The sequence below is a fragment of the Schistocerca americana genome, chromosome X (assembly GCF_021461395.2).
Source record: "Schistocerca americana isolate TAMUIC-IGC-003095 chromosome X, iqSchAmer2.1, whole genome shotgun sequence".
Classification (NCBI taxonomy): Eukaryota; Metazoa; Arthropoda; class Insecta; order Orthoptera; family Acrididae; genus Schistocerca; species Schistocerca americana.
Window position 1 is genome coordinate 317,733,349 of NC_060130.1, and position 72,089 is coordinate 317,805,437.

A 72,089-nucleotide genomic window follows, 5' to 3' on the forward strand; every position below is an offset into this window, starting at 1 on the left:
GCGGTCGCAGGTTCGAATCCTGCCTCGGGCATGGATGTGTGTGATGTCATTAGGTTAGTTAGGTTTAAGTAGTTCTGAGTTTTAGGGGACTTATGACCTCAGATGTTGAGTCCCATAGTGCTCAGAACCATTTGAACCATTTTGAACCTAATTCGAAAGTCAGCCATGCACAATCAAATGTAAGAAATGGTAATTTTTCACGAACAGGAAGATGACTGAAAGTGAAATTACGAGACGAAAAAGTTCTGTCTTGTCGGGATTCGAACCCAGCTCCTATTGTCGTTGACTTCTGGCCGCGAATAGACGTTAAAAATAGGTTTATTTCACCAACAGCGATATGAGCACATACCTGAACTGGAAATAACATGACAAAAATTTCTGTGCTGACAGGGAGACGAGCCCTGCACATATCATCGTTGTTGGCTGCACGTGAAGATGCGTTGAAAGTCGAAATTTTTTCACGGGTAACTACAAGTGGCACGTTTGAACCTGGAATAATGTACCGAAATGGTCTGTGTCTGACTGGGAATCGAAACCGGTACCCATCGCAATTGTTGAGAAAGCATGGAGAGACGATAAGAATCACAATATTTTGTCACTTGTAGTTTGGTGTGCTCGTGCTGCACCTTCAAATGGTAGGATAGAGTCTTTTGTACCAGACCAGAATTTGAACCCAGACACGTAATTATCGTGGAGACTTCGAGTACTTTGGTTTCATGAGGAAAGAATCAAACGACGGAAGTGAATCAACTCAAAGGGGACAGTCGTGGGGAAATGGGAGATCTGAGTTTGAATCCCAGTTCAGGACCAATATTTTCAACATCTCAAGCTAAAATACAATAAGAAATAAGTGCCCTGTGACCTCACGTGACGATTGGCTGACTAATAAAAAAAAAAACCTCATGTAAAAGGCGTACTAGTTACAGAGTTTCAACATGGCGTGACTTCCGCCTCTGTCCTGGCCCAACCTAAACCGACTCTTCTCGAGGAAGTAGCAGCACTGTAACCACGGGGCAATCCTACCTATTTTTCGACTTCTTCGTTGCCGGGCTTTACCGCTTTTTTAACTTTATAACTTGCTGTACAAAAAAGCATAAAACAAAATCAGACTTAGTCCTATATGGCACCTCCACTTTTACACTAAAACAAAAAAATAAAAGAACACCCTCCCAGTCGTCACCTGCAACAAATTTTTGATTTTTTTATTAATTAAAAAAATCAAGATCAAGAGGACCACGACAATGAAACGAACTGTATAACAATGCGCCTGACAAGGATCATGTCAAGAATGCCACAAGACCGGTTAGCTCAAACTTGATGAAATACATGGTTCAAATGGCTCTGAGCACTATGGGACTCAACTGCTGAGGTCATTAGTCCCCTAGAACTTAGAACTAGTTAAACCTAACTAACCTAAGGACATCACAAACAGCCATGCCCGAGGCAGGATTCGAACCTGCGACCGTAGCGGTCTTGCGGTTCCAGACTGCAGCACCTTTAACCGCACGGCCACTTCGGTCGGCAAATACATGGTTCAATATATTGGCAAATAAGTAGCGATACAATGGTAGGCGCAATAGACTTCCGATATTCGATGGGCATACATTGGCGGAAGGTGAGTAGGTTCCTATCGCCTCCTCCATCTGCGATGTAATGAACATAGTGTTTTAACAACCATGGAACGATATCTGACTTTCCCCTCCTCCGAAAGTAGGAGTAATCTGGACGCAATAGGGTATCAGCCCAAACGAAAGTCTCAACGGATCGAGTTAGAAACGCTAATTGCTTTTTAAGCCAGGGCCAGTTCGCTTCTTGACCATGGCATAAATCTATGTTGTAACGTGTATATGGCGGGACCGCGACCTCACTGATTCGTGACAAGTACGAAATAGGCACTCATTGGTGGATAAAATATACCGCTTTGTACCACTAGGACGCCACCGCTATTAGTTGAACAGGAGGACTAAGATGAAACTGCAACTTCTTCGAAGAAGTTTGCGGCGATGCCCGTTCAACGGGCGCAGTACAGTAAATCCCTCTCGCTCAATTGAAAAAAAAAAAAAAAAGATATTGGTGTGAGATATTGCCTCTGTAGGTTATCATCACCCAAATAATTGACAGAAATATGAAACACACGGAAATTTTTTCGCCGTAAATTCGCTTGACCAACATCGACAGATCGATCAAGACTGCCGGCCCGCAGACAGAGAAATAACCGAGACGTGAATGTCTGGTTTGCGTGAGAGATACCCATTGCGGTGTGCCGAACACATAAAACATACCCTTTTCTTTCGATATTTGAAAGTCCTAAACTCCCGATAGAATTCGCACCCGCAACCACCTCGTATCGTAATCGGAAAAAGTGATACTTCCATAGGAAACGACTCGTTTTAGTTTCTTAGCCATTATCGCGGGAAGCGGAAAGGTATGAGCCATGTAACATCCTTTGCACAAGACATACGTATCCAGTATACGAAACTGTTCCGGGACTACTCCTTGTGTCTTCCCAGTAATAGACTTCCAATTAAGCGTAGCCGTTTGGAGTGGAAAACGATCAATTATGACCCCCAGACAGATATGTCAATCGATCACCTTCCATCACGAAATGACAGCGTTATGAAAATCCCCCAGTTTCATCAATCATCTGCCTTCATTGAAACGGGAACCATTTACAAGGCAAAATGAATGCAACGCAGCCTTAAGCAATGGAACCTCAGCGGGAGAACGGAAACGCAATCACATACTCTGTGTATGCGCGCACCGAGATCGTCTCGCCGAAGAGCGTTCATTTTTGTAACTGAGCGATGGTTTTCGACGAAGGGGCTCAAATGATAGAACAAACAACGAAACTGAAAGCGGACCTCCCCGAGAAGAGCCTCTGCAAATGGTAATCGTGTGTGTCAGATGGCCACTGACAGAAATCGAAGCATAGATACCCGTGAACGAATTAGACGGTACTCTGTACGCGGCTTCTTTTATACGCAACAGGAAGCCATGGCTGACACGGTCGAACACCTTGTCAAAATCCTAAAGTGCCAGAGCATCAGGAACAGAAATAACAGCGGCGACCGGTTCGACATCATGACACGCAACTACGGGGTTCAGAATAGTATGACCTGGAATACAACTTTGATGGTCAGCTTCAACTTGCCCCAGCAACGTTGACAGCGAGCTGTTCACCGCTCTCACCACAGTCTTCGAATAAAAAATAAATAAGGTAATAGAGCTAAATTTATCATTGCTGCCTAAAAATGGTTCAAATGGCTCTGAGCACTATGGGACTTAACTTCTGAGGTCATCAGTCCCCTAGAACTTAGAAATACTTAAACCTAACTAACCTAAGGACATCACACACATCCATGCCCGAGGCAGGATTCGAACCTGCGACCGTAGCGGACACGCGGTTCCAAACTGAAGCGCTGAGAACCGCACGGCCACACCGGCCGGCCATTGCTGCCTACCTAGAACTCTTAAGAATTAACACAATTTTGACAATCTTAAACGAGTCAGGCACAAACCGCTCTCTCAACACTGCGTTCAAAAGTAATGTAAAAGCAGTACCAATCAAATGTGACAGTAAGGCCATAGACATCATCTCATTGAAAACCAACTAAAAATGGAACATTATGAGCAGGCATAAGTCTACGATCCAGAGCCCGAACAAAGAAATCGGTGACATATCGACAGGAATGGGTACCTCATACAGGCCAACAGAGAATTGATGTAGAGCATGTAGTGTGTCGTTCTGCCCATCACAACAATGCCGTCCTCTGTCTTGGGAGACGTGATACACACACGACGATACGCACATCGACGACGCGTCTGATGTCGAATCAGACGATACAGAGAAGTCAATACATCCACTACCATGGAACGTGGTTTGCTTCATCCTTAAGAATTCCGCCTTTACACACCAGACGTATGCAATCCTTAGCCGAACCTGGTGAGCACTTTCATAAGGATCAGATAAGAGAGAGTAGTAAAATTCTAGCGTCCCCCGAAATTCCTACGTTCTATCAGCACAGAATCGTATCAACCTTTATCGGAACGCCAGCTTTGCCAGTTGAACCCACCATTCCAAAACGGAGGCGGATCGCGCAGTTGAACGGAGATTACGGCCCCACACTCCCGAGATCACCTCACCAAGAGAGGTATCCTCCAAGTGCGCCACATTCAGCATCACTGCAATCGAAACAGTTTCACCGACTGTTACGTGCGATTTAAAGTAACAGTCAATGCACAATGGTCCGTGAGGCTGGCAGGGATGACATCGACAGCCAAAATCGTATCACGCACCCAGTATAATTAATAAAATATGTCAACCGTGTTGCTAGAAGTAACAGTAAATTAGGTAAATTTGACCACAGTCGGATATTTACAAACAGAAACATCTTGCAGTTTCAAGGAACGAACTAAACATTGCAATTCCGGACAGAAATTAAAATTGACCTACAGCCCTCAACACACAGTTAAAATCACCTCCTATCACGAAAGCCTGCGGACTCTTCCTTAACAAATAAACCACCTTTTCTTTATAAAATCGGAAAATGTCCAAAAAGTGTCCGCTATCGGATGACACATAAAGGAGAACCAAGTTCAGGCGAAGAACGGTACATCCCATACTTCCATTATCACCAAGTACTTCAGTCCCTTCAATGGGAAATACCTCACAACACAGTCCCCGTGGAATATTCGGGAGCCACATTTAACGCAGTGCAAAAACCAGGAAGAGAAAAGGGTGCAAATTGTACTTCCTATAGGAATACGACGTCAGCATAGCTATGACAGATAAACTGTCACAACGAAGCGAGTCTCATGTCCGATTCCACCCTATTAACATTCACTGAACGGATTCCACTTTAACACTGCAACCGGTGTTGAGTGGTCCGGCATTCGCTTCGTTTACCATTCACATAACCGTCAAAGAGCAACACCCCCCCCCCCCCCCCCCCTAAGTAAACCGTTGTCAATCTCCGGTGGAAGATTAAACAACCATCAAGAACATTTCCTTGTGGAACAAAACACCCTTTTAACTCTGACTATCGACATCTTTATCTACAAACCAGTAACAGCATGAGCATCGTCAGAGTATTTTAGTTAAGGAGGGGAGGGGGGAGGAATATACTGTTGGTCATTAATTTCCTTCTTATATTTTTCAAAAATGGCTCTGAGCACTATGGGACTTAACATCTGTGGTCATCAGTCCCCTAGAACTTAGAACTACTTAAACCTAACTAACCTAAGGACATCACACACATCCATGCCCGAGGCGGGATTCGAACCTGCGACCGTAGCAGTCGCGCGGTTCCGGACCGCGCGCCTAGAACCGCTAGACCACCGCGGCCGGCCTCTTATATTTTTGAGATATATTCAGGACACAACAAGAAACTCTATAAAAACACGCTCTTTTCAAATTCAAATGAAGGAGAAGTTATCAGGATACCCTAACAACTGCAGTCTAATTTAATGAAACGGATAGTACCCGTAACACGAGCCTGCTCGAAACATTACGCATTAGCAACATATTATGCACTTTCGACCCCAATGTGTACTGTGTATACCTGGAGTCATGTGCCCTACCTAAGAGGCATTCGGGATTAGCACAAAAATGCATAAACCTTGCAGGGAGAATAAACTCAAAAAGGAACCCAGTTAACAATATTCAAAGCAACGCATAATCAACTGAATTGTGCTAAATAATGTGTTGGTAGAAGCAGGAAAATAAAAGATTTAATATGGGTGCCAGGTCACAATTTCTTAAGTTTTTTGCCTTTAGATCTACGTGATACTAACCCGAAATTACTAAGAGACTTATGATGATGAAGTCAAGCTTAGAGCTTGATAAGACAAGAAGTAAAAAGCCGGCAAAATGTTTAGGCCGCTAGTTATATCTCGCAGCAATGGTAGCCTTTTCTACACAAAACGTCGGCGTTACTACTTAGGTAGTTTTTTTAAATTTTTCTTCTATAAATTTAACTGAAAACTTCAGTTTCCTCTCGAAACTAAAACCTTTTTCTTCATCTTAAGGGTATATTATTATTTATTTCTTGGATTTTAGAAGAATTAAAATTGTGTTCTGACTCTATTTAAAATAAGAGACGTAAGCTATACTTCAACAAAAATTAGAGACTTCCTCTAGAGAATAATTATTTCGGTGTTTCTTTTTTAATCATCCTCATCTGTAAAAAGTGTATGAATGAGACAAATTTTTACTTTTTTTCTGGAATTTTTTTCACTTTCTTGGCTCAAGTGTAGTTTTAATTCAGTTAGATTCATTTCCATCGTTGATAACGTAATTTATATACGAATCTACACTGAAGAGCCAAAGAAACTGGTACACCTGGGTAATATCGTGTAGGGCACCCTCGAGCACGCAGAAGTGGCGCAACACAACGTGGCGTGGAGTCGACTAACGTCTGAAGTAGCGCTAGAGGGAACTGATACCATGAGTCCTGCAGGGCTGCCCATAGATATGTAACCGTACGAGGGGGTGGATATCTCTTCTGAACAGCACGTTGCAAGACATCCCAGATCTCCTAAATAATGTTCATGTCTGGGAAGTTTGGTGTCCAGCGGAACTGTTTAAACTCAGAAGAGTGTTCCTGGAGCTACCCTGTAACAAATATAGACGTGTGGAGTGTCGCTCTCTCCTGCTGGAATCGCCGAAGTCGGTCGGAATGCACAATGGACATGAATGGATGAAAGTGATCCGACAGGATACTTATGTACAAGTCACCTGTCAGAGTCGTATCTGGCCGTATCAGGGGTCTCATATCATTTCAACTGCACACGTCCCACACAATTACGGAGACTCCACCAGCACGAATACTCCCCTGCTGACATGCAGGGTTCATGGATTCATGAGGTTGTCTCCATACCCGTACAACCCCATTCGCTCCATACAATTTGAAAAGAGACTCATTTGACCAGGCAAAATGTTTCCAGTCATAAACTGTTCAATGTCGTTGTTTACGGAGCCAGGCGAGGCGTAAGGTTTTGTGAGGTGCAGTCATCAAGGGTAAATGAGTGGGCCTTCGGCTTCGAAAAGAGCTAATCTGTAACAATTATAGACGTGTGGGGTGTCGCTCTCTCCTGCTGAAATCGCCGAAGTCGGTCTGAATGCACAATGGACATGAATGGATGCAGGTGATCAGACAGGATACTTATGTACAAGTCACCTGTCAGAGTCGTATCTAGCCGTAACAGGGGTCTCATATCATTTCAACTGCACACGTCCCACACCATTACGGAGACTCCACCAGCACGAATACTCCCCTGCTGACATGCAGGGTTCATGGATTCATGAGGTTGTCTCCATACCCGTACAACCCCATTCGCTCCATACAATTTGAGAAGAGACTCATTTGACCAGGCAAAATGTTTCCAGTCATAAACTGTTCAATGTCGTTGTTTACGGAGCCACGCGAGGCGTAAGGTTTTGTGAGGTGCAGTCATCAAGGGTAAATGAGTGGGCCTTCGGCTTCGAAAGCCGATATCGACGGTGTTTCGTTGAATGGTTCGCACGCTGACACATGTTGACGGCCCAGCATTGAAATCTGCAGCAATTCGCGGAAAGGTTACACTTCTGTCAAGTTGAACGATACTCTTGAGTCGTCGATCTTTTTCCGGCGGCACCGATGTCGGAGATTTGATGTTTACTGGATTCCTGATATTCATGGAACACTCGTGAAAAGGTGGCACGGGAAATTTCCCATTTTATCGCTTCATCGGATATGCTGCGTCCCATCGCTCGTGCGGCGACTATAACACCACGTTCAAACTCACTTTAATCTTGTGAACCTGCCATTTTAGCAGCTGTAAGAGCGCCAGATACTTGTTTTCTTATATAGGCGTTGCCGACCGAAGCGCCGTATTCTTCCTGTTTACATATCTGTGTATTTGAATATTCACGCCTATACCGGTTTCAGTGGCGCCTCAGTGTATAAGCCACGTGATTGTTCTCGTTTTTGATGCTGGGAGTGTTTTGAAATCCAGTTACATTATCTTCTTGGCGTTAATTTAAAATGCTTTTGTTGTTAGTACCACTGCACATTTAAATTTAATTCGCTTTCATAAGTCTAGGACTCGTCAGTAGTCTACTGTTCGGTGCAGTGCTGTGTCAGTCGAGCCACAATGTTCACGGAAAGGGTTTCCCGAGTCTTAGTTTGTGTCACGATGACGCTATCGGAAACAGATCACTTAAGAACATAAAAGCGTCCGAGAGCAGCGTTGAACTTACAGTCACGGTTAGGCAAGACTACATTCTAGTTATGATCTTTGTGTTTTATTTGCCTGCCTGGCGTGTGGAGAGTTTTTTGCTGTAGTTCTCCGATAACCTTTTTCGTGGTGAAGTTCATTTGAGAATTTTTTTCCAATTCCTCTTGTGCTTTTAGGAGTGCGAGCAATAAAAAAATTGTTCAAATGGCTCTGAGCACTATGGGACTTAACATCTATGGTCATCAGTCCCCTAGAACTTAGAACTACTTAAACCTAACTAACCTAAGGACATCACACAACACCCAGTCATCACGTGGCAGAGAAAATCCCTGTCCCGCCGGGAATCGAACCCGGGAACCCGGGCGTGGGAAGCGAGAACGCTACCGCACGACCACGAGCTGCGGACGTGCGAGTAAGATACAGGGTGTTCCCACAAGAGGGTGCGAAAGTGTAACAGGACGTAGAGAATGCTCCACTGAACTATTTGAGGTAGGGAATCTTGGGTCGGAGAAGCCAGCATAAGGAGACATGGACGTAAACTTGTGTACGGTTTTGTCTAGCATTACTGTTTTCCAGTTTATTTACAACTAACAAATCGTTCAAATGGCTCTAAGCATCTGAGGTCATCAGTCCCCTAGACTTAGAACTACGTTAACCTAACTAACGTAAGGACTTCACACACATCCATGCCCGAGGCAGGATTCGAACCTGCGACCGTAGCAGCCTCGTGGTTCCGGACTGGAGTGCCTAGAACCGCTCGACCACATCGGCCGGAAACAACTAACATGCGTATAAGTTTACACGTACTGTGCTGTTTATTTACATGTACATTCTTTGTTTCCTGCAAGGAAACAAGGAGGATGAGCCTGATTACCAAGAAGTCATGATGCAGGTTTTGTTTATTTTACTTGTTCATAAGGTGGCCCACAGATGTGGGATTTCCGTAGGCTGGGCAGACTGGTGAAAAAGGACAGGCGGCGAACTGTGGCGGACCTAACGTCAAACTTTAATGCTGTGCAGAGCACAAGTGTGTATGAACACACAGTACGACGAACAATCCTGCCGGTGGATCTCCGTAGCCAACGACCCATGCAGGCGTCTATATTAACACCACCACGTCGGCAACTACGAGTGAAACGTGCACGTGGCCATCGACACTGGACGTTGGTGCAGTGGCAGAGCGTTGCATGGTCTGATGAATCCCGATACCTTATTCATGTCGATGGGAGAGCGAGGATCCGTCGTACTCCAGGGGAGCAGCTCCTTGACACCTCTGTTGCGGGACGGAAACAAGCTGGCGGCGGCTCCATTATGCTCTGGGCAACACTCACGTGGGCATCCATGGGTCCAGTGGATTTCGTGCGAGGCCCCATGAAGGCCAAGGAGTGTAGTAAACTGGTTCCAGACCACTCACACACATTCATGACGGTCGTGTTTCCTGATGGCAGTGGCATTTTTCATCAAGATAATGCGCCGTGTCACAAGGTCAGGAGTGCGATGGAGTGGTACGAGGAAGACAGTGGCGAGTTTCAATATTTACATTGTCACATGACAGAACATTGTATGAATCAACGACAGACCCATTCATTACTCAGTACTATTTAGAAACCTACAGTACAATACGATGGAGCAGTACCGGTACAGTATTTCCTGGTCACTGCATTGTAAGGGGAGGTCCTACTCCATAGCCTGCGAGGTCACCTGACGTGAATCCCCTTGATCATTTCCTATGGGGATGCGTAAAGCCACTTGTGTATGAGACTTCAGTCGATACGGCGATGGAATTAGTTACCAGAATATTGTAGCTGCCTGTGATGTGATTCGAAACACACCAGGGATATTTATCATGGTGCTTCAGGATCTTGTTCGCCAATGTCACGCTTACATTGAGGTTGATGGCCGACAGTTTCAGCACACTTTGTAAAATACAGTAAAAATGGTACGTTCATTGGGTCAATGGTGGTATTTGCAGTTAACTAACGTAAATAAAAAGTACACGGTAATGTGAGTTTATTCCTATTATCTTTTCAAGCTGGCTTCTCTGACCCTTGGTTCCCAACTTCAAATTGTTTAGTGCAGCATCCTCCATGTTCTGTTAAGTTTTTGCACGCTCTTACGCAAACACCTTGTACATAGGTATCCGTCGTTGAGATCCACTTCTTGTGGTGATACCCCACGCAGCCTTCAATAATCCCGACTGACTTGCTGGTTGTTTAAAGTATTTTGTAAGATTACTAACTGTGAGTCGTGTGTATTTTTTCCCCAATCTATTGCGCCTAATCCACATTCGTTTTAGTTTTATTAACTGGTTTTTGGCTGCACGGAGTAGTATAACCTTCCAGATGAATCATGCTGTATACATCATTATTTGAGAAACATTTTGCGGCTCTATGGGTATTATTTTAGCTGTACACCGCATTTATTAAACAGCGAGCATGTTGACATATTGTATGCTTTGAATAAGATTTATGTTGCTAGTGCTTTTCGCTGATAAGGTGCCCCTTACTTTCTCCTCCATTGATTTGGAATTATCCTCAACTAGTTTGTTCATGTTCTCCTTCAGTTGAACGCCGAGAATTTCCAGGGATGTGGCATGGCTTTTGAAGTTTCGTTCAACCATAAGAGCAGGGTTTTGTTGTTGTTTATTGCTACTCCTGCTGCTTCGTTATGAGTCCGTTATTTAGCCGGTCGGAGTGGCTATGCGGTTCTAGGCGCTGCAGTCTGGAGCCGAGCGACCGCTACGGTCGCAGGTTCGAATCCTGCCTCCGGCATGGATATGTGTGATGTCCTTAGGTTGTTAGGTTTAATTAAATTAAGCCTGCCGGGGTGACCAAGCGGTTCTAGATGCTGCAGTCTGGAACCGCGTGACCGTTACGGTCGCAGGTTTTAATCCTGCCTCGGGCATGGGTGTGTGTGATGTCCTTAGGTTAGTTAGGTTCAGGTAGTTCTACGTTCTAGGCGACTGATGACCTCAGAAGTTAAGTCGCATAGTGCTCAGAGCTATTTGCACCAGTCCGTTATTTATATACTTCCCAGTGTTTTGATGCTGCCTGAGTACAGTTGTTATATCGTCGGAATAAGCTTCAACGGCGAGCCTTTGTGCACCAACATTGATTGCAGAGATTTGGTTGGTGACCTAGAGGATCACTAGTTACAAGGAAATTATAAGTAATATCATAGATGACGGGCATTCCTGCCGCACTGAGAGCTGAATTAAGAATCCTCTCGTGTAGTTGCCATTTATTTGTGTTTTGGAGAACACAGGATTCCGGTCTGATAGTGGAGGATCTATTGGCACGTGTGGGGAGTTGTGCTGCAACACATTTCTTATATATTGATGACTGATTTTATCAAAGGCATTTAATAGGCTGCTGTTCAACAATTCAATTGTTCCGATTTTGTACATCCATGATATGAAGGTCAAGTCTCTCATAGAGAACACCGCACGTTTGGCTAGGCCCGATTATCTCTGGAAGAGTCTCTTTAAGTCTTGCGGCTGTTAGCACGCCACTATATCTGAGTCAGCATATATATTTGCCTGTAATCAGTTATTCTTCTTGGTTTCGAATTGTTAGGTACAAGGTCTATAATTCCTGGTTCATTTTCTTGATATATTTGACCCACTCTTTGTTTCTCTTTCATGTGCTCCGTGAATTCCGTCTTGATAACTGATCAGAAGACTTTTTACGATCAATACGTTATTCTGTCAATGCACAGACTGCTATTTCGTGGTAAGTGCCTTATGAAGTCTTCAAATTCTCCTTCGGATATGAGCTCTATTAACAACGTGACACTTTCGTTGGTGAGGGAAGTCGTGCAAACTTGCTGTCTTGGTAGGATCTGTGGTTGTTCTCCGAACAGGTTAAGGAAATTGTCCTTAATATCTTCCATATTAGCTGTATCGTTCCCGCCGGAAGATGTTAGATTTCCGATAAATCTCTGTCTGCACCGTTTCCGTTGTATGCTTTAGTGGTAAATGCTGCATTTATCGTCTGGAATGCATCCCGTATCTTTGCAAATTATTATTTTGCCTTCGTGTTCTTTTTCCTGTAGTTCTGGGATCTTGTTTTTCAATGGAGTTTCCAACAACCGAAATCGATCTTTTTCCCTCTAGTGTCACTACTTCTATACGTTACGTTTCTGAACAGTTTGAATATTCCAGGCTTCACCAGTTTATCCCACTATTTAAGAACGCTATTAAAGAACCACTCCCGATGAGCCCATGTCCAATACCATTCGCAGAATTCTGTTTTTGTAGAAGCAAGTTGCACTTTAGCTTCCAGTATTTCTTCTCATTACGTTGGACCGGGGTAAATCTTTTACTTTAACGACAACCGCATGGTGGTCCGAGAAGATGGAAGGGATTACTCCATAGACCTGCAGATCTACTCATGTTGTAGTATAAGGTCTGTTGAGTCTCAAGGCCGACAATGGAGATACGTATGCCTAGTGGGATTGCTTGATGGCTTGTAGATTTATGACGTCTATCTGTTTCAGTCCTCACATCATGTTATGCAAGAAGCCGCAATTAGAGGTTAATCTCGTTGTGTTTACCGGTCTTATAATACAATAAAAATCTCCCTGCCCCCTCCACCGCTACGTCATCCTTTGCGTGTGTCACAAAGTACAGGATAGTTCCACTAAAAAACTTTTTTCTACTAGTACTGTTATTTGCTCCTGACGGGACACAACGGTTAATACTTTTATTTCGTTTAGTCTGGCTTTAATAACGCGTTCATCCGGTTGCTGTTTAAAGTTCTGAAATTCCGTTGCAATTTCATCTCTCACAAGCTACTTCCTGACGTAGGGCAATGTCCACCTCATCAGTTTTCAAGACGTTTCCCAGAATTCTCATGCGTTTTCACACGTTATTCCGCAGCATCGTGCATGACTAGATTAAGCACCTTCCTATTGTTCTGCTTACCTGTCATGTCCAGATTCGTTTTCAGGGGACTACTTCCCATTTCTCATATCTCGTTGTTTTAGTATTCTCTTTCGGCATCTTTATTATTTTCCAACATGCAGCATTTAGATTCGGTTTGGTTTTCAGTCTCGGTGTCTTCTGAAAACCTTGAGATTTTATAACCTTCTAGTTGCTGACACTTCCCTCTGCTGACTTAATTGGGTGCTTTACAGATCGTGTGGTAGTAACGAAAGCTGTTTCCGCACGATCTTCTACTTCGCCGTTTGCATGCTCCAGTCACAGCTGCTGTGGTTTCACTCAGCTTTTCCGATGTTGTTGCCTGTCGTGTTGTTTTCTGCGGTAGTTGGTGTTTAGTTTCCTGTTGTCGACGGCTCAAGGTACTCGCCACTTATGGTTGTCGGGATTGAAGAACATTTGTGTCCGCGTGTGTTTCTATCCCCATCTCGGGTCCACCCTGTATTAGTGGAACGTCATTGAATTTCCGTTTTCTAAGTATCTGTGCTGATTCTTCTTCAGAGTCTTCTTCACAGTTCGCACTGTCCTTTTACAATGGCCGTATCTTCTTGTTCTGTTTCTGATGAGAAGTAGAAGGACTTACATTTTCCTCGCTTGTTTCGTTTTTTGCTCTTCAATTGAAAACTCACGGACTCTGTTGCTGTTTTCCTAAACAATATTTGCAGAATGGTCTTTATCGGTTTCATCTTTTGATCGTTGACTACTTTCATTTGTACTTCGTTTGTTGCTGGCCTCGTGCTCAAGGGTGTAAATTCCTCTTCAACTAAACTAGGCGACTGGTCAGTGGATTTCGTGTGAGTGTTCTCGGTGTTACTCTTTGCAGTATTTAATAAAATCAGCTGTTGTGCCTCCAATCATGTCCGCTGTTGCAGATTATTTCGTAGAAATGACAGTATCCACTCTCGCAGGCATACGTTCAATCAGGGGCTACAAGGTTTCTTTGGGAGTGGCAACGCATTCTTCACGGTGTGCCGTACTAGGGGGGGTACCGATGTCGGTCAGTCAGACCTGGCACGAAGTCGGCGTTCTAAAACATCAGAAAGGTGTTCTATAGAATTCAGGTGAGGGATCTGTGCAGGCCAGTTCATTACAGGGATGTTATTGTCGTGTAACCACTCCGCAACAGGCCGTGCATTATGAACAGATGGTCGATCGTGTTGAAAGATGCAATCGCCATCACCGAATTGCTCTTCAACACTGGGAAGCAAGAAGGTGCTTAAAACATCAATGTAAGCCTGTGCTGTGATAGTGCCACGCAAAACAACGAGGGGTGCAAAGCCCCCTACGGGAAAAACACGACCACACCATAACACCACGCGCTTCCGAATTTTACTATTGGCACTACACACGCTGGCAGATGACGTACACCGGGCATGCGCCATACCCACACCCTGCCATGGGATTTCCACATTGTGTACCATGATTTGTCACTCCACACAACGTTTTTCTGCTGTTCAATCGTCCAATGTTTACGCTCCTTACACCATGTGAGGCTTCGTTTGGCATTTACTGGCGTGATGTGTGCCTTATGAGCAGCCGCTCGACCTTTGAAGTTCAAGTTTTCGCACCTCCCGCCTAACTGTTAAAGTACTTTCAGTGAATCCTGATGCAGTTTGGAATTTCTGTGTGATGGTCTGGATAGATGTCTGCCTATTGCACATTACGACCCTCTTCAACTGCCGGCGGTCTCTGTCAGTCAATAGACGAGGTCGGCCTGAACGCTTTTCTGCTGTACGTGTTCCTTCACGTTTCCACTTCACTATCACATCGTAAACAGTGGATCTAGGGATGTTTAGGAGTTTGGAAATCTCGCCTACAGGCGTATGACACAAGTGACACCCAGTCACCTGACCACGTTCGAAGTCCGTGAGTTCCGTAGAGCGCCCCATCCTGCTCTCTGACGACGTCTAATGACTACTGATATGGAGTACCTGGCAGTAGGTGGCAGCAAAATGCACCTAATATGAAAACGTGTGTTTTCATTGGTGTCCGGATAGTTTTGATCACATAGTGTATTGTGTGTGCCTTGCAATCGACTACAAGAATCTGGGACCGGATATCGGACGTAACAAGCATTCGTACAGTTCTAATCCCGATGTAGCACTGAATCTTGTACGTATATAGTAAAACACTTTCAGAATTAGATGCTTTTTACCCACCCGTAATTAGAAAGTACCTGCTCTTGTTGTCTAGATCTCGGGGAAAATTTAGCACCCTGACAGTTTTCAGACGATGAACAAGAAGTATTACTACTTACACAAGTTTGGCTGCTGCACAAGGAACGCAGTCTATACGCACCGTAATACATGGACCCTAACTGAAATTTCGTTTTCCTTCTGTCTGAAGTGTACCGCACGTTGACACGTCTATTCATCAAACGCATATCGCTTTTACTAACAAAGCAATATCAGCGATTGTATTGTAATTGTTATGAGTAGATGATACTATTCGTTATGATTATTGCAAACTGAATTGCAGTTTCGCTTAATGAAGACATACTTCAGATAATACGGACAATACTACCAGCGTTTCATGTTCTCCCTTCGTGTGAGAAGAGGCACAAATCGAATTTGCTACGCACCCACTCGCCGGGTCAATTTGCTTGCGAGTTTCTGAGCCCACTTGGCATCCTTGATTTGAAACTTTATGTTACTCATGGCATTTCATATATTCCAATGAAATACTCTTAAGAGAAATTGTTTTTAAGTTCATAATGATCAAAAGAATAAATAGTGTTGTCTCCTCATAATTTTTACAGAATAACCACGGGTGAGCCATAAAATAAAAATAAATGAATCACCTCTGGTGAATGAGTTTTTCAGTTTGACGGAAAAAAAATTACGACAGCTCCTGAAGAGTAGGGCCATTATTTATGATCTTCATGATCTTCAATTTAGGATCGGTGAATCTAGGAATTATTCTTAAATACGCTTGAGACTAAAATCGCAGTTACAGAAATGTGAACAAAACTGATTGGGCTATGTTTCAGATATTTTGGCTGCCAGTAAAACGGCAGCAGACAGGTTCGCCACATATTTGAAATTCGAGATTACTAAGTGCTAGCCTGCTCAGAACATCTCGTGGGAAAACGTATTCCCCCTCTTCCTGGTGAAGTTCAGAATTGTTCTGTTAAGTTCAAGTGATACTTTATTGTAGTTTCCAATAAATAATTTGATTGATTTTCACTCAGGATTGACATTGGGATCTCAGATTTATTACTTGATTCCAGAAGGGTCTTTACACACAGAATCTATAAACAGTCTCACATTTAACACTACTAATTCTCTCTGTTAACTAAGGATACCGCAGAGGGAGCACATTTATAGCTGTACCGACACTCTACCTAAGTGGAGTGAGTCTGCCTTCGGGGGCTGTTGTGTGCGGACCCCCACTGTGAGCTGCGAGCTGCAGCAGTCTGGCTTGCTCGCTGTAAGTCTAAGTAAGAGCTTATTGCACCTTTCCACTGTGGTGTTTGTGTTTATGTGAAAATTACCCTATACCAGTATGAGTGAACCAAACAGAACAGATATCTCAAAGTTCACCTTTGACCGGAACTTTGTTAAACTGAACCCTTATTAATTTATACATAACTGACTGACAATTCATACAATACAACAGATGTTTGAGTACCCGTCTCAGTACCCGGACGGCAGCCTCCGCAGACGCTCTGACACCACACAGAACGCCTCATACTTAGTGTTGTCAGCTGCTATGATTATTGTTATGTTGGTGACAAACACGCATAAGTGTGTCGGCTTTCGGGCTCAGTTCTTCCCTGGATAAAATCTACAAGGAGCATTGTGTGTTGCTTGACATAGGCCGACAGTAACATATTATAATAGGTAAAGTGATGAAAGTTCGTGACTTGACACAGACTCGACGTTCACCTTCAATGATAGATTTTATCAATTGAGTAGGGCTGAGAACTTTTCCTAGCTACGCCAGCTGTTACTTTGCAGAATTTTGTAACTCCCTACACCATATGACATAGCATTTATATACACCAGAAGATGCAACTTAAAAGTTGCGAGACCGCTTGTACAGGTCTTTAACCACCTTAAATAAATGCAGCTACAGCAAACTATCGAACTTTTCATTTATTTTCATATTGTGATAGTTTTAACACATGTATTTAAACACGTGTTGTGCTGTATGAATCGTCAATCAATTATATATAGTTGTTATAGCTATGGCCTTCCCAGTTTTAAAACTATCTTATGAATTTGAATCATTTGATGATGATTTTTGGTTTGTGGCGCGCTCAAATGCCCAGTTATCAGCGTCCGTACAAATTCCCAACCTTTGCTCAGCTCAATCTCGCCACTTTCATGAATGATGATGAAATGATGAGGACAACACAAACACCCAGTCATCTCAAGGCAGGTGAAAATCCCTGATCTCGCTGGGAATCGAACCCGGGACCCCGTGCTCGGGAAGGGAGAACGCGACCGCGAGACCACGAGCTGCGGACTTCAATTACTTCTTGAAGAAGTTGGGAAGGCAGGTTTTGACGATTGATTTGGTATATATTTCTCGATCGTATATAATGCTGTGAATTTCTAACTGATAAAAGTCGATCTTTATGATCAAATTGCCGAATCGAATGGTGGAATCCTTCAGTTCAAGAACTCTGACGGAAAAATTGGTTATGTTAATGATACCCATGTCGGTTACGGTATGAGAACGGTAAAAATTTTCGAATTACCATTTGAAGTCCCAAGCGAAGAAATAAATGCAGTAGTATCATCTTATGGGAAAGTGGTCGAACCGAAATAAGTTGCGGTGCTGAATGGTATCAGACAACTTAAAGCAGAACTGCAGGAACGTATCCAATTCTATGTTAACGTTCGTGGTTACTGACCTATAGTCGTATATGACGAACAGCCGAGAACGCGCGGAAACTGTGGTTCAATGGATTATGTGGGTGGCCAATGTATACAACAGCCTGTGGACCACCTACCGACCGGCGAAGATGTTAGACCTGCAACTATGCCCTGTATTCCGATGACGTACACGGCGGCTGTCAATAGACTCCCACCCCCTCACCCCCTCAAACAGATAATGCTAATGATAACGGTATTCCAATGGATTTCGTTGAAGGGGCGGAGGTAATTCGGGCCGAACGGCAACCGACCAGACAGATCAAGGACCTCCTAAACGAGACTGTTCCGGGAAGTATTCTGAAATCGCGTGCACCGTTTGATGATGGAAACATCACTGAACATGAACAGCATATTGCAGCACAAGAATTAGCATCCTCGCTGAAAAGACGCTCCCTCAGAAAAAAAAGAGGCAAAGGATCGCACATCAAGCTTCTGAGCAAATTGTTCCACTGATACGTGAAAAAATCAAAAAAGTAGCCTAAAAATGAAATAAAAGTTCAGAGGAATTTTGCTATCGCACTCAATTCGCACCACTTCATACACCAGCCGGCAATAGTGCAACCTCACCCGCGAAAGCAAAACAAGACACAAGTGAAGCTCCTAGCAAAGGTGACGCAGAAATCCTCCGTACAAACGCGAAAGAAATGTTCAGGTCTTCGTTTGAAAAGAACTGGGCAGGCGAGACAGCGGAAGATGAGGAAACTCCTTAAACTTTCAGAGACGTTCTGCCACTCTCCGCTAATGAACAGTTACCTCTTCCAGGCCAAATAACAGGAGGCGGATGAGTATGTGATATTTATCGACAGATGTCATACTGAATGCTTGTGCTAAAAGAGATGAGCTTCCAAAGCATTTTACATTACGATCGCGTCTCAAGCCAAGAGAATTGCTACTCTGAACATAACCTGCATATGCAGATCACCGAAATTAAATAGCCTGAAGGAATTTCTGCGTGGCGCAGAAACTGATATCATATTGCTTCAAGAAGTTGTAAAGGCACATTTGCATGCCGTGCGTGAGTTTCCTCGGAAACGCGAAATCTTAATAAAATAATTAATCTGTGACAAATAAATAAAGCCTATGGCACAGAACTGCAGCGCTGTGTCGCTGATAAAACAAAAACACAATTACGATACTTTTATGTTTCTTTAAGAGGAGAGGTCTTGGACAAGTGGTGCGGGAAGCACGTATATTTCATTGACTGACACACCGCCATATTTGATGTTATATAAGAACACTGCGAGTTGCAATCTTACTAGGCATTCGATTCTGTAAAGAATTTATATTTATGAAAGTAAGTAGAATTATTTAACTGTAGGCTTATTCGTTGAATATATCTGATTTAACTAAATGTGTAAACTTTCTATGTTTAGTAGACAGTCACCTCTGTACAACGTATTGACATGGCTGGCAAATTATTCTAATATTGAGATTTAGATTTGAGTCCGCACCTACCGCAGCAGTCTTTGGAAACGATTTAAATACGAAGTCCGATTATTTGAGTCTTATTTCACGGTCAACTACGAATAACATTACATTTACGAAAACGCCATTGTCAAGCGTCTGATACCGAATAATTAAACATCCACGTTCCAGATAAACAAATATTAATTACATCCAATCACTATCATACATAATTAATAATTAATATTTTATTTTATTTTATTTATTTTATATTGGCGACTGCGTGTCGGACTTGTTATTTTGTCATTTGTTACACTGTTCTCTTTGTTTCATGTGAAAAATCAACTTGCTGGACCTGGACTTGAATATATGAGAAATAACAAAAATCTGAAGATATTTTCCAATTCTAAAATTTTGCGGGAAGACGCAACGAAGCTTCCAGCAAAATATGGTAAGACGCAGCATCTTTGCATTGGCAGGCGCATAATTCAGTGTATTAGCTCTTCAGTAGATTCTGTAGTATTTCTTTCGCGTGTAGCAGTTTTCAGTGATAAATTTCATTCTCAGTACTTTTACTTAAACAATAACTTCTGCAACAATACCAATACACGAGTGTACAATATGGCCGACTTCTGTACGATACGTTGTAACATGAACAGCAGCCATTAACAATAATCCCATATTCAGTTTACATTTTTAAATTAACAAACAGCCATTGTTGCTACGAGCGATTCATGCTCAACTGCATTTTATTTTAAAACCAGTGTCAAACATTATTTTCTTGAAACATATATCACGTGTGGCATGGTCATAACTAGAAAACAATACGCAAAGATGGAACAGCAAAGACATACTAGTCAGACGCAATCCGACTCGGACGAGAGACAAATGTTAGAAAATGACTTTACGACAGCAACCGGTAGTGACGATTCATCACATATTGACGCAAGTGTTAACGGAAATTTTGACAATAGGCCGTCCACCACAAAAATTTCAAAGTCTCACTCAGAGCCCATGTTAATACATGACGTCATGTCTAATGACGCGGCGGGGGCAGAGACCTTGCAAACAGCAAACATTGCCAACATGTTACAAATGCTAATGAAACAAAACGCAGAAAATATGGCAACCTTAAGGATGCAGAACGCGGAAAACATGGCAACCTTAAGGATGCAGAACGCGGAAAACATGGCAACCTTAAAGACACAAAATGAACAGTTAAAGACACAAAATGACGAAATTAAATCTGATCCTCACTGGTATAAGATAATAACATTACTGGTAGAAAAACACAATCATCCCTTGACTAGGTATTACAAGTTACACAATGATGTGTTATTTTATCGCCGACATCCAAATGCTACTAACTGGTGTGTATGCATTCCCAAAGAGTCTGAACGTAATTTGATTTGGCACACACACTTAGTTTGGGGTCATTATGGGACGAAAAAGTGTTTGGCAAAGCTCAGCACATACTGTTATTTTAGCAATATGAGAAGAAAAATTTACAGGGAACTGAAAACAGGTGTTATATGTCAAAAATCAAAACCTCAGCATTTATCCACAAAAACAGATTTACATTCTACTTTACTGAGTAAACCCCTGGAAATTCTGTGTACTGACATCAGTGGACCGCATCCAGCAAGCTCTGGAGGCGTCAAATATATCTTAGCTTTTTACGATATATTTTCGAAACATGTAAAACCTTATGCTTTAAAATCCGCCACTGCGAATGCTATAACACGAAGATTCTCAAGTGATTACCTGACGCACGTGGGAAAACCTACAGCAATTCTGTCAGATAATGCAGCATACTACTCTGGGTACAAATGGAGAAATTTCCTGAAGGACCTTATATAATTGTTAACATACCGCATCCTGGTGCGTATCTGTTACAACATCCTAGAACCAACAAAATTATTGGGCTATACGCACACCGAGATCTTAGAGCATTTCATGCTAAATAATGTCAAAGTCATACCCATGAAAACATTGCTAAGCAACTCGCAAAACTCTGTTTGCTGCTACACAGATAATAAGTAGTATAGAAATTTTCATTTCAGCGGTTCCAGTGACGCAGTTGAAGACAGAAGAACTTTTCTTCCAACGCCGCAGCACCACCGAGAAGACTGAATATTAAAGTAGAATTTATGATTACGTAACAGTGAATGATATATTAATTTTTCACGGAACATTTGTGACTGTAGGTACCACTGACTTGGTATGACACCTGACGAACCGACAGACGTCATCTGCGAAGCGATCTTTTACTTCGAGAAATAGATTAGACGCACATCTCTCAGCAAGAAAAGCATCTACCAGTAGCCAAGGCCACACAGACACTATACACACACGCACAAAACGCGAGGAATCGAACAGTTTTCCGTCTCTTATTATTTTGAATATTTATTGAGTAGTGAAAACGCCTGGTCTTGCCTACTGATGTAATGAATGTTGTGTCTAACCTATCTTAATTTCAATTGGCTCAATTGGCTCTGAGCACTACGGGACTCAACTGCTGAGGTCATTAGTCCCCTAGAACTTAGAACTAGTTAAACCTAACTAACCTAAGGACATCACAAACATCCATGCCCGAGGCAGGATTCGAACCTGCGACCGTAGCGGTCTTGCGGTTCCAGACTGCAGCGCCTTTAACCGCACGGCCACTTCGGCCGGCTATCTTAATTTCAGATGACATCACAAAAAACATCGATAAAATCCCAGCAAAACCGTTAAAGAGAACGTAAATATCTGCAATTCATGTAATCAAATGTGACATAATGTAATAATTTATAGCTATGTAATGATGATGTAAACATGTTTATGTGTAACTGTATTATGTTTGTGCTAAGAAAATATGTGACGTGTATATGTATGATTACTTATGTTTTTTTTAAAAAGATGATGTATAATGTAACTGTTACTGTGTGAAAATTTGAACCATAACGAGTGCCAAAACGTGAAAACTTTAAAAAAAAATTCCATAGTGAACGACTGTTCACGGACATTAGCGTACATTACTAAGTCTGCAACTACACAGAAACCTATGTGAAAGAAACTGTTAATGACATTCATCATGCATCGTACCTTTGTAAACGCGATGAACGATTTCTTTGATAAGTAACTACGAACATTTAGGTGAGCTATATTTAGCAAAAAAAAAAAAAAAAAAAAAAACTGAAAATGTGAAGTGCGTAATTTGTGCATCGTCTAGTGACATTACTACAGTATCTAACTTCAAGATGTTAACTGGATTAAATGGTCACAACGTGCCTGTCCAGAAAACAACACGACGAGGGGAAGAATTTTGGTTGGAGCTTCAGGGAATGGAATGTTCTCGAAATGTGACGGACACACTTACCTGGACTGTCCAAGGATCGACGCCAGCTATGTGCCGTCCGAGGTTCTGCAACCAAGCTTCCACGGAATATCGAAAACGAACTGCATATGGACCAATTACTCGACGGGTCACGTCTGATCTGTAATAAACAATGCTTTTTGTCACAACGAACTGCATCACAACGACTATAATGGAAATAGGAAATGGACATGCTTATGTATCAATCACGTTGTTACACAGCGATGTTACTGTGATCAAAAAAACTTTACCACGACGACACTAACCTGTGAAAAATTATTGTGCAGCAGATGAATATAATCTGTAATAACGACACGATGTGTATAGGTCAACGCACCTGAAACAAAAAGACATTTTTCTTTGAAGCATTTCATTGCAATACTATGTAACTAAGAACATTCAACAATCTAAAGTTGTATTGTATTATAACAAAGATTGTAATTTTAAAACTAAGTTACCTGTCATAGAATGTAGTCTTCATATGTAATCTTGGTGGAATATTTTCTTTGTGCAACGACTAAGAAATGCGCGCGCACACGAACAATATGAACTGCAACACTGTGCCGCGTGATCTAAATTTACGATATAACGGCAGTGCCGGAGTCACACAGACGCTTCTGCGCATGCGCGCACTCTATTTTGCCAACATAAGAACTTTTACGGCACACGCGCGTCATTCAAATTTTGTATATAATATACAGTATAATGTAAGTCATGTAAATAGTTGTAGATAACTTAGATTTTCTTGTGCCTTTAGGTGAATTGCTCGCCTGCAGGTGTGTCCTTTCGCCTCGCAATTCAGGGGGCAATGTAAAGGCACATTTGCATGCCGTGCGTGAGTATCCTCGGAAACGCGAAATCTTAATTAAATAATTAATCTGTGACAAATAAATAAAGCCTATGGCACAGAACTGCAGCGCTGTGTCGCTGATAAAACAAAAACACAATTACGATACTTTTATGTTTCTTTAAGAGGAGAGGTCTTGGACAAGTGGTGCGGGAAGCACGTATATTTCATTGACTGGCACACCGCCATATTTGATGTTATATAAGAACACTGCGAGTTGCAATCTTACTAGGCACTCGATTCTGTAAAGAATTTATATTTATGAAAGTAAGTAGAATTATTTAGCTGTAGGCTTATTCGTTGGATATATCTGATTTAACTAACTGTGTAAACTTTCTATGTTTAGTAGACAGTCACCTCTGTACGACGTATTGGCATGGCTGGCAAATTATTCTAATATTGAGATTTAGATTTGAGTCCGCACCTACCGCAGCAGTCTTTGGAAACGATTTAAATACGAAGTCCGATTATTTGAGTCTTATTTCACGGTCAACTACGAATAACATTACATTTACGAAAACGCCATTGTCAAGCGTCTGATACCGAATAATTAAACATCCACGTTCCAGATAAACAAATATTAATTACATCCAATCACTATCATACATAATTAATAATTAATATTTTATTTTATTTTATTTATTTTATAAAGTGATGGACAGTTCATTACACGACATATGTAGATATAACGCTCTAATTAAGGAACCGGAAGTGAACTGGGAAGGAGAGTATTCTCAATGGAAGACATAATAGTCCAGCATGTTGACAAACTCAGAAATAATAGAGGGATCGCCTTCATCGTACACCACACCCGGACGCAGGAGTATGTGCCCCATCTGGCTGCAGCATACACCGCAATAGAGCAGAGTTTTTTTTTTTTTTAAATATGATGTTGTTCTTCTCTTCGGAGTGTACCACGATGATATTATTTTAATCGGCGATTTTAATTGTGTCTTGAGTCGCAAAGATCGAGTTCAAGTTTTAACTCGTCTGCTGAATTAGAATACATTATTGAGCAGTTAATTTTAATTGACACGTGGGAGCCCAAAAACGGCAATGCATCTGGTTTTAGGTTTATCTTAAATTTCTTGGTAAGTCACTAAGTCGCTTAGACCTCAAATACATATCTAACAACTTAAAAGACCAACATCTTTCAAATGCAAGTATGGCCCACTAGCTTTACCGACCACGCTGCATTTATATGCACAGTTAACATCGAGAAACAGAGCACATACCGAGCTGGAGATTACTGGAAACTACACGTCTCACACTTACAAGAAGCCGAATGCCGCAAGTATTTCAGAAAAACTTAGAGGGGATCTAAAAGCACGAGTTCACTCGTAAGTTCACTTCCTATGACTCTGCTCATACTTCGTGGCTTAAATATGCTAAACCGAAATTACGGAAAATGTTAACTGACTATTCGCCGAAAAAATGGTTGTGGTACAAAAAAAAGCCGAATTTTATTTCGAGTGCTTGAGCAACCTCTAGAAACTGGATGCATCAGTCATTGCCAATTATGTCACAATTAAGAAAATCAAATGCAAAATTTTGGCCTTTAAGCAGAAACAGAATGCAGAATGCAGGATGTTGCCCGTGAATTAAGTTCGGTATTTCATGTTATATGCGAAAAGAAGAGAGGATACATAAAAATAATCATGGAAATCAAACGACCTGACAGAACTGCTCTTGCAAAACAGAATGAAATTAAAAAGAAAATTAATCACCACTTTGCAGCCCTTATGTCCGGCGGTGCTGCTGATAACGAAGACAAAGATGAGAGATTGACAATGACGTTCTGGCGAGTGCCATCACGCAAAATCCCAAAGAAAAGTCACCAGGTCCAATGGCGTTCCTGCAACGTTTCACTTGACTTTCCAGGCGCAAATGAAGTCTGAATGGCTCCCCATATATAACGGACTCATGAACCCTGGCACCGAAATTCCGAAACAACTCCTAGAAGACGTTGCCGTGATAATCCAGAAACATCCACGCAGTGTGCCAGTAAGAAAACTGCGATTTATTATTATGTTGAACAGTGACTATCAAATTATGGCCCGCATATTTGTTCGAAGACTAAAAATGATTACACATGAAGCAAAGGGCCCATATTGGACTAGTGTGGGTAAGAACAAGTATTCAAACTATGCGTGATTATAGGGACATCATAACGATAGCATATGTTCTCGCACTTTAGTGTGCCTACAAATGGTTCAAATGGCCCTGAGCACTATGGGACTCAACTGCTGAGGTCATTAGTCCCCTAGAACTTAGAACTAGTTAAGCCTAACTAACCTAAGGACATCACAAACAGCCATGCCCGAGGCAGGATTCGAACCTGCGACCGTAGCGGTCTTGCGGTTCTAGACTGCAGCGCCTTTAACCGCACGGCCACTTCGGCCGGCAGTGAGCCTACAGTCTGGAACCGCGCGGCCGCTACGGTCGCAGGTTCGAATCCTGCCTCGGGCATGTATATGTGTGATGTCCTTAGGTTAGTTAGGTTTAAGTAGTTCTAAGTTCTAGGAGGCTGATGACCTTAGAAGTTAAGTCCCATAGTGCTCAGAGCCATTTGAACTTCAGTGTGCTATAATGACGCTTGATTTCGGAAAGGCCTTCAGTAGGGTGGGCCACCAGTACATTCTCAAAACAATGACAGCACTGGGTTTTCCCCAATCATTTGTCAACATCATGGGTCTGATTCGATAGAAGAGCTCATCCAAAATCATGATGAATGGTCAGTGAACCAGGACACTCGTTTTCACGACCTCTGTGCGACAAGGTTGTCCAATGTCAATGGCTTTATTCACCATCGCCTTGAACCCCAGCTTCCCAATCTGGAGAAAAAACTGCGAGGGAAGTACATACATGGCCAGAATATCACTTGTGTAGGCGCCCCAGTGGTCCCGGTCGCCTACGGTGGACTGGATGGCCGAGCGGTGACCTCTCCAATTGTCAGGATGCTAGGAAATGGCTGTAGAAGCGTCAGAAACGCCAAAGAAACATTATTCGCTTGTAACAACTTTATTCTTGCCGAGTAAAATGTGGCTTGGCGATACCAACGACCTTCCCCGAGTCCACGCTGACTCGTAGCGATAACACCAGATTCGGGCCGCGCAGTCTTGCTAGCGCAGCGCCGCGTGCTGTGACGTAGCGGCGGAATGTCCTTACTTCGGCCGCGCGTGGCTGGCGGCGCCCCGCTGGGCGGCGGCTCGACGGCGGACAGCAGGTGGCTCCGGGTTGGAGTCCCGGTGCTGTCGGCACGAGAAGCGTTCTCGTAGTGCGGAGTGTACTCTATCCCACCCCGTCTTCTTCCCTGCTCCTCCTGGTGGCTCTTCCGCGGTGGACGGGAGGAACGGACTGCAGTCCCTCAGCGTCGTCGGCTCACCCGGTTGTGACGGCGGATGCACAGGGCCTAGGCCCCGCACGATCTCGACGACGGCTCACTGATGTGGTCAGCATTGGCGGCGGGCGAGTCTGCCGTGATGTCTGCTAATGCAGGATGGATGATTGACAGCGGCAGCAGAGAGGACCAGAGCTGGTACTGTCCCCGCACGTCTGCTGCTGGATGGGCCGCCCTTACTGCAACATCTCCTTAATAAAGATTAACATGTCGATCACCGAGCTGAGCGCTACGCAGCGACCCAGTACACATCTAACTGCAAGTCTAACTGCGAGTGCGAGTGCGAGTGCCTTGCTGCTATCAAAGCTGGCGTATTTAAAGGAAGCACGAGCGACGTCCTGACGTCATGCTCGTTTGTAATGACCGCATTCGTTCCACTTATACTGCTGATTCATCTGTCGTACTCGCCCCTTAGGTGTTCTTGCGACAGAGTTACGTGTTGTTGCGACAGACATACGCGAAGTTGTGAAATGCCGTACAGCTGACGCTATACCTCTGTCTTGCACTCTACGAAAGTCTCCGTCTAACACAAACCCGCGTGCTAAGCAAATCTCTCTCACCTGCTGTGTGTAACCAGGCCATTGCCCTTGCGTGACGACACATTCCGATATATTAGCAATCCTCTTACCTCTTGGCTAACTTACTGCCTGTGGCTCTCGGCATAGGCAACGAAACCTTAACAATATTCCACGTTTGCAACTCATTAGTATTCCACGCCACTACACTTGTAAAGCATAGACGGATGATGTAGGTCTCGTGATTACAAGCCAAAGTGACGTTGAGAAGGCATTGCAGGTCATCAGCAAATACGATTTCGCATCTGGGGCGAAGGTAAACATAATTAAATCAAGCATCATGAATATAGAGAGTGGACTATCTTTTTCCTGACGTGGAACAATTAAATGTGATCACCCATGTGCAAGTTCTAGATATCGATTTAAGTTCCAATATAAAGCACACTTTGGCTGTATACAGGGGAAATCCTCACAAGCGTGCGAATTTCTGTCAAACAACATAGCGCGAGGAAACTTGATGAAATCTAAAATGTAGCCTCAACAAATATGTACACGATATCTAAAATCAGCTATATGGCAACATTTTCAAAGCCATGTTTGGCTCGTTGATCCTCTCCACTGAAGACGGGGGGCTACAACACACTGACGTTGATGTGAAGTCACGAGCTTTATTCGTGTGCACAACACATAAACTGTGGAAGAAGACGAAATGCAGTTTATCGTCACACTTAATAGAAGAAATTATCCTGGCTGCTTTGCACCCACCTATAGATGTGCGGCAAGTTCCTAATGGCTTTTATCATTTTAAACAGTTTTTAAAAGACCTTAGGTTTATTCAAACTAGAGTTCATGCACTGACTGTGACAAAAGTTAGACATATACAAGGAACTACTGGAAACTAAAATAAGGAATCTGATTGAAGGAAAGTTACCTCATTATGATTGTAAAGTAATTTGGCAAAACATTAGTGCCCATAAGTTAACAACAAGAGCGAAAGCTTCGTGGAAGAAGGCAGTAAACAGGGAAGTCTCAACTAAATGGAAACTTCACGCCTTCCATCTGGCGGATTCGCCAACGTGTGAATACTTCGGCTTAATAGATACCGAATAAGATAGATTTATCTGCACTACCATGAAGGAAATCTAGAAACTCATTAGGCAAATGTTAGCCAGGAAAACCCCAACTGTATCCAACAATGTCACGACTGCAGATGTTTTTAAACCCAGTAATGTTCCCTCTCATATAGAAAAAGGAATACTGTAAACTGGCTAATAGACCAAACAGTACATTACCTAGTGACCAAAGAAAACAAAAGCAACGAAGACCGACTATATCTTATTCTTCAGCACAACAATCTAACGAAGGAAAAGTATAATCAGAAACACTTCGATATCTTTTTAAAACTACTTTTACGTGAAACTTTATACCCATTTTGAAACGAAACAGAGCGAAACACAAGATGTAAATAGGAACTCTATGTTGATTTATCGCTTATTATAAGCCTTTTTTTGTAGTGTATGGGAATGGAACAGACATTACCTATGAAATACTCAGATCAAAAGCTCTTTTATTTCGTTTTGAAACTTTCTGAGAGGGAAACTTCATCCTCGTGACAGAAGAAGTCGCCTATATTTTCCTGTTCTCATTTTTAATTTTTCAAACTTTTCTATTAACCACAGGTTGCTATTAACTTAATTTCTACGTTATACGATACAGTCATCGTCATCTGGAGCAGCCCAGATGGTGATATGGAACTTTTGGCGAGTAGCGCGCTCATAGCTACGAGAAGCTAGTTTCAGCAGTGAAACCTCGGGAAACCTATGCACCGGATGAATCATAAACAGATTGCGGAATATACTGGTAAACAAATCTCCACGAAGACAAACTTTGAGGCACTGACTGAGTTGTTCCCTTTCAGTAATAGCCATGTAGACAAGGTCGGAAAATGATAAAAAAATGTGGTAATGTGACTGCTTTGTGTAGGGAGCCTGCATGAGCTGTAAGTTCTGACCTGGCTGAGGACCAAAACATTTGGTCTGCATTTTACTTCTTTTCTTAACGAGCTCTAAGCCTGCACGTCGAAAACCATTAAGGAAATTTTAACTTCACCATATTAAGTCTTATCGCAATTTCGATTTAATATCCCTTTATCAAAAGATGAAAGATTTAAGAAACTATAATCTTACACCCTTGCTAAAACTTACATTTTCCTGTTTATATTGGCACACATTTTAATTTTTTTGAGTAAAAAATTCAATTTATTACCTAAGGTATCGAAAATTTGCTAACTTGGTTCCTGTTTGGCCTACTCTCACTACAAGTTTCATGTATTTTTGTGATAATCCCGAAATGCTTCTTGGGTAGTACACATGGCTTCACGTAGACACAGACCGTATGGAGGGAAAAAATGCATAATATATTGCTAATGCGTGATGTTTTGGGTAGTCTCGTGCTGTAGATGCTATTCGTTTTATTCAATTAGATATGAGTCCTTAGGGAATCATTGAAAGCTGTAATCCATGTGTATCAGAACACAGTATATTTTTATAGCTTTTCTCGTTGGTCTATGGAATATAAAAGAGAAAATTAAGAGAGAAATTAATCATCAACAGCATATTCCTCATACCGGTAACTAAAATAACCTGACAATGGTCAACGTTTTTTTCTACGCCTGTAGAGGTATACTGGTTAGGAGTTAGAGATGTCTATATCTAAGTTTGAAGTGCATTTTCGTCTACAAAGAAATGTTCTTGATGGCTATATGATAAGTAGAGAGAAAGATAACTTGAGGGCACTAAATTGGAAGACGAAGTGTGGTAGGAACTGCTTTCGAGACAATCTCCTTGACCGTTTCTTTTGTGAAAATGGCAGAGTGTACACGGGCTTTCTTGTACAACAGTAACAGTAGATGCAATTTCCACGGTCTCTTTCCGTAGGTTGCGACCACAGGTCACCTTAATTGTTGAAAACAGATCACAAATGCTATGGACACATCTGAGGAAAGCAGTTTTTAACATCATACCCAGAACGTAACATTTTGAGGACTCGGACTGGCCTTTATTACAGATAACTTTCTGTTAGGGCCAAACACGATTTTCTGTTTATGAAGTTAGCGTACAATGGTTCAGATCCCCGTTTGACCAACCTGATTCAGGTTTTCATTTAGAGAAAATGCCACTACCCCTTTGTCAATGCAATTATATGAGAAGAAATACGGTTTAAAAACTTGAAGATTAAAGCGTGCTCGGAATCTGGGCTTTGCATTTACACTGCACCATTTTTATGAGCCGACCACAAATACATACATCAGAAAGGAGCCACAAATGGAAGACAACACTTCCATCAGAGATTTCCTACCGTGTAACATGTTGTCTGTTCGTGCGGCATTTTTTAAGTGCTTACAAAACTAAGTCAAGAGCAGACAATGGGTAACCAAGGAAGATAGTGAATGTCGGTGTAAACGAACAAGCTAGTGAATATTTCGAACAATTTTTACTCAACCTCCTGGGAATCAGAATCCTACTTCAGTGTGGGTTATCCTTCTCTACAACTAAATCATGAACCAATGATCTGTGTAGGTTAGAGGTCTGATGGGATGATTTCAGGTATGTACGCTTAAGGTCTGGGTTCGATTCACACATCAGGCAACAATTTGAAACAAGCACAAACAGACTCTCTTCATCTTTTGTAACGCCAGTTGAACAACGTAGGGTTGCACCGTGGTTCCATCTCCACATCAAACACGATGTATCGCCGCTAACTGTTGGAGGACAGTCGGTGTAGGTTGTGCAATGACAGAGATGAAAGTCACGCCAAGATGAAACTCTGTCACCAGTAGGCTTTCTTACACTAGAGCTTTTTATTAAAGAACCAATCATCACGTAAGCTAACAGGGCATTTATTTCTTACTGTATTTGCGTTTCAGAAGTTGAAAATATTGGTGCTGCACTAGGATTCATGCTCAGATTTCCCCTTTCGCTGGGTTTGACCGTTTTGGAACGATACATTTCCATCGTTTCATTGTTTCCCCAAGACTCCGAAATACCCAGGATCTCCACGAAAGGTGTGTGTCTGACTTCAAATCCTGGTATGGATAAAAGATTCCATCCTATCATTTTAAGTTGCACCATGAGCGCACCAAACTACAAGTGACAAATTATTATAATTTTTAACGCCTCTCTTATCTTTCTCGACAATAACGACTGGTAATGGTTTCGACACCAGGTAAGACACAGAACTTATCGTTATATCATTTCAAGTTGAAACATTCCACTCGTAGTTACTGGTGAAAAAGAATTCGATAGTAAACTTCTATTCATGTGTAGTCAACAACTGTTATATGTGTAGCGTTCGACTTGCAGTCAGTACATAATTTTTTTTCTTTTTTGCCAGTCTAGACATATGTGCATCTCACTACTGGTAAAATAAACCATTTTTAACGTATATTCGTGACCAGAAGTCAACGACAACAAGTGCTGGGTTCCAATCACGGTAGGGAAAGATATTTTCGTCTCATCATTTCAGTTTCAATCATCTCCCTACTTGTGAAAAATTACGCTTTCTTACATTTAAGCTTGATTTGTTAACAATCCGATTAGGTGCTGTATTCAACTCTCCGTCCTGTAGAAGACTTTATTCCATGTCATTTCATGGTTAAACGTGCGCACACTTTCTTACATGTGATTGTAACCATATTTAAATCCTTTCCTGATTAATTAACAGGGACAATAGCTTCTCGATTGGAGTCCCGCATCCCAGTGCAGTACAAATATTTTCGTCATTTAATTTCAAGGAGAAATGAGCTTTTTGAAATGTCATTTATTATAATAAATTTGAGTTTACAATAGTAATGACTGTGTCATTCCTAATAATGTGTTTTCGGACATTTACATTATCGTGGTATTAATTTACATATGGATTAGTACCCATGTAGAGAAGTTATCTCTTGTGGCCTTTCGTAGTAACCATTCTGTACAGTCAAACGACTGTACCGAAAAAAGGGAAGAGGACCTACAAGACAAATGGTTCAAATGGTACTGAGCACTGTGGGACTTAACTTCTGAGGTCAGATTGATTCAGATGGGTCTGGGCACTACAGGACTTAACATCTGAGGTCATCAGTCCCCTAGAACTTAGAGCTACTTAAACCTATCTAACCTAAGGACATCACACACATCCATGCTCGAAGCAGGATTCGAAACTGCGACCGGAGCAGTCGCGCGGTTTCGGACTGAAGCGCCTAGAACCGCTTGGCCACAACAGCCGGCCTTCTGAAGTCATCAGTCCCCTAGAACTTAGAACTACTTAAACCTAACTAACCTAAGGACATCACATACATCCATGCCCGAAGCGGGATTAGAACCTGCGACCGTAGCGGTCGTGCGGATCCAGACTGTAGCGCCCTTGAACTGCTCGGCCGCTCTGGCCAGCACCTACAAAACAGATGAGTTATATGTGTTGCATAAAAATTAGGTGAAACGCAACTCAGGTCGTTGGGATACGTTTGAGCACGATAGTACATTGAACATGTCCAGAATGTAGTTTGCTCGTGATCTGCCGTAACTTAGGTGGTTAAGAAAGACGGACATCTGCGAGAAGGTAACACATCAATAAAGTATTTATAGTATGTACAGATAATCATTGAAATATACATAACTTGAATTGCTATGGACTCTTGTGTGGAGCTTAGTTATACACAATGATAGTAATGTTTTTAACAGTAAAAAATTGCCTTGAGTGGTGATACAATCAGATTAATCACTGAGAAGTAGTTATACTTATTAGCGTCGTGCTACATCAACATATTTTCTTAATGCTGTGTTCTACACTACGGCTGGTAGAAGTCTGAAGATCCACTGAGTATGGGATGAAACTCAAGAGTACGACTGGTTAAAAAACCACGCCTGCCAATCAGAGTTGAAGACAGTGAGAATGTGACAAACTTCTTACTTTACCTCACTGCGTGTTCAAACCGCAGTGATCTAACATGAAAACTTCCTGTCGTACTGTGAAATGCTGAAACAGCGTGCCCAGTTGCGTGACTTGGACATGAGTACCCAAGATCCGATTTCCTGCCCTGCTTCGAGTTACGAAGATGACGGCGGGTTACACAGAGGACATAACTTATCACAGCCAACCAATGTGTCCTCATTCACACAGTCTTGTTCAGGCTGTTTACTTGCGTTACGTTGCCATATACTGACATCTTCTAACGGACAGAACCGCTTCTGTGGCGCTACTCTGGTTTGTTCAGGCGGTAAGTACCATTCAAAATCAGCATTTAGGGCTGTCTTACAACGAAGTACGCCGTCTTGGTGAAAGTAACTAACTTTTTAGTTCATTGTAATTACGACGAAGGAAAAAGAAAACTGGACAATACCTCTAAACCGGAGCGTCAGTACTCCCTGTTTGCTATCTCTATTACGCCCTCGTAACACACACGAAATAACAAATCGAATTATACCCAAAAGTAACATCGTTGCGTCTCAAGAGCTTGTTAATCTCCAGTTAACCCTATTGTAATGTATCGAGAATAGTTTGCAACACTGGAGAGTGTGACAGCACATTACTACCCCAAATTATTGTAAAATTTCTCATCCCTCATCTTTTCGCTATACGAGTACTCCTGATTACAATTTTTGAGAACATTTCTCGTGGAGAATAGCGATTTTTCTTAGCACTTTAAAATGAACATAAACAGCCTTGACCGCAAGAAATCTTTATTTTAATTTTGTGGTTACCGGGTTCGGTCGGTTCCTGACGATCTTCAAACATCCTACCATGATCGTAGGCGGTGGCGGAAAATGGAGCAGGCGTTACGAATTCCACGAACGTCAACTATTCGGTACGTTCTTGGAGTGCTATAAGATTGACCTCTACACAAGGTAGTGCGAAACTGGGAGTGCCTTAGGGAGCACAGGCTGATAACGGGTACTCAAGCCACTCTTTCGGGGCGCTGATGACCACGCAGTTGAGCGCCCCCCAAACCAAACATCATCATCATCACTCCTTCAGGTGGAACCAAAAGCGACCCAAACATTTTGGTTGTGTTTAAGGATGATATTAACAGCTAAGTGACAGAACACGCTGAACTATTTAATTTATTTATTGATTTTGTAAGGCTGTGAGGAGCTACAGGGAGTAGTTTACAATATGACGAATTTCGTTACTACAGCTGGCTTTCGATATAGACAGGCCAGCTTCAAGTTCTTTTTTTCATGTAGCGGGTATAATGTTGCACGTTTGTAGAGAGCATCAGACACGTTATTTGTTTCGTGTCAGTTGGCGGGAGCTTCTTCCCTCGGCGCCGCCTGGGAAGTGCCTCAGTGATGTACCTGCCTCCGTGACAGTTTTGTCACACAGCTTCTCGCACCTATACCTGCAGCCTATAACGATAACTTAAACTTCACAGTATTTTGTAAGGTTTATCTTGCCCAGCTTACGCACACTGTGAAATTCCGTACGATCTCCCTTCGACCAAGTATGGGGCGATACTAATAGGAGGCTTCTGTACAACCTGGCGTATCGGATTTTTTCTCTGATGTATCTCTTTTCTCCTGTGGCACATTCTGCTAAAAACCAGTCAGTACGCTACAGAAGTTGCATTTCAAGGTACGCAGCAAATGATACATATACACACATTGTGTATTCTTATTACCCACCTCACAGTCCTTGAGTCCTCGGACTGGCTTTTAACCACTTGTGCCCAGCAGAATTATTTAAGGTTGGGACGAGCATTAAACCAAACACAAGAACACATTTATCAGAACGCAATTTGAAAATAAGTTACCAGTCAGGTAACTGCTTTATTCACAATCAACGAAACTTCAGCTACTGACTATATCTGACAAACTGAACTTACTTGATACAATTAAAATTTCACTTAACATTGGAAGAATAATATCGAAATCACTTTAGCACATGATTGATGGGTCAAACACTTGCTGAACAGCAAAATTTTGTACATGGCTGCACGTTCAGAGACCGTGAATAGTTATAATTGAAAGAAAACAGCCCTCGGTCACTATTTTTAACGAATTAACCACGTTTCGAAATTGCTAGGAGTATCTTCCTCAGAATTTAAATCAATTAATGGTCTATAACATGGTCACAGAATTATGACTAAAAACGTATGATACAGAGTATAAGTACAGAATCATCGTGGAAGATTGACAGTACTTATATGTCATTTATAAAATAATAAACATGCCAAAAGGGCATTAGTCAAAGGAAATTTAAGATAAAAAATTTGTGATGGCGAGCCACTAAGGGCTGCTCGTTACCTGCGTGGTTACAGGTTGCAAGCATTATTAATTGCAAATATTCTAACACTTGTTGCAAGTACAGTTTTTTACAGTTTACTTTGCATAATATCAGCTGACGATGTGTGTAGGTGACGAAATGCTTCTGAATTTTATTACCTATAGGACTTGTACAATTACAATCAAGTCCTAGTTCGATGAGACTTTGAGGTGGGTAACAAGAATACCCACTTTTGTGTCTTCCCTAGGATGTGACTGAGTTATTTCAATAGAGAAAGTCTTTCACCGAAATAGGGTCGATGTATCATACAAACCACGCGTGCAATAGATGATCCATGGTGGAATATTTCTATCCTCAAAGTCTATTACAGCGGCATACCTGACTGAAATCTTCTCGGTTTTCAAGCCGCATCATTTTAATAAAACACTCGAGCCTTCTTTGGCTATCCCCACCACCGTCGTCAGGAGTAAAACCCACTGACTGCGAGGCCTGGCATTGCAATTAAATAGGAACGATTACCACATCTGGCACCAGTAAGAGAAGGCCGAAGTGAGGCATGGGGGGAAGGCGAGTTGAGTAGCTGATAGCGGCCCTGATCCGCCACGGGATTGAGTGGCGTCAGGTAGAGTGATGTGGGGCCCACTAGAAATACGGGCCCTGCAATGAACTTCTGATGTAACACTAGTCGTTTTGTCCTCCATACTTTGCGAACGCTTAGCGCCGTGCATGGCCCACAGGAGATCATTGTCACTGAAAAGGTATCCACTAAGTGATCTAACTTTGTCGTGCGCTACTGAAAGCTTGAATGCATAGAAACACGCAGTTAAGAGTAATTAAACTCGTCTGAAATAGTTACTCGCTCCCTGCCAGAGATGTCTGCTGGCACTCGTAAGACCTGCAGTCTCACGTGCTGTGAAGTACGCGCCGCCACCTGTCTTTCTCGCGGGGCTTGGCGCGAGGGGCCTGTACCAAATCGAAACTGCCACCGCCGCGTTCCTACAAGCGTCAAGCACCTGTCTCTGCTTTCTTTCGATACCGAAATCCCACCCCTACCCCCTACCAGGTCTGTAAACCTGGTCCTTGCTTAAACTACTGCTGTTTTTTCTAATCTCAGCCAACTCCTTTATAACGGAATTCCAATATGTTGACCATTGAGCGAAGACTCTCGTCCGTTCAAACTGTAATTTGTATCCGTTTTCCTAGCAATGCTCAGCTGTTGCCGTCTGGCCGAGCTCCCTTTGCTTAATGTGTTACTTGTTGCTTGTGCTTGGTACAACGCTCCGCTACTGTGCGAGCTGTTTGACTTATATCGATACTGTCATTTTCACAACTGACATCATTCACCGGACACACGAAGAGGTATGTCGTCCTTAAAAGTGCGCAGTATTTCTCGTAAGATGGGGCTGCGGCTGGACCACTGGTCTCAGTCCATGTCTCTCCAGCACACGTTTATAACTTCCTTCTCGTTGACGAACAGTATGGCAGGAAGGCAGCTGGTTTGACCTCTTCGGCTGATTCACAAGGTGTCCTTTGCCAGTGGCTCATGACACCGTGTGCAATGTCTCCCTTGCTATAACCAGTATCGCTGAACAGGCGTCTCAAATGCTGCAATTCACGCAGTAGGAGGTCGTCGATACAAATAGTCTTTGATATGTGTACTAACGTGTTCCGGACAGCTTTCCTATGCACAGGGTGGTGAAAACAATTGGCTTCCAAGTATCGATCAGTGTGTACATTGGTATCCCGTATACTCAATGACCAAACTTGCCTCCTGCCTTCGGCTTAGCTGAAATATCCAATAATGGTAGCTTGCCACCCTTCTACATCTGGATAGTAAATTTAAGGTTCTGATGGACTCCGTTCATGCGGTCGACGAACTGTTGGAGTGTGTTTTCACCAGGAGGTTATATCAGGAAAGTGTCATCAACATACCATAAGGAGCAAGATGGACGCATCGTTGCAGATTTAGAGCCTACTTCTGAAAGTGCTCCATGAAGAAATTCGCGACTGCCAGAGACAGTGGTGATCCTATTGCTGTACCGTCCATCATCTCATCATAGACACTGCAGTACAAGAAGTACGTTGTCGTTAGAACATGACAGAAAAACCTGAAGATTCCAAATGGAAACTATCGGGCCAAAACATCTAGCATCTCTTATACGTCCAGAGAAGCCATTACGTCGGTTCGTCCTGTTTTCATTTTCTTTAGTGTCTCAAAATATCTCTTTAACTTTACAACGTTGTGTACCCAACGTCCCAGTTTGGGTGCTAATAACACTGCCGATGATTTGCCAGTCTGTATGTGGGCCAACTGAATGCACTAACAGTGGGCCTAACAGGTACATCTCCTTTGTGTATCTTCTGCAATATATACAGTATTGGAGGTCTGGTGACGTGAATCATTAATTTCATCACCACTTTGTCTGGTAAACCCAAGTCCTTTAATAATTTCCCTGTTTTTCTGACGATGTGGCGTATGGTATCACAACTAAGGTTCAGGCACATATGATTTTATAATAAATGTAGGACTTCCAGGTGGTAGTCTTCAGTGCTCAGAATCACGGTGGCAGTTCACTTGTAGGTTGGCAAGACTACCAAGTAAGATAATAACAGTAAGCCATGTCATGCCTTCTGTCTAAAAATAGATTTCGGTGGATGAGCTTTCGCCAGTATATGTCTGGTACTTAGTCTGACGTCCTGAGCTACGTTGTCTGAGATATGCCGAATGTACTGCTGAGTTCCACTAACAATATTCAGTACTGGAAGACGTCACGGGGATGGTGAAAAATTAAGACCTTTACACAGCACTGTCACAGAGCCATTGAAGAGGTTAACAACGGTTCAATCGTCCTTACTGTTCTCCACGTCATTTCCTCCGTGGGTTAAGTGGTAAAACTTGTTAAATTGCTTAGAAGTCGTCTTGCACAAAATTTCACGCTGTTGTGCTACTGTGCTTACATCCACCAACTCCCAGTTGAATGGTGACAAGTTTGATGTCAAAGATATATGACAATCTCATAGGTTTGTGACATTCAGATCAAGCTCATTCCATGTCTGCCGTAACTGCTGTCTCATTATGTCGTGACTAGCCCTCTTAAAATTTTGTTCAGAGGGTCCTGGCTAATGCATCAACAAACTGGGATTCTCTTATGAAGGAGGCAGCGAAGATTAAGATAAACAGTAACACTTTTAACAGAGACCAGGGTACACGCTTAGTAGGGGATGGGGGATTGCTTTCGATATTGAAAGAAGGCAAAGATGCTTGTAGGGAGACAGGAGAGACAGTTTTAAACGTTGGTGCAAATGCTGCAATTGTGCCTATATAAGCAGAAAAACCGTGCCAGTCCCGGCAATGACATTCTTCTACTATTATCCCTCATTCGCCCCATTCTCACCTACGCCAACATTGGCTGTCTCTCTGCCTGCCCTAAATTGTACAAGTCCCTTGTAATTTTTGGAAAACATGCACTCCGCCTCGCCTTCCGCTTCCACCTACCTTCTCCAATTGGCACGTTATACCAACTCATCCACTTTCCACGCCTTATCTTCATAGAGCACCAGATTTCTCACCTTGCATTTCTTCCACATTGCTGATTTTCAGCCCCTTCCTGCGATTCCACAGGGCCTCGTTGTCATATTCATCCTTCCACGTTTGTCATGGCCATGACTGTTTTCATGCACCACCATCATCACCAATACACCATTCACTTACATTATCATCAGTGATCTCATTTTAAATGTAAAATGGAATCATCGACAAACTTTAAAAAAATATTCAGTATTTTCCACCAGTGCGTTTATTTTTTAATCATAACTATGGCATCTGCTTTTCCGTAAAAATCGTAAATATTGTCCATCATTGTGTTTAAAAAAAAATCTTCGCGTATTGTTATCTATTTTTATGTGTTTTAAAAGATACCTTAAATTTTTGTAACCTGCGACCGAGGAGCTGCTTTATCCGTTGACAGCCCGCCCTCTTTATAGGAAGTGGAAATCACAACCGAACAAAAAAGCCAGCCCCAGCAGTAAGTGGCTCACTCCTGACGCCGATGGCGGAGACTGCCACAGTAAAGTCGAGTGTTTTATTCAAAATGATGTGGCTTCAAAACCGAGAAGATTTTATTCATGAAACATATCTTCCGGACAGTTTGTAGTGTAACCTGATAATGAATAACGATCACTGTAACGCTTTGAAAATGGCTCACCGTTGTAGTTCAGCACACACGTAACGACTTGTTTGCTGTCGATATGAAGTGATCAAGATATATCATGTATCGCTCTGGTTGTGTACGATGCCATGGCATCTTCACAACTATCCATAGCCTTTAAGCAGCAATACATTACTTTTTCTGTTATGAAACCCCTATTTCTCCGCTGCACCGCAAAAGAACAACCACTCACACCCGATCATTCCGCACTATTTTATTTGGGAGACTCTGATCCCTTTTTGTGCTAGCAGCGTTTCGTCAGCGAACGAAGTATACAGCCTTTTATTGGATAACGACATGACTGGTCACATGTTTGTTTCTTATGTTTCTGTTATTCTAGAACCTACACAATTGTCTGACAATGGCGTGTAATCATTAATAATGAATTGTAAAGCGGTATACTCTACTAATTCAGAGCCATTTACATATTTAAGCAATAATTCTTTAAAAACCTGATATTTTACTACGATCTCTCGCCATTAATTCCCTTATAGATCACTGTTGTTAAACGTGGTTAGGAAAAAATTAAGAGAGCTACCTGGCTCACTGAAACAAAGAATCCCTATTCTGCATAGAGAAGATACAGGACGTATTTTATCATTTTATTCTATAATTTTGTTAACACACCTTTCAGTTTCAGCGACGCTCGTCTCCATAGGCCTTGGTGAGGACCTCGATGTCTTGCACGGAAATAACTGTTATCATAATCATCATCATCAGCAGCAGCAGCAGCAGAAGCATCTTGAGTTATATCCAATTATGACATATCTTCCATTGAAGTTCTTGTGACGTGCAAAGATTTTATGGATGTGTAAAGTTAAGAAATTTAATTGTAAAATACAGTTGTATCAAAGTTGTGAAGAAATGCTGAATTACAGGAACATTTACAGTTGTGCTAATTTTCAACAAGATAGATACTTAAGGGTAAATCACAATTGCGTCAAAGGTGTGAAGAAATTTTGAATTACAGGAAAATTTTCAGTCGTGCTAATATTCAACATGGCTGTACTTCCCGTTATAACACAGCGCTTTAAGCTATTCCAAGCGGCAGTGTTATGTGAACAAGATATTGTCTTACAAGCATCACACAATTTGTCAGAATTACAACAAAGCGCTGTTATGTTCATTTGCACAATTCTCCGTAAGTTGTTCTGTCATTACCCTCGTTTGAAGTTGGAATTTCTCATCTCATTGGAAGTGATGGAAACCGCAGAAATTAAAGGCATGGAGTATATACAATATCACGATGTTAAGAAGGCCATAATGGCACTCCAGGCATTATCTTTACATCTATATTAGCGCCGTCAGTGAAGAAATTTTCAATAAAATTAAATCGGTTAATGGATCCCCAACAGTCGGATCTCTACAGTCACAACCGATGAAAGAATTAGAGCTTTGTATCGAAAATGCAGTAAAGTGAATACTAATTCATCGAGCAAGCTATGCATGTCTTATCTCACGAATTGGATGACACTACGTATGGGTCACTGAGAAAATCATTTAATATCTCAGATACGGCCGGCCTGTGTGGCCGAGCGGTTCTAGGCACTTCAGTCTGGAACCACGCGACCGCTACGGTCCCAGGATCGAATCCTGCCTCGGGCATGGTTGTGTGTCGTGTTCTTAGGTTAGTTAGGTTTAAGTAGTTCTAAGTTCTAGGGGACTGATGACCTCAGATGTTAAGTCCCATAGTGCTCAAAGCCATTTGAACCATTTTTTTCTCAGATACGCACTTCTCCCTCCTGCATCTGTCAGTCTGTCGTAAGATTCCGAATATTGTAGAAAGATAACGGGGAAAGACAAAAGGTAAACTTCAAAGATCACATGGCCCACATTCCGCAGTGAGAGTAAATAGATTCAAGAAACTTGTGGGCAAAATGTCGTAAGATTCCGAATATTATAGAAAGATAACGGGGAAAGGCAAAAGGTAAACTTCACAGATCACATGGCCCACATTCCGCAGTGAGAGTAAATAGATTCAAGAAACTTGTCTGCAAAATGTGTGGCTTGCAGTAGGGGGACGACTCTTGCTTCCATATTTATCAGGACTTACGTTATTAACTTTTCATTTTATTTATGTTTCAGTGGAAATCAAGAATATACAGCCATTCAGTTTGTCTGCAAGTATTAACACTTAATTCCTAAAAACTTGAAACACATACAGTTACGCGTCCTAGCGTTGAAAAGCATATGTCATCACATCATATTTTATGTTGTTGATTTTAGTAAAATAGCCAATTTAATTACTTTATAATATGTATCACACAGAATGTTCTACATTATAAGCTGATTCCACTGCTGCTTAAATGTGTATTCACAGTGCCCCAAGAGTTTAGTGAAAATGGGCTCTAAAATGCATACTTTACGAGCTATGAGCATTTGTTCATTTTAGCAACTGTAAAACACATCTCTTCTACTGAACAAATGCTAATAGCTCTTAAGGTATGGACTTCAGAGCCCATGTTTATTAGATAATTTTTTCATGTTTTTTTTCCATAGCACCTCCTCCCACAACATGCAAAGCAAAGAGCTAATAGTAGAAGAGATGTGTTTCACATTATTGAAAATGAACGAGGGCTCATAGCTCCTAAGATATGAATTTTAGAGTCCATGTTTTCTAGACTTTTTTGCTGTGAATGATCATTCGTGTCATATCCATGAAGAGGCTACTGACCAGCCCTACTGGTACACCCTGTATAGACTAAGAACAGCAGGAGTTATAAAATGCTCTTGGGAAACTCGAGATATAATATTCGTTTCTCTAGATGACTTCCCGTCCGGTACTAGTAGCTGTGACCTTTCTAACAGGAAGTGACTAACCAGATCGCATAACAGACGATACTCAATTAGCACGAGTTTAGTTAGAAGCTGCTTACAAGGAACGGCGGAAGAGGCTTTCTAGCTTCTGTCTCGAAATCTGGCTGTAAATCCAAAGAGTTTCAGGTTTTAAGTAAAAGTATTCCAGCTGTTAGACGCAGTCAATGCGTCCATTACGCGATAGCAACGAAAATCGTATCGATGACAGCGCCACTAAAGCGGAGTTACAACACACAGTCTCTGAAAACTCGTAGAGGAATATCCTGAACATGTACCTGTAGAGTATTGTTGCTGTCGTGAGGTCCTTCGTTGTACTTATCTACTGTGATTTCTATAACAAGATTAAGTAATATCCATTGTCGTGTATACTTTTCTTCAGGGTTTTGTTTTAAGTGTGTTCTAAACTCGAGAGTTAATATTTTTCGATCATACTATTATGCATCAGGCGCCGTGCAAGATACGTCGACGCCTGAAGTGACAACCTCTCATGCACGCTCATGAGATGGAAGGCTGCTATGCAAGTTCGTGGGTGGGCGTGGCGCGTTTGTCAGTACGTAGACACAAATTGACATTGTCTGAGTGACATCTATGACAAGGCAAGCTTAGGCTTGCCGCATGTGACACTTTACACTGAGGATTACCACACAGGAAACAGCAGTCACTAGATAAACCCTGGTGACAGGCGGTAGGTTCGTGGTAAGACTGTCCTTTATGTTCATGGCAGCTGAAAAACTTGTGTCGGGCTGCCACTGCATGTACCTGGGCGTAAAAGTATTGTATCAAACTGGATCCAACCTATTAGGGCAGAGCATGGGGTTCCACTTCCGAATTACGTTGTTGCAGAAGAGTGTAAAAATCTGGGCCCACGTATGCCAGAAATAAGGCACGCTGCTGGGTATCACGTGTGATGACATTGGCTAAGAAGTGTAGTTCCATGCGTGCTAATTGGTTTGCCCATGGTTCGGCCTTTTTGTAAAACTCCTGGAACAACAGGGGTGCCAACCGGAAAACCTTGACCGTTGAGCAGATCTGGGACACAAGCATCCCCTGATTCTATCATGGTGGAAGCACCGTGACAGTAAGTGGACGTGCAAGTGGAAGAACATGTGCCAAAACACTGTCCTCTTGGGTTGGAAGCAACTCAGGATAAATATGTGCAAAAGTTAAAGTCCCGACAGGACAAGGAAAAGATAAAGTCTTGAAGGAATGCACAAAAGTCCGGTTTATTGCCAATGAAAAACTGAGACAAATATTACGAAGTCTAATTGATGGTGACAGCTTTGGAGTTACGTTTCTTCCGTGCAGAGGTCAGGAATGGTGTAGACACATAGCTGGTATCTCCTGAAGTCGAAGTTCGACGTGGATGGCGTAGTCGTCATCTTCGTAGCTGGGGCTCGTGAGTGAGATTATGACTGTGGGAGCGCCTTCGCAATTGTCTCCTGGCCCAAGGATCTCACTTGGAGTGAACTCCTCGAGAGTAGTTTGGACACTGGCCTCAATATAGCCCGGGTGTCAGGATGCCGCATGTACTATTTTCGTTGGCGTGGCCTCTGGTTGAGAAAAGGTCCTCAGTGTCAGTGACATGACACCTGAAGGCCCGGCGGAGAGCGGCCGTCCCTTGTCTGTTGTTTGAAGAGCTGTCCCCTGTGAAGTCCATGGTCAGATAACTTGTCTGTGTTATTGGTTGCTGGTTGAGTACGCGCAAGTCCTCGACACAGTACATATATTTAGTAGAAAATGCTGTCACTGTAGGAAAAATAATCATGGAATCAAAATGTTTTGTTAATTCTTTCTGATGATGGATACTGAGAGGAACCCACAAAATTCCAGCCTGACAAAGATGAGGTATTTTGAATGGAAGGTATCATTGTACCTCCCACTATACAAAAGTTGTTCAAGGGTGTAAATTTTTGTGATTGTGTGTAATCAAATTCTTTCGGTTTCGCTGAATTCATCAAAATAATCGAAATTTTTTGTCATAAAAAATCGCCAATGTGACATGTTGTTTCACAGATTTATTCCTGTGGTACGGAAATAAGTAGTTGCTAGACTTGGAATACAGGCTTTGTTGAATTGTACGAAGGTGATTATTTTGAATTACATCTACTTTGGTTTTTTAAACACCTTAACCTACCTAACTTCATGTTATATGTACTGCAGAGAACTGAACTGACTGTGGAATTTTTATGCAAATGGCTCCACGTTGGTGACCAAAGTGTAGCAAATTAAAATGAAAATTCAAAATACATGGAAAGGATTAAGTTTATTGTTATTGTCAATGACAAATGTAATCTCGTGGCCAATTTGACTGGACATAGATACGACTCAATAATTGTGAAAGTAAGGGTAGAGGGATTTACCATTTCATCTCACTAACGTCCGGCATGGGTAGCTGATGCGGTTGCAGGACGAAGTGTCGTTCTCCCCTGGTGCTGTGAGGCTGTTTGTTGGCAGATAGCAGCGTTCTTCTTCATTGTTGTCTCTTGGCTCCGAGGCGGCCCCCTGGGAGGCTTAACCTTCCTGGTTCTTGCCTAATAGGTCTCCAAGTAGAATGCTGCCCCGCGGATGACACGATGGTGTTGTCTTCTTCGCACGGAATCTATTATCTGTGGCCGGCCGGTGTGGCCGTACGGTTCTAGGCGCTTCAGTATGGAACCGCGTGCCCGCTACGGTCGCAGGTTCGAATCCTGCCTCGGGCATGGATGTGTGTGTTGTCCTTAGGTTAGTTAGGTTTAAGTAGTTCTAAGTTCTAGGGGACTGATGACCACAGATGTTAAGTCCCATAGTGCTGAGAGCCACTTGAACTATTTTTTTATTATCTGTGATGATTATCTCACAGACCTGGTGTCAGTGTAATGTTTTGAAGCTGAGGTCAGACGAAGGATTCACGGTCGGATGTTTAAAGGTTGATGAATTGGGCCTTAAAACTATCTGACATGGAATGGAACATAAGGATATCATAAAATGACGATAGATATCAGAATGACTGTGGGGATCCATACCGAAGTTTAAAAACTGAGTCGACAATATGCTGAAAAACTCTCAGAAGGCAAAGTTACATTGCTTTGTTTGAAGCAGCATTCAAATCAGCTCTTCTTTGGCATTTCAGAGTCCTCCTCTCACTGATCTATCGATCACCCAGTGTATGACAATAGTTTCCGCTGGAATGGTGGATCACTGTTTCCTTCTCAGCCAAAAAGTTACACTGGCTTCCTAATAGTCTGTCCCTGAATGGTGAAGACACCGGACGTCTTCTCTTTGTAGGTGTTTCATCACTTAATTAATAGTTAAATTAAGCAAAGAGGGACATTGGGAAAGTTGCAGATACATGATAGCCAATAAATGAGATTAACTTTGAATACTGCAGAAAAAGACACGAAAGTGCGTTGACACATCACAATGTTTTACGCGTGTACCTACAATTCTGAGTGACATGGAGTGCTGTCATCACGGTGTAGGTCAAGGAATGAAACAGAAGTACATTGAAACACAATAAAAACTTAACGAGAATGCTTCCACTCCCTAGATTGAGGGAGGAATGTCTAACCGACTTAAATCCCAAAACTCAGAGATAATAACCATAAGTTGCGAAATAAAAACACAGATACAGGGCCGAAGGACATTGCTTAATACATTACGATCAGTGGAATAGCGATGCCAGATAATCGATGAGCACACGATGTGAGCAACCAATGACGTTGTCGCAGACTTCCTATTGTGAACCATGCTGACCAAACCAGACGATCTTTGCACAAAGCTGCTTTCAAGATGATGGAAGACAACACTTGCATATAAAAACAGTGGAAGATTGCGGACTGTACCATTTCCGAGATGTAGACTTCCAAGATCAACAACCGAAATTGGCTGTAGAGTGGCTCAATATTCTAATCGTGTTTGTAAACTTGGAGGTGCACTTTAATACGCATCCGCCGTTAGCAAAAATCTTCCAATAGCCAACATGACACGGGGTAGAGGCAGAATCATCGCTCTAATCTCCGTCCGACGGGGCAGCACGATCTCACGCCTCTGAAGCTGTACCTGAAGCTATACCTGTTTGGGAAACAGTTCTGTTAATGAGGTAGGAATTGGTGTGCGTCTGCGCTGGAGTGGCTTCAGCTTCAGTTGAAAGATAAGAGCTCACAATTATATAGATTCCTGCCATCTTGTGTACTTTCCAAATTAATTAAATGGTGCATGTGGAAATTACTTCACCCCTCTAGTAGCTGTTGGTCCATGCAGGCAAGGCATTGGTGGAACGCACTGGCTGGGGGAAAGTAATCTACTTACAAAAGGAAACAGTGATCCACCATTCCAGCGGAAACTATTATCAGACACTGGGTGATCGATATATCAGTGAGAGGAGGACTCTGAAATGCCAAAGAAGAACTGATTTGAATGCTGCTTCAAACAAAGCAATGTAACTTTGCCTTCTGAGAGTTTTTCAGCATATTGTCGACTCAGTTTTTAAACTTCGGTATGGATCCCTACAGTCATTCTGATATCTAACACTTTTTAATTGATGATACAGCCGGTTTGGATTACTGTTAATGAGCTCAGAAATTTGCAGGGAACCAGAATCTGTGATTGAAATTATAAAATTAATTTTATTCGGTTCTCTTTCTTTGTGATGGAGGACTGGCCTAGACAGCTGTTTTGGCCAAGCCAAGGAAGTACGCCTTCGAAAGTCTCCGCGTTATACAATATCCAAATCTCACAAACCGACTTTCTGATCTTCAACTGCTCCTGTTCAGCAGTTATGTCCATTTTCCCCAACACTGTCTTTCAGACCACTGAATTTTCCACTGCATCGTCATTTCTCATTGGTGGGCTCAATTTGGAATCTGACCCATCGAACTATACTGTCGGCAATGTGGAACTACCCGTCCCAGTCTCCATACAGGATGACAAAACTTACGACTATGTGAGTCAAACAGTTCTACGGTGGCATCTTGCTTTCGACATGCGAACTCCTGCATCGCTCTGAGACCCTTCAAACGTTTTCCTGCACTTACGAGTTGTCAAGAACAACGCAACAACACACCAACCTGTTTGTAACGGGAATGCCTCTGAGCCTACACTCGTGTCCCCAGGTGTTTGGGGCCAGGCAGTGGTTTTCTACTGTCTGCCAGTCTTTATACAGGACAACCATAACAGAGCGAAGCGAAAGCTTCAGTTAAATTTTACTTATCTGGCTTTCTGGAAAGGCTTAAAATGACCAGGTGCAGCTTAAATGGAACCTTTTGGTCCTGAGTACCTGACGGTGAAGTTTTACGTTGCTTCGTGGTATGACTCTTAGGATTTTTGTACTTGAGATTAAGAATCCTCGTAACGTGCGCAATCTATGCTCTCTGGTCCCTTGACACATACTTTCTATTCATTAAAAATGCCCACTGCCTATTAACAAGTATTTCATTTCCCTCGCAAGCTAAGTGGGTTTTATAGGGACGAGCACGAAGTGTGTCATGTCCACAAAGTGACCTTAATGACTCATAACCAACAATACTGGCATACATAAAGAAAACACATAAAGATCAAGAACATGTACACAGCACATAACTTTCACTCAGCAGGGTCGTCATGTCAAAAAGACAGACAGGACAAATACAATAAAGGCAGACAGAATAAAGACACGGGGAACTTTTATTAAAAGAATGAACATCACAAAGCAACGATAGTCATCAAAGAAATATAGAACGATAAAGAAGGTGTCAACCAAAATAATTCAGATCAGTAAATATTCGTGAAACACATTCATAGTCTAACATGAGGCCTGTCGGATAGTATAGGGTGGTATGGGTAACAATACAATGTTATAAACAATGCATTAGTGGTCAGTGGGAATAAATGCACCCAAAGTTGTTGGCCGGCCAGTGTGGCCGAGCGGTTCTAGGCGCTGCAGTCCGGAACCGCGCGTCCGCTACGGTCGCAGGTTCGAATCCTGCCTCGGGCATGGATGTGTGTGATGTCCTTATTTTATTTAGGTTTAAGTAGTTCTAAGTTCTAGGGACTGATGACCTCAGATGTTAAGTCCCATAGTGCTCAGAGCCATATTTGAACGAAAGTTGTTGCTTTCAATTACACCACACCACCTGTGATGCAAAACGCACATTACTCATACCTGGAGGTGTCCTATATCTTCACTAAATGTCGTTTTGTCAACCGTGTGAGCCACGCAAATAAACTCGAGTGTCTAAAATAAGTAAATAAATAATTCGTATGTGTACCTAACTCTTTGTGCTTAAACCACTGTAACCTAAACTTAGCATCTAACATGCAAACTCATCTTCATGTGCCCAAATCTACTTTCCATGTATTACTTTACAAGGGAATTGCTTTACCGCTGTCCGCTTTGTGCTCTAGGTGAATCCTCGCAAAGGGAAACTCGAAGTTTACAATATTGTGTGTGAGTGGCCTTCGTCATCAGCGCTAGTGTCGTTCAACTCTATCACAAGGCAATACAACAAACAGACATAAGCACACCTAATTAAAGTTATACGTAATCAAAAGCAATTACATAGATTTAATGGCAATGGATTAGCATGAGCTGCGCTGTAACCACAACGGCTCGTTAATGCAGGGGGTACGTCAGTGCACAGACCACATGCGCTTACACATATACTCACACCCGGGCTTAGTATTTCATCCCCCACATCCATACCAATATGTTACAGTCCTCGCGCATACAAACTGCTGTATAACCACTATAAATACGTGCTAATTACTATAACATCCATCACATGCATTCCTTAAAATTAATCAGTCGCATCCGAGTGAGACACTAGCGATACCTCGCGCCACTTTGACGCATGTAAATATCCGTGGTCATCCGACAACCATCTAACTTTAGTAGCCCTTCTGCGGGTAGAACAAGATTGCCATCTGCTATTGGTAGATGTGTGCATCCTTCACTTTCGTGCCCAACCTCAAAGTGTGTCTTTATTACATTTCTATCTCTGTCGCCTTCTCTGCTTCACAGAAGCGTCTCTTTTACTATGGGGGCTTCTTCCTCGGGCTTTAATAACGTCTCAGCACACTTATCGTTGGTTTCGTTTGCTCATGTTCCGGTAGTGTCATTAGGCCATCATTTTGTATACCAGTAGTTCCTCTCGGTGCGTAACTTCCTTATTCGAATTCGCGGCATCAGGTGTTAAGGGAGCGTACTCATTAAATGTCTCTGGCCATCTAAATCTTATATTCATATGTACGAGGCTTTCTAATCCACAAGCAGTGGCAACATGTCTGCCAGGTTCTCTTTCGTCGGATAGGTGTGTGGAAAGTTCTTCATGGCCCGTTTACGATAAAGTGGCCTCGTCTGGGAACCCTGTTTTATCGAATTGACAACCATTCAGCTCATGTGTCCTAACTATGAAACCTTCCTTGCCATCCATACACGTTACTAAGTTAAATGACTCTTTAGTGCTGTTTGTACTCCAAACGATCGAACCTTTAAACAAACGAGTAGCGATTATCATGAACATTTTATAAATAAAACCGTGTGGACCGCTAAATGAAATGTCTTTATTTATTACGAAGTTTCAACAGCCATCAGATACCTGCAGTTACGATGAAAGGAACATAAAGATTGACAGGTGTACGTTATACACTACCAACCTCAAAAACATATAAATTAAAAAATATATATCTTTAGAAAGTTCACTCACCAAAAGCTTTGAACTGGTGAAATAGAGTGAATTGTCAATATTAAAATCAGGGCGTCAAATAACTATGGGTTCGAAACTTATACAGGAACATAAGTTCTAGCCGACAGTTGTCGCTAGTGTGGCGGGCGTTGCATTCAATGAAACCTAGTAAACCACACCTCTTATTTCTGCTAACCGTGTCAAGCTGTTGGAAGCAGAGATAATTTACCACATTTTCTAAACCCACCTGTTACACAACAAAATCTTGAAAAAGAGTATCCGTAGAGAGCTCGTGGCTGCCTGATCTAAGCAACGATTCATGCTCCACCCTTCTATAGCCGCCTGACACTAGCCAGTGTCAGCGCCGGCGATAGCGATTCATCGAGCCTGAAGCCTATGATCTACACCGGACGTTTCTGCATTCCCACTGCCAAGCATAAGTTTCTTTAATTTGGTAGTTGGTTTCAACATGAAATGTTTTTTATAAACTGAGTATACACCATGCAGTAACAAAAACACACAGAATATGATATGAGGAGTAATCTCCGACTGCGGGAAACATTTACCGGAAAGGATAGTTGGTGCATAATTTCGAGGCGATTTTGTTAAGCGTTGTGGTTCTAAAGTTGCTGTTGGCATATTTATCAATCGCCATTTTATATTTGAAGTTCTGTTATGGTTCTTGTGATGACATCTTAAACGTCAGGTTTGAGGGTTAAGATTTACGTTGTTAATAGGTTAGAAAACGGACCGTTAAACGGAAAAAGTTCTAAGTTTCTGATGTATTGTTCTATTTGAATTTGATAGTGGGATGAAGGCAGTGAAGAAAGGTCGAATGTTTGTGCTGTGTATAGGATGAGTACTGTGGAAGAAACCACGCCAGAAAACAGTTTTATCATGTCAGATAGTTTTGACAAGAATTATTCGCCATAGTCAGAAGGCCCAGTGGCTGCAGCTCTGTCACGTAACATGTAAAAGATGGGTCTCCAGCGAGACTGGAACCTAGAGCCAACGCAGCCTTCTTTAGAGTGCGATGCTGTTTCCACGGACCTATCAATCAGCTGTAATGTTCAGCGCTCCCTCATTGTTCTAGTGGTGGCTAAGGTATAATTCGCTATGAAAAAGACGAAATAGATTGTATTTTTTGCATGGAAAGAGCTTCCTGTCTAAAAACATGCATCTGGCAGGTGAATTTAGTAGGATAATTATGTGTCTCTCCAGAAAGTAATTTGACTGTCACAGGGTTGCCAGACGGTATTCTACAATGTTGTCAAGTCCCAATCACCTTTGCAGCAGGAAGGGATACATTTTTACAAGCGATGTGTTTCCTGAGCAAACTAGCAAACTAGGAGCAAAGCTTGCCCTTCAAAGTCGCAGCGGGAACAGCCACCAAATTGGCAGATAACCGAAATACGACAGGTGTAAGCAGTGTGTGCGTAAACCAACCGAAACACCATAATCGAAGAGCATTGGAAATTAATTTGACGGCTCTCTTCGTTATAGCTGTCATTACTTAATTTTTGTTGTAGGTTCTAGGTTTCTCAGAATATTCATATGAGAATTATCATGGAGTAATTTCTCGAATAGATTGGTACGCTAAATCCAGACAAGAAGGTAACTTTGTGTCCATTCTGATGAATGGCTCAATGACAGTTTGTTATTAAATAAAAAGAAGCTTAGAAAGGTAGCCTGCATTGGCATTTACACACAGTGAGCCAGACGTGGTGTTGCCTCTCACCCTCACAGAATGGTAGCAAATGAACGTGGCTGGGGCGCTGACCAGTTAATTCGAATAGTAGAATGGCCCAACTACTTTATGCTGTACTTCTATCTGCACAGTGTGATCCTTGGTGGAAGAGCGGTTCTAGGCGCTACAGTCTGGAACCGCGCGACCGCTACCGTCGCAGGTTCGAATCCTGCCTCTGGCATGGATGAGTGTGATGTCCTTAGGTTAGTTAGATTTAAGTAGTTCTAAGTTCTAGGGGACTGATGACCTCAGAAGTTAAATCCCATAGTGCTCAGAGCTATTTGAACCATTTTTTTGAGAATGAGATGCCTTTGAACATACAATGGTCACAGCCATTTTAAGTTTGCCAAACATACGTTGGATGTGAGTTTCGTGGTAATTGGTATCGCAAGCCAGAAGCTACCAAAGCAAAGTAATATTTAAGCTCCACATTTACATTCTGAACGCTAATACATGATTTTTAGCAGCAGTATCTTCCGGAACAGGATGAAACTGGAGTCCACATTTACAGGATCAAAAGCATGCGATTACATATTGAGGGAAAATACATGACTGAGTGTATCAGTAGGCACTTTTTGCTGCATTTCCGAAAAATGGCCCACTATGACAGTCTTACTAAAAGTTCCTAATCACTTTGCAATTTATTCGCCCCGCGATATCAAATTATTTCTCCCCCAAACATGGGCAATGCCCTTTCCTATAACAGCGCCACTACCTATACGTGAGTTCGCAGCACAGAACTGCGCTTCACTGAACCGCGAAGTACCGTGGAGCATTTATGATTTCATGGATTTTCCGGAATGGTTTGACCGGTATTGAGAAAATTGACAGAATCTTGGTACTCCGGATTAGTGTTATGAATGCGAGCTTCTGAGATCCTGTCCCGAACAGTGTCAGCAACCACACAGTAGTACAATACGGTTGCACGATTTACTTGATGGTCACTAACAACGAGGTCAGTGGGGGCTGCTGCTGCTGCTAGGTACAAGGCTATGACGAGATGACACCCACTGCCATGAAAGTTCAGGACGACTGCGAGATGGTCCAGGGCTCGGAGAACGTGTCCCAGATCACAGGAAATACGCCGGAGTTGTCAGTCCACGTCATAATGTTGACGGACCGAGCTGTAGTGCAATGCATCGAAGGGCAGGGTTGGGGCAATGATAATCGTTGGGTACAGTCGTGGAGATCTTGTAGGCACAAGCCCACGTCCACACACGTCCATCATATATATATAACAGGACGATATTAATAAGGTTCTTGTTTGTCTAAAGAAGGCTCATGCAGATATCAATAATAATAATTTGTAGTAGTACTTATGCTCGAAATTATCGAGGTCTGATACGATCCACTGGGATCTCATCCCATCATCACAGCTTTTTGCCATAATACCGGCTAATAATTTATCCAGTTCTGTCTGTAGGTCAACAAAATTCGTCTTACTTATCGCAACACTATAATCGAGTGCCCCTAGGAACAAACAAAATCTCGTAAGTAGTGCATGAATTTCTAAAGATAAATATTATTATTATTGCTGTAGAAGAGAAGAGAGATGAAAAATTGAATTACCACTCCTTAAGCATTTGATCCTCACTGATTAGTGTCAATCACCACGAAATAGTACTGGTCAAAGGCGTCACTGGCTGGGTTAACTCATTCAATTATAACTCTGTGGCAACTGCATCAATCCATTCACCCACATTATCATCGTCAGAGGGTGGATCTAGAAAGAAGCAGAACTAAATCTAATAAATAATGCTTAACAGCCAGACTAGGGCTGACTCACTTACCTGAACCTTCAATTAAGGAGAAATTTGAATTAAGTCAATTTCAGTAACAGATTGTGGCATAGGATGTATAGTTGCTGAGGCTGGGCTGCACCTCATCCGTACCATCAGCAGCAATGTCATTGAAAATTTCTACAACAAACATAAAGGTAGCACTACGTTAGATAGCCACATTATTCACATACATTCAAAGAGAGGAAGGGAGAGGAAACGAGTGCTTATGTTCGCAAAATAAGCCTATTGAAGGTTCTGTAGGCCATGCTCCATCATCTGGAGCACAGATGAACTGCAACAGATCCTCCAGCATACTATCATTCACTAGAGGCGAAAGCAAACTTCCCTCGGCAACAAAATTGGAGAAAATCTCATCCGCAGATGGCAGCTAAAATACGCACTCAATAACATAAAAAGAAATCATCTTACAACATACGTAGTTGCAGAAGCCTAAAATTGTATTAGGCTTACTTATTAGCGCCAGATGAAGCATCATCATTTCCACCTCATCTGCATAGGTTCAGATCTCACAAAATTATTCTTGAAGACGCGAACAAGGTACTGAATCCAAAGTGAAGGAGAGTTTTCGCGAAACTAGGAATGGGGTAGGGATAATGTAACACCAGAGAATGCACTGGCCGGTCTAGAAGGGATGTGAGCCCTGGCGGCTTTGAAATGAGTTCTGCGCCGAAATGTTTTTTTTTAGGCAAAACCAGTTACAACAGGATTTTTTGGTTTATGTTAACCAATGGAAATCGGGTATGGATATCTCCCATAATGTGTTTGCAGGTAAGTTGGTTCCTGTTTGTGGCAGTGCACAGGAGATGATATCTTTCCCGCTGGCACGTGTGTTCTATATTTCTTAATGGTCTGCAGTACATGGCAGGTATTTCATTTTTGAGGCTACATGTAAGCTGTGGAATGCAGCACTTTCGCCGATCAAAGGAAAGTATATATTTCTGACGCTTTGCAACTCTCAAACTGCAGTGGACGCTTTAGAGGAGCACCTCTTACATGTCTCCTGGGAGTCTGATAACGACTACCGCTTACTGCCACTGTTGCTCTCAGTGCGCCTACGCAGCCACCGGGACAGACATGGCTGCCACTGGTCTACGTGCGCAGCACCTGGTGTTGCCGAACGCGACTCCACATGTGCATGTAACGACCGAAACGTGCACATCCAGTACGAGTGCAGTGATGGAATAGAGGATAAGGGAAGTTCACATCCCAGATGTGGTCTGTACCTCTGTTCAGGTACTGAATAGTTAAGATTTCACTGTGTACTGAGAGGTCCACATGGAGCACTGGCAGCAGGTGGACGTCAACTTGTGCTGCTTCCAGAATTGTATACAAGAAGCATCTAGAATTTTTTCCGCAGTCCTCAATGAACTGGATGAGCAACACATAACAAATACTTACCTGAAACCCGTAAGAGGTATAGGATGAGCTGAATAAACTAAAATACACAGTTTTTTAAAGACAGGATCATTTATTGGTGACTCATATGAAACATATTGGTGCATTATTTGAAGCACACACAGAAAACCACTTACGTCTCTTCCATACAGTTGCTTGAGTCTTTGAACGAATGGGAAATTGTACTCTTTGAGATTGTGTACTGATGCATTCTTGAAGATTTCATGGAACCATTACCCTTTTTTACGGTCTTGGGGATAAACCACGTTGTCAGTGTGATCATAGAGATGTTCCCATATCTTCAAACAGCACTACATCATCAACCCAGCGTTTACATGTAGGAGTAGTGTGCACCATGCTGTGGTTCATCGAGTCTTGGCACATGTTACTGCACTAAATGGTGTAGATAGGTGACGGCTGGGGAAACCTTATTAATACACATGATGGATAGGTGACTGTTACGAATTCAACATCCATGAACACAAATCGTCCACGCTCATCATAAAAAACATGTACAGCCACAATGACGTTAGCACCTTGAGGCGCAATCTTGGAATATCTCGGGTGTGAAGCAGCAATTCTATGTTTATACAAGACACTGTACAACCTGTGCGAGAGGCGAGTAATCTATTGCGCTATCATGCAACAATAATCGTATGCTGTGGAGTAACACAAACTAAATCTTTAAATTGCTTTGCGCTGAGCATGCATCCAAATTCATCACCGTCAAAGTAGGAAGAGCGAAACCTTTCATATTTATCTAAAAATAGACCGATGTCGTTATTGCCCTAGTCAAGGTGAAGATTACCGTAAGGGCAATGTACAGAATTCAAGTACACTCTTTTAGTGGTTAGGTTAGAATTGTCAAATACGCTTTCCTCCTCCTTCATATTCCCTCTCCTGTCTGTTTTCAGCACTAGAATTAGTTGAACTGATATCTTAATCGGTAAAAAATGTCTTGATGATGTGGGTAGTACTGGATACTTACAGAGTTGCAATGAAGGGAAACATAATGGCAGGTGAACTTGAGAATTCAATACATGTAAGTGTTTCAGATGGTTCTTGTCTGATACAGTTATATGAGAAACTTTCCACACAAATTTATCCAACATAATTTTAGTCTCTTATATACATTATTATCCGTCATAATTTGGACTCGCATCAGTTCCTGTTTGTCGTTCATAATGATGTGCTTATTATCATAGAAGAAGCCCACAAACAGTTTAAGAGAGATATACTCTTTAAAGTAATTACTTATGGATCCGACTATAAACCATCTTGCTATTTGTAAAGCATTCAGGTCATTGATTTGGAGATGTATGTTTTGAGTGACGATGTTATCCTCACATTAAGTGTACTGTCGACTTCAAGGCCGAGAAATTCATATCTTATTTCTTGAACACATTATCTGTAAGTAATGGTGTTGCTGTTGGTGCTAATTACTGTTAAACCATCTTGATGCTGAATGATAATTCTTATCATGTGATTATTAATAAACGTTACTGAAGTAAATGGCTTATGGAAGAAATATTCTTGATTCTTGATTCACTCATCATAATGGTCTGGAAGTGATATATTCGCTAATATTACTGTGGGCTTTCAGTCCCATCAATTTAAAGAACTCGTAATTCTCACGTATCACCATGTAGTCCTTCTTTTGAACTATGGGGTACTGCTGGGTGTATGGGTCAGTTTTATACTTTATACAGATGTTTCCGGTGCTTCAAACGAATACATAGTATTACATAATTTCCCCTGCTTGAATATAAATTAGATATCCTTTCTGGTCACCAAAGTCAACAAAAGATGGCCTAATGTTCGAACTGTCACTGGGAGGTACACTAGGTTGCTCAGCATCTTAGCGAGTTTGTATCCTGGTTCCACTGTAGGGAAGAACCCATTGTATTCATTAATCGATAATTGAGATACGAATTCTTTGTGGTATTACACTCAACATGGATCATGTTAAGAGTTAGAGTATCCACTGTTGGAGCCGACTCGTAAATTTTCTTGGTATAATTGTCCAACCCTGGTAGCGATCCTCCTGAACGTTTCTCCCTTAAGTCTAGTCATCATTTGTATCTCTGTTTTAAACATTTTAGCGTTTGCACAAAACTCAAACGCCTTCACAGCACGTCTTATAATTGCATTTAAATCGTCAGTATTGTATGAGCCAGGGGATATTTCCACAACTTTACCACTTCCTAGATGCAGTTTATTTTACACTTCAGAGATATTAGGTATGCTGCTTGCAGAGCAATCATTGCAGTACACCATTCCCCTTTGCTTAGATCTATTGGGAGGAAGTAAATTTCACTTAATACTGATGAACATTCTTTTAAAATAAGAGTGTAGCGATGTGCACGCTGCTTGTTTTTATGCAGTAGTCATGAAGAACATTAACCATAAACGTTCAGAGAAATATGAATCGAAGTCTCGGTAGTGTCGAAAATTATAGAAGACTAGGTTTTTAAAGATTTTGTGGTGCATTTATGCAGATGGCCGTAAACCTCCGTACAGGCTAGTGTAGAGTATATTACTCTGTTTATTTTCTTCTTATTCTTCTTCTTATTTTCTTTTTACATACGCAACTCAGTTCGTTCGAGATCCTCCTGCAGCGTCTAATTTTACAAAGGGGTATCTTGACCAATTTCAGCAGATCTGTACTTGTAAGCAGTCTGTCCGGTGGTATACATAGGTGATATACTTTTTAATAAACAGTTAATGTCCTTTGTTGTATAGTCTGCCTCCATCATCGTACTACACCATTTAGCCTACTTCAGTTGCTCCTTTTTGTTTTGTGCCTTCTTTACTCTACAGGCTATGCCAGCCATCCCTCCTGCTAATCGGCTATTTGCTGATAGTCCTGCAAGCATTGGAATTACGAACAGGATGAGTCCACCAGATACCTTAGATGTTGGCATAATCCTAGGCGTTTTAAAAATTTTTTTTCTTCTTCTTCTTCTTACTCCTTTTTGGTTCAACGTACTTTTAGCCGCTGCCACCGCTGATAAGACACAATTTTTAAACATTTTACAGGTTTCTTCTGCTCCTGTATTTTGTGATGAATTATATTCAACAATTGTTTAAAATTTATTCCAGCACCCAATTTAAGTTTAACTTGCATTGCTGTATCAACTGCAAATGCTACAGTACACTGTCCTATGTGTAGGTCCTTTCTTTGAGGTATATGCTTAGTTTTATCATCTAAAATTCGAATAGCAGAGTGACTTCCTGCCAAACATTGATATGCAGTGTATGTTAAATCATGGTCCTTGTAGGCGTCATCTGGTAGATTAATCCCTTTATCACCACAAGCAAGACGCTTTTTCAGCTTCGTTCCGCTTCTACAGTAGTTGTATTCGGGGATATGTAGCTCCATTGGTAACTTATCGAGAATACTGCCGACATCCCTGATGCGCGTCGTGGCACTCATGTTATGCTACTACAGTGTCTGTGGTGTGCCTACACTGTTATATACCAAATCGTGAGCATTCACCCAACTGTTTTGCGATCATGCGAAGCCTAGCAGTTTCATGAAATACCTTGCTCCCTCTACATTTTACACTACTGGCCATTAAAATTGCTACACCACAAAGATAGCGTTCTACAGACGCAAAATTTAACCGACAAGATGAAGATGCTGTGATATGCAAATGATTAGCTTTTCAGAGCATTCACACAAGGTTGGCTCCGGTGGCGTCACCTACAACGTGATGACATGAGGATAGTTTCCAACCGATTTCTCATACACAAACAGCAGCTGACCGGCGTTGCCTGGTGAAACGTTGTTGTGATGCCTCGTGTAAGGAGGAGAAATGCGTACCATCACGTTTCCGACTTTGATAAAGGTCGGATTGTAGCCTATCGCGATTGCGGTTTATCGTATCGCGACATTGCTGCTCGTGTTGGTCGAGATCCAGAATATGAAATCGGTGGGTTCAGGAGTGTAATACGGAACGCCGTGCTGGATCCCAACAGCCTCGTATCAATAGCAGTTGAGACGACAGGCATCTTATCCGCATGGCTGTAACGGATCGTGCAGGAACGTCTCGATCCCTGAGTCAAGAGATGGGGACGTTTGCAAGACAACAACCATCTGCACGAACAGTTCGACGACGTTTGCAGCAGCATGGACTATCAGCTCGGAGACCATGGCTGCCGTTACCCTTGACGCTGCATCACAGACAGGAGCGCCTGCGATGGTGTACTCAACGACGAACCTGGGTGCACGAATGGCAAAACGTCATTTTTTCAGATGAATCCAGGTTCTGTTTACAGCATCATGTTGGTCGCATCCGTGTCTGGTGAACGCACATTGGAAGCGTGTAATCGTCATCGCCACACTGGCGTATCACCTGGCGTGATGGTATGGTGTGCCATTGGTTACACGTCTCGGTCACCTCTTATTCGCATTGACCGCATTTTGAACAGTGGACGTTACATTTCAGACGTGTTACGACTCGTGGCTCTACCCTTCATTCGATCCCTGAGAAACACTACATTTCAGCAGGATAATGCACGACCTATGTTGCAGGTCCTGTACGCGCCTTTCTGGATACAGAAAATGTTCGACTGCTGCCGTGGCCAGCACATTCTGTACCTGTACACTCCATCCATGCCCTGTTTGTCTCAATGCGCAGGCTTATCAAGGCCGTTACTACGGCCAGAGTTGGTTGTTCTGGGTACTGATTACTCAGGATCTATGCACCCAAATTGAGTGAAAACGTAATCACATGTCAGTTCTAGTATAATATATTTGTCCAATGAATACCCGTGTATCATCTGCATTTCTTCTTGGTGTAGCAATTTTAATGGCTCTATGAAAAACATTCACGGTTTAGAACTTTTCTGTAATTCCTCTGTATAATAAGTACTGGCAATATCTTCGCCTTCGCTGTCCTTTAAGATGGAAATTCTTGGGTTTATCCACAGTACTTTGGGAACTGTAAATAGCTCTGCAGATTATTTCGGCAGGTGAAATTTCTCAAATGCAGTTTTGAATTTCAAAATACATGGCAAATCACTAGCGCTGAGAGTCTACTTGTATGGATCCCCCAATCTCCCATCTTAATATGACTGTATGTTGTACTTAGAAGTCCATTATCGTAGACATCACAAGGTTTAATTTTAACTGTGTGTGTTACAATAATATCTGGGAAAATGTGTAGCCATTTTTATCAACCACAAAGATTAAATTGCATCCACATACATTTTGTGATAATTATGTTCAAACGTTCCCCAATACTTGCTCTGATGTGGGAGAATGTCGAGTTGTGGTGACTTCTGTACCAATCCATTACCAAGTTGAGATACTTGTTGTAAATTTTACCTTCAGGATCAGTTTGTAGGTTCAAACGACACACATTCGCCCCACTCTGCAGAAATTGTTCAAGTTCCTGCACACCTTCCTTCCCACTCATAGTCTTCACAGGTAGGGATTAGGCGAATTTGGAGTATATATCTAATATCATTAAAACATATTTAAAATCTCAATTAGATCATGAATATTCTCTCCTATCTAAGAGACCTGCTGCTATAAATCGTCCAAACCTTGTATTATGACACTTCTACATGGGAATGTTTTGTGTGCAGGCTTCAGAGGTTCATGGACCACCATCCCCATAATTGTCATTATTGAATAATGTGTCTTTCTCGCAGCTCAAAATGACTGCTACTATTTCATTCGACCGAGGTATATTCCCTGTAGCAACTGATGCGGTGAGTAATCATAGTTCTTGAATGATTTCGTATGGGGCTTACTTGTATATATACTTTAAAGATAATATGCTCAGTTTGTTACGCTAAACATCAGGCCTTCGCCTGTGCTATCTACATAGGTTAACAGTGGTCTAATAATGTTTAGTGCACTGCTTAGTGTTTGGCTTTTTAGTTGTCCACTCGGAGCATTGTCTTGCCAAAGTGGGGAGGCAACATGACCAACGTAATCCACCAGATCTGGAGAACAAAGAAGTTACCAGTGGGATGGAAGAATGCAATTGTAGTACCGATATATAAGAAGGAGATGCAAAGAACTACAGAGGAATATCGCTACTAGACGTCGGATACAAGGTGCTGTCAAAACTATTGCTCAAGAGAGTAGAAGAAGAGGTAGGAAGTACAATTGGGGACTACCAAGCGGGATTCAGGAAGGGAAGAGGATGTATAGAATAGATATTTATCCTGAAGCAACTGACAGAACATAGGGCCTTAAAAAACAAAAAGACAGTAATAATCTTCGTGGACTTCTCAAAGGCATATGACTCCATCGACAGACAGGCTTGTTAGGGTCCTGAAGAACAGAGGACTTGATGGAACTACACAAGAACTCATGAAAGAAATTCTGACAGTCACAAAAGCAAGGGTGAGATCCAGAGGAGCACTGTCAGAAGAATTTGAGATAAAGACTGGTGTTAAATAGGGAGATGCATTGTCACTATTGCCGTTCAATATATCACTGGACGAAGTGATCAGGCAGTGGAGAGCAATAAACGAGGAAATGGGAATACCAAAGACCCGTGGAGGGGAAGAAAAGGAAAACAGGGCTCAAGTGGACTGCCTAGCCTTTGCAGACGACATAGCAATAGTAAGTGAGACGGAAGAAGACGAAAAGCATAACTTGACAACTTAAGTAAGGTAGCCAGAAAGGTGGGACTGAGGATCGACCGTAACACGACAAAGACATTAAACACCACTGCAGACTGGGAAACACCGGAAGGCACTGCGCAAATGGTGAACAATTTAAATATCTGGGAGAATTTATAACAGGAAGGAACAGGAGCAAGGAGGGAATAACAGAGAGGATAAAGAAGATGAGGTCAGCCTTCTGTATGACGAGAGAGATATACAATAAAAAGAATATATCCACATAGGCGAAGATAAGGCCACGGTTAGGAATGCAGTATTATATGCTGCTGAGACGATGACACTAGGAAGAAATGGGACAGAAAAGCTAGAGAAAGAAGAGAGAAAAATACTATGAAAAATACTACGTCCCAAAAGAGGTGGAGAGAGGTGAATGCGAAGACCTAGGGAAGAACTGTACCGGAACATGAGAACAATATCCGGGGAAATCATACTCAAAATGACAAGGTTTGCTGGACATGTAATTAGGATGAGTATGGACAGAATGACGAAGAGAATATGGGAAACTACAGGGAAGACAAGGGGAAAGACAGGAACCAAGTCGGTTGTTGAACTTCAGAAGAACTGGTTGGAATTGGGGATCAAGGTCGAAGGAAACGAAAATTGGAGGAACAAATATACAGCGACCAATAGATCAACGACAGAGAAGAACACAGGAAAAGATTACAGTGTCATCAGTGGAGCCAACAGGAGAAAAGGACACTGAAAATCACGGAAGAAGAGTGGAAGAAAAGAAGGGAAAGAATGAAGAGGTTCTGGGAGAAGAAGAGGAAAATGCAGTCGAAGAAGGGGCTACCCGTGGTCCTACAGAGTCCGTAACGCAAGAAGAAGAAGAATATTTCAGCATACGTTCCTATCTCTTTTGGGAAATAGTTTTTGAGGTTTGAAGTTGTCAAGAATATTATTTCCATTGAACCAGGGGTTCGTTCCAAATGCTTTCCACCAAACTGTACTGCATGCTTGGTTAAGCGTACAGGATGCTTACCCTCCATATAGGGTCGATGTCAGAGGACAGTGTGTGATGTATTCAATTCGCTGGCACTTTACTGGTTGACGAAATCGGTGATAGTATATCCATCTTCTTTTTGTCCTCTTCTTCTTCTGCCTACATCTGCTATGTGTGAGGGCTGTTTAATAGCGTTTTTTACAGGCTTAAACGTTTCAGGGAGAGATTGTTCTCACTCCAACTGTCCTGATTTTAAAAGACGTAATTTCCAATGCAAGCCTTCCGCACCTTGATAACTTAACATTACCTCAACATGCTGCTCCAGACTAGACTGGTACATACATTACAAGCTCTTATGCAGGATTTCCTTCTTGTATATTTAAAACTTCTTCAGTCTTACCAACCATCGCTTTTATTACCCTGATTAACCTCAGAGGGGTTTCGTTGACTCCTTCACGAGCTTTTCCTTCCACAACTTTTACAGGGATTCTTCAATATCTTCTAATTTTTCTCAGTTTCATGAACGTTTACAATTACCATTTTCATAACATCCCCGGTTCAGCGTGTGAGTGATATGGTGTCTCACGACCTTCTTGATATTTTCAATGAAGCTCTTAAGATTTGCGTTCGTTACCTCGATATTTTTCTGTCCTGGAGTATGTCTGGTGCTATCAGAACGACATCAACGTTTATATGATGGCTAGAACAACAATATTCCCGTATCTGATTCTGATTTTCCACTGCGACGTCATTAAAGATGAATATAATGTTTGAATCTATTTTTTCAAGTAGTAGAATATTGCTGCTTTCGATGAATTTTAATATGTAACTTCATCGATGTAATATAAAATCTCCTGTATTTGCTGATATTTGGGCTGAAATAAATTTTCCCCTCAGTGCCATAGACCAACAATTAAAGCATGTATGTTAGTGGTAAGTAATGACCCATCATTTTTCTTCTTCTAGTTTTGAGCATCGTCGCAGGACCACTCTGTTTCTACAAGACTCTTTTGACAGTAGTGTTTCATCAACTTGGGCGTGGCGACAAGTACGTGACCACATTAGGATAAAGGGTATTTTGTAGACAACACACACACATGTAGCTCATAAACTTTATTTTATTTATAAACACTTACATATAGCAGGTAATATAAATAATTAAATAAAGTCGAAGTTTTTTGTCTACATGTTGCACAGTTGGCTCCTACATTTCTGTTTTCATTGGTGCACAGCATGGATCGTAGAGTTCAGCAATGGTTTCCTCTGACTGTCGAGGAGTCTGGCAAACTAGCTTCTAACTAAATCATAACTCGAACAGATTACTCCGAAAGTCTTGTAGAATCGGCAGATATGTACCTACTGGCTTTGTGGGCAGTCTAGAGCGTGCAGAATCGCGCAACTGGTATACATTAGATTCTTAAACGCCTGCTCCCGTAGATGTGTGCGCTCTCTTTAGTTAAATGTTTTAACTGTTTCACAGAAGTCTTCTGCTGCGATCGTATGATAACACAGTACCATTGATGGGGAGTGAACGTTTCCATGGAACAAAACAGAAATCTGCATTGAAGATTCACGTACACGATCCCACTCGTCCATGTAAAATATTACTTTGGCATTACTAAATCAAGGGTTTCTGAACCACACCATGGCATAGAACTCAAGAACTGATATAATACCAACACTGGTACATTTATGGCCCTTGTTTTTTGAAGTGTAAATAATGTTAAACAATAAAATTTCCATATCAAGTGGTTGCTGCAATGACTTCGCATCGCCAGCAAGGGGAAAAAACACGATTAGTTAAGCATATATATTTTCTTTATGTACATTTCTGTTCATCATCATCAGTGCTAATACTTACTTGATAAGTGTCTTGCAGCAGATAGTGTTCCTGTTGTAAGTAGGATGTTTAGGTTTTTATGTTGGTAACGCCACGTAGCGCTCTGTATGAAAATCACTGACTGTGCTGTGTGCAGTCTGTGGATGGTTTGCATTGTTGGAATTTGCTATTGTTGTGTTGGGCAGTTGGCTGTTAGCACCGTGTAGCGTTGTGCAGTTGGAGGTGAGCCGCCAGCAGTGGTGGATGTGGGGAGAGAAATGGCGGAGTTTTGAGAGCGGATGATTTGGACGTGTGTCCATCAGAGACAGTAAATTTGTAAGACTGGATGTCATGAACTGCTATATATATTATGACTTTTGAACATTATTAAGGTAAATACATTGTTTGTTCTCTATCAAAATCTTTCATTTGCTAACTATGCCTATCAGTAGTTAGTGCCTTCAGTAGTTTGAATCTTCTAATTAGCCGGCAGTATTGGCCCTCGCTGTATTGCAGTAGTTCGAGTAGCGAAGATTTTTGTGAGGTAAGTGATTTGTGAAAGGTATAGGTTAATGTTAGTCAGGGCCATTCTTTTGTAGGGATTATTGAAAGTCAGATTGCGTTGCGCTAAAAATATTGTGTGTCAGTTTAGTGTTGATCAGAATAGGTAAAGAGTGAAATATCTGAATACGTTCAGTTCTGCTCAGCTGTTTGAAAATCAAATAATGTAAGAGGTTTATCAGCACAGTAATTCATTAATTTTTCTAAGGGGACGCTTCGCTGTGTACTTTACCTTTCGAGAGTTCTCACATGAGTGAGTGAACTATTTATCGATTGCCTCTAATATAATATTTGCAACAGCCTGTAGAACTTAAAAAGCATATTCGGTTTCGGTATAGCTCTACATTTAGTTGGTTATTATCGATCCTATCAAAATGAACGTGTTTATGATTCTTGACACTAAATGCATAGCCATGGTACTGGATAACTTGTGCGAGGGCAGTGAGCGTATGTGGCAAGTTATGACTACTGAAGCATCTGTCTGTACTTTGAATAGAGGCACTATTGCAGCTCCTCAGGGAGAACAGTGACTGCAAAACTTTGTTGCATTCAAGAAGTCTGCTTAACCCACACGTTCAAGATATTTTGGAACTAATTATCCCCAAATGTGTTTCAAATGCTTCAGCTGGAGCACTGTGTCATCGACGAGAGAAAAAAGAGAAAGACGATTGTGTTATTACCAATTACATGTACGAGTGATTGAAATAAAAACAAAATGTTAAAAGTTGTTTTGAACATTTTTAGTAATCTTACTGAAAGACGTTGCAGTTTGAAAGCTATCGACTACTATTTGTGTATACACAACTTATAACAATGTTATATGGTATTTCACACAGATTTAACTGGCTACCTCAAGTGCTTAAGAGTGACGCACCTCTTTCTAAGTATAAGCGCACTGCTAGACCTTCTCCTATTAAACTGCACTGTTTTTGTTGTATGAAGGAAGATGAAGTGAATAAATGATTTTCTTATCGAAGTATGTTTCATTCCTTAAAAAATGAAAATATGTGTGATCACCGCAATTTAGCAAGTAGTTTGGATTATGGTAATGAAAATCTAGTCCTGTTTAAGAATCAAGAGCCTTACTTTCTAAGCCATGGTTACCACGTTTTTTCAGTAACTCTTAATTCATACAATTTATGTATCTTTCTTTGAAAGACTGGATGGGAGAAAAATCAGAATTTGTAGGATGTATTTTGTTTTTATTTACATATAAAGGATGGTTGCTATCGATGGGCCATCTGGAGATAATGTGTCGTTAATACCTTGGATATTGCTATAAATATTTTATTTTCAGTGTAACTTGAACATTATCTTTTGTATTTAACTGTAGGAGACTCGGAAGTCATAGAAATTCGCTGTTAATGATATATTTGAAAAATAAAAGCATATGAAGAGTAGAGGAAAAGAATGTGCTTGTCCTCTTTTTTTCAAAAATTAGTTACGTATTTCATCATATGTAGGATCCTGTGTTGTTTAATATTGTTAATAGACCAATAAGGTAATATGAGTAGTCCACGTTCTATAACACATTTTAGATTAGGGATGCAGGGAAATAATATGCTAACGTCTCTCGTTACAGGGAATAAATGTGCTTTTGTCCAATGTTGTGTTTTAGGATTTAGGTTCTTTGTAGGTTGGCAGACAATGATGAAGGAGGGAACACGGAATTTTCCTTTATTGTGCATTGTTGGTATTAGTCAAACCCATTGGTTTCGTTTCACACATTGTTTATTAATGCAGATTGTGCGAGTAATTCATTTCAGTGTTGTTAGTTTCGTTGTATGACGAGTACCCAATCTGACAATGAAAGACAGAGACCTTTCGAGTCTAACAGTGTTCGGAAAAGGAAGTACGATGGGGAATGATTACATTCATGAAGAAATTAAGGGTTCAGTGCCACGCACTATGAGAAGGCTGCAACAGTATGTAAAGTATTTTGAGGTATTATAAGAAAATTTAATGATATGAAAGACTGGAATGAACAATCATTGTATTTAACTGGTCTCACTGAAATACTACCACTTCACGCAGAAGGGGGTAAAGGAAGAATGAAGATGAAGCAAAACTTCTAGAGTGTAAATTCCGCTGTGAAATAAGAGTGAAAGGTGACAACATTTTATATGAAATTCCTATACGCAGAAAAGCCTTTTACCGGAGGCAATGGTTAATGATAGTTCAGAAACGTTTCAAGCTGGGAAAGTTCCTCTTGGTGGAAGGGGTAAACATGGAAGTCGGCCGCGGAAAATTTAGGAAGAAATAGGAATGAAAGTTTATGATCACATTCACACATAAAAAAAAAGGGAGGACTCGAACTTCCGCCGGGACCAGCTGCTCAGTCCATGACTGCAGCGCCTGAGACCGCTCGGCTAATCCCGCGTGGCATTCACACATCTAAAGGTTTATCTAGTCATTATAGCAATGGCAAGTCCAAGAAATTGTTTCTTCCAGAGGAACTATTGGTGAAAAGAAATGCATGAAATGTTCTACGAAAAGTACCCAAATTTTCGCATTACGCGTGAAATGGATAGAATAGTATTCAGCACCTTATTCAGTTTAGCTTTTCGGTACCCAAGGAATGGCACATACCATCCTGCGATAAGTACACTTTTGAGAGGGAAGTGTTGAATACAATGTTATCTGAAAATTTAGATTATGACATGAAGAAACAAGTCTTGAAAAGAAATTGATAAGATCACCACTGACCATGTGAAGTCGTACAGTAGTCGGCGGTTGACTGTCTTGCGGATGATTTGTGTGTACCAAGACGATCTCCCTCCTGAGCCTCTCTCCTCCTCCTAAACAACATTCAGCCGGCCGCGGTGGTCTAGCGGTTCTGGCGCTGCAGTCCGGAACCGCGGGACTGCTACGGTCGCAGGTTCGAATCCTGCCTCGGGCATGGGTGTGTGTGATGTCCTTAGGTTAGTTAGGTATAAGTAGTTCTAAGTTCTAGGGGACTTATGACCTAAGATGTTGAGTCCCATAGTGCTCAGAGCCATTTGAACCATTAAACAACAATCCTTGACGAATTTTATAAAATATTGTCACTTTGTAATGTTGCTTTGGTCATAAAATTTGCTTAACATATCTTATATGCAGGTCCTGATTCTGCTGTCTTCTTATATCCTTACATACTCGCATGAATAACACTGTTACATCAGAAGCCAGTGCAGAAGTCCCAGGAGTGGATGCTAACCACAGTATGAAACACTAGCGTCGTCGTAAGACAACAACTTAGTTGCAAAACAAAACATACTGAAAGTGACACTGTTCACAGGCACTCCAAGTGAGAGAGAGCAGACTTACGCGGAGCTGACTGAGAGCTCTGCCAAAATGCGGAATCTAGATGTTTTAAAGAGACGCGTGGCGGCACTGTTTTTCCCAGTTAAAGCCACCCAGCCAATCGCGTAGGTCTCTTGCAGGTGCCTGCCAATCACTGTTCAGTTAGTTCCCCTCTACAGCTCCTAAGGCGGGGATGTTAATGCAGTTGCACTAACTAAGTGCGTATTTGGTATCAACATTGTTCAGCTGAAAGCTAAACATACCTGTTCTGCCAAATAAGGCTTGCAGCATTATTGTTATACGTCATTTAGCCCCGCCCCTCGGGCTCCCCAGAGTATGGACTGCTAGGTCAACAGTTTTTGGCGTTTTCGCTCTCTTTCTAACCCTTGTGAGCCTACTGACGTTGCTGTTCTCAGGGCTGGTATCAAGCTGGCTTTATACGCTAGTACGTGCCTGTTGGTTACAAAGTTCTACAGTACCAACCTACTACAGCATTTAGATGACGTATGAAGTTACAGGTTAATTCCTTGAAGAGTAACTAACGCCCTGGGATCGCGTCTGGTGGCGTCTGCATCTTCGCAAGGCTCTCCCCTTGCGGTTTACTTGATGTAACACTATCTCCCCTAGTTTCGTCTGCCCTCAGCATCGTCTCTGCTTCCGCGCCTTGGAACGCCTGTCCTCCTTCCTCACAGCTTCAAGATAAGACTACAGTAACAAAGAACAATCAGTATATTACAGTTCTTTGGCCGAGGAAATTCCTCAATGGCCCTATGTTTTCCACTCTCTGGTTGAATTCGTGTTTCATCAATGATATGACCCAGAAATTTAATCTTTTCCTTCAGTCAATCTGTCTTACTAAACTTAAATTCCATACCCCCTTTCTGCATGGCCACCAGTACTTTTCCCAATAATTCACAATGCTGCTCCCACGTCTCTGTGGCTATTAATATAACGTCGACACACATAGTAAGATGGTCCATTAGCTCAGGTCCCAACACCTGGTACAAGACACACACAGAAATGTTAAGACCAAATGGCAAGACGCGAAACTAATAACAGATTCTTTTATGAAGGAAAGTTGTGCAGTTCCTAGATTGTCGTGCTAACGCTGTTGTGCGCGCGGGCTCTTCTTCCCGTGGTGGCACATTGGAGTGTGAATGTATAGTGCGAGAGAACTTACTGTCCTCCCCTTGTTTCCACTCACAATAACTAGACGGAACAAGTTATCTGGTATAATTGTTTATTACATTAAACGTTACAACTTGCACAGGCAGCGCGCCAACTGCGGCTCCTGGCTTAGCTGGAAGACATACACGCCCGTCCGCTACGGGGTCTCGCAGCTACCTGCTCGGCCGTTACAACGGCTAATCCTACCTGTGCACACAAAGGACCTGGGAGGTCCACTTCCGCACATAGGTTGCAAATTCTTCCGACAGGGAGCAGACTATACTGGACAGTCTGACCTGGCCAGTCTGAAGCTGCCACTAGATGGCAGTTGGAGTGAGTAGCAGAGTCCAAACATACTCCCACTCTAAAATGAGTTTTCTCATTTTACAAATACCAAAATTTTAACAAACAACAAAACCAAAACAAGTAAACAATAAAAAATATAACTAGGTACAAGATCAATGCACATAAAACATGAATACACTAACATTTGGGATGCCCACATCACCAAAACGCCACTGTCACGCTGCATGTGAAACACGGTGGGTACTAACATGCAGGACACAAAACAATAAAGTATTAATATTATACTGCATAAAAACATGAAATCAATACTAACAGCAGTTAGTCCACAAGAAACATCCACAGCCTCCCAAGCTGATTTTATGAATTATGAGGTTATTCCAGTAAATGACAATTTGGCAGTGGCTCTGTATCATATATCACGACACAGATCTGAGGGAACACTTAACTGATTCATTGTTTAGGTAGGGGACACAATTTTGCTATAGGCCTCTTAATATGCCCATTAGCAGTTTTTACCATTACCACACGCACACACTTATCAGGACCGGGAAACAGCTGGTCAATGACACCCAGCCTCCACACCAAGGGAGGCAAATTATCCTCCTTGACCAGCACATGATCGCCGATCTGGGGTTGCCATGCTCCTTCCGATGTCCATTTTTTGCGTTGCTGCAGATCATGTATATATTCTGTGGACCACCTCTTCCAAAAGGACTGATGCAACTGCTGCACAAGTTGCCATCTGTGCAACCTGTTGGCGGGAACCTCAAGGACAGAGGGTTCAGGATGAGCACAAAGGGGCTGTCCGATTAGGAAATGACCAGGAGTGAGAGCAGCAGGAGAATCTAGGTAATCAGAGAGAAGACACAATGGCCTTGAATTCAAGCATGCTTCTATCTGAATTAACACAGTAGTCAGTTCTTCAAATGTCAACACTGCATTGCCGATGGCGCGTTTGAGAGGCGACTTCCTGCATTTGATTCCTGCCTCCCAGAGTCCACCAAAGTGAGGGGCACGAGGTGGAGTGAACCTCCAACTGATTCCCTCTGAGGTCGAATAATTCACCACACCTTCAACAGTAACATCGTTGGAGGGAAAACGTTTAAGCTCATTGTCTGCACCTACAAATGTGGTACCATTGTCACTGTACATGTGAGAAGTTTTCCCTCTTCTTGCAATGAATCTCCTGAGGGCGGCCAAAAATGAACTTGTTACCAAGTCACTAACTAATTTTAAGTGGATGGCCTTGGTTGTCATGCAAATGAATAAAGCAATATAAGCCTTGGTGGTAACTTTACTCCGCCTTCCACCATGCTTTATAGCAATAGGGCCTGCATAATCTACTCCACAGTGCTGGAATGGATGAGACTGGTTTACTCTAGCTGCAGGTAGCTGACCCATGAGTTGAACTACTGTCTTGGACTTAAGCCTAAAGCATTTTAAACATTTTGTGATAACTCCCTTGACTGTGTTACGCCCAATGGGGATCCAAAACCTCCTACGCAACATAGCCAACAAAATTTGTGACCCAGCATGCAACAGATTTTCATGTTCACGTATTATGAGAGTTTTGTCAAATGATGCATAGGCGGTACGATAATAGGATGGCGCTCATCATACGGTACATCATATGGTACTCGTAAAATACCTTCGGCATCAACAAACGGGTGCAAATCCCTTAGTTTGCTATAATGTGGAATAGGGGAGCTGGCCTTCAACAAAGCGATCTCATTACCATATTCATGCATGAATGCAGCGTATTCCTTCTGCAGATTCGGTTGCCTTTTAAACCTCCTCTCAAGATGCGCCAATCTCTGAGATGCTTGTTGTCGTGATTCGCCTAATGATTTACAGTCAGGTTTCACTGGTAGTCGAACCACAAATCTCCCTTCTTCATCTCGTGCCGTGTGGCGCTGAAAGTGAGCCTCA